Source organism: Oncorhynchus masou, chromosome 27, assembly GCF_036934945.1.
Source record: "Oncorhynchus masou masou isolate Uvic2021 chromosome 27, UVic_Omas_1.1, whole genome shotgun sequence".
In the NCBI taxonomy this organism is placed as follows: domain Eukaryota; kingdom Metazoa; phylum Chordata; class Actinopteri; order Salmoniformes; family Salmonidae; genus Oncorhynchus; species Oncorhynchus masou.
Window position 1 is genome coordinate 39,408,021 of NC_088238.1, and position 60,948 is coordinate 39,468,968.

Here is a 60,948-nt window from a genome sequence, read left to right on the forward strand (position 1 = left end):
ACTAGTATTCTGCCAGCAGCATAAATAATAACGTCACTCTGTATGGTAATCAGTAATCCTTAAAAATAAAAGCCCGCATTTCTAAACCTTGCAATGTGGATAACTCATTCAAAAGATATTACATTAGAATCCATGTCCATTTGTATTGTGCTTATAAGCAAATGCAATTCCATAATTTATGGAAACAATTACAAATGTGCTTCTAAAAACATTTTAAGATCACTATCAAAAAGTCTATGTTCAGACTGGTATGTTTACAATATTGGGTTGTAGAGCAAAAACGATTATATGCGCAGATGTAAAAGTGGGGCTGGGAATACTCAGTGAGGTCTGTAGAATCTATATGGGGTTATTTCTTGGATTGCGGTCTAAATACCCAGCAGCACTCCACTCCACCTATTCCATTGGTCCCAATGCAATACACTGTAGGCCTATAAAAGACACATTGGCTTGTGGAGAGAGAAAACTATTCTATGTGCCGGGTAAAAGTGGGGTTGGGATTACTCATTAGGGTCTGTAGAATCTATGTATGGTGTTATTTCATGGGGGACTGTGATCTAAATACCCTGCAGCACTGTCTACTTCGCCAATTCCATTGGCCACAATGCAATATACTGTATTTGAATCACCAAAGACATTTTGTGCTGTATATTAAGTATTGGTCTGAAAATAGTAAAGATTAACCCTGTCAACAACCCTAAGTATTTCAACTACTTAAAATAAACAGTGTAGGTTGAACCACATTAATTTACTACATTCACCAATTTCATAAAATGTCAGTTAATTCAAGGTCTAACACACTATGATACATTTATTTCAGTCGCCACTTTTCATGAAATGTATCGGCTTAGAAATTCATGGTTTGACATACTCTATGATGCATTCATTGATTTCAATCACCCATTCCATGAAATGTGTCAATTAAAAATGATTGACACTGATACACTCAGTCATTTGAATCACTCATTGAATAAATCCATAAAATGAGTGATGGGCACTGATATGGAACATGTTGAGTCAGGTCAAAAAGTATTGTCACGCTTGATAAAGATTAGCAAAAAAATAATAAAAGAAATAATCCAAATACTGAGCTATATTGTATACAAAATAAATGGGACAATTATATTATTTTATGCTAATACAATTGCTCAGATAAAGAGATAATTTTGTTTTTCTTCAAAAATAGATAGGGGTCAACATTTTTGACACTCTTGTTTTCAATACCTCACCTTGCGAGCATAATGGCACTGAGACTTTTTTTAGAAAATGTTTTATGAGATTGGAGAACACATTGGGAGGAATCTTAAATCATTCATCAATAAAAAATAATATAACTTTCAAAAACATTTGACCATACAATATATCTGTATTTGTATTAGTTATTTTTAAAAGTCTTTTTTGCTCATCTTTATAAAGGGTGCCAATAATTTTGATATCAGTTGCATTTTTCGATTCGATATTGATATCAAATCGGTTTGTAGAATATACATTGCAACTGTGTGACCGTTCACTTTTCTGTAAAGTCCAGACAACTACTTGCAGAATTCCCATTGGGCCAGGTGTGTTCTGGTGGCAATAACCTACATAATCAGTTTTAATACAATGGGAAGGCCACCCACATTTTTTTATTTTATGTTAAGTATGGTAAACAGCTTGTGAGAATTTCTGTGAGAGGTTTGCTTTGTGCATGCAGGAACAGACATGTATGCCTTTTTACAGAGTTTAAGAAGAATAAACCAATATCATGATATGCCTTATGATATTAATATTGTTTGATATCGATATCTAACTATCAATATCGGTTCCCACCACCACATTAAATTAATAACACATTTATATTTAAATATCATTGAATTATCAATCATATAGATTCATTTGATTAGTCTGCTGTGTCATTCAAGCTTAAAATCTTAAATTCTTTCAAATAAGTCATTTCCTCACCGATAACTCAGGGAAAACAGTCTCGCTTGCCTTTGTGAAAAAGCGTATTCAAATTGCCCTTTAATAAGCCTGCTTTAGAGAACAAGCACTCATAAACACCACAACTGCTACCCTCTGACTGTTTTCTTAAATGGGGGCACTGATGAGAAAATTCAAAGCTTCGTGTCATATCCACTACAACCCCATACATTGTCAGACACTGTAGTGCCAGGTATTTCTGAATTGGAAGCAGTGTATCCTTTAATTCTATTTCATACTAAAATCCATCATCTTAAGATTTAATATAATGCATTACTACAACAAACTGCATGTTTCATATCTATGGCTATAACTGTCCAATTTGACTTTAAATTCACAGGCACTATCACATGCACAAAACCTCACCACTTATGAGTCGTTCTAGGCGAATTTGGCATAACCTCTTTGCACTCAAAAAACAACTGTAATGGCTGACTCGTAAAAGATGCAGAGCAATGATTTGAAAGTGCTTCTGGGTATTTGAACCAAATCCCCATTAAATAACACCATATATAGATTCTACAGACCCTACTGAGTAATCCCAACCCCACTTTTACTTTAGAACATATAATCGTTTTTTCTCTTTAAGTCGATGTGTAATTTATAGGCCTAAGGTGTATTGCACGGGGAACAATGGATTAGGTGTAGCAGAAAGTGATGTTATGTAATTTAGATCTCAGTCCACAAAGAAATAACACCATATATATATATATATATATATATATATATATATATATATGTATATATTCTACAGACACAACTGAATAATCGCAACCCCACCTTTTATGGAGCGGGCAGAGTGAAAAGCCAGAAGCAGGCCGTTCGACACAGTCCCCCTCCAAAACAAAATCAAAATCAAATGTATTTGTCACATACACATGGTTAGCAGATGTTAATGCGAGTGTAGCGAAATGCTTGTGCTTCTAGTTCCGACAATGTAGTAATAACCAACGAGTATTCTAACCTAACAATTCCAAAACTACTACCTTATGCACACAAGGTAAAGGGATAAAGAATATGTATATAAAGATATATGAATGAGTGATGGTACAGAACGGCATAGGCAAGATGCAGTAGATGGTATCGAGTACAGTATATACATATGAGATGAGTAATGTAGGGTAAGTAAACAAATTGGCATAGTTTAAAGTGGCTAGTGATACATGTATTACATAAAGATGCAGTAGATGATATAGAGTACAGTATATACATATGAGATGAGTAATGTAGGGTATTAAACATTACATTAAGTAGCATTGTTTAAAGTGGCTAGTGATATATTTTACATCAATTTCCATTATTAAAGTGGCTGGAGTTGAGTCAGTGTGTTGGCAGCAGCCACTCAATGTTAGTGGTGGCTGTTTAACAGTCTGATGGCCTTGAGATAGAAGCTGTTTTTCAGTCTCTCGGTCCCTGCTTTGATGCACCTGTACTGACCTCGCCTTCTGGATGATAGCGGGGTGAACAGGCAGTGGCTCGGGTGGTTGTTGTCCTTGATGATATTTATGGCCTTCCTGTGACATCGGGTGGTGTTGGTGTCCTGGAGGGCAGGTAGTTTGCCCCCGGTGATGCGTTGTGCAGACCTCACTACCCTCTGGAGAGCCTTACGGTTGTGGGTGGAGCAGTTGCCGTACCAGGCGGTGATACAGCCCGACAGGATGCACTCGATTGTGCATCTGTAGAAGTTTGTGAGTGCTTTTGGTGACATGCCAAATTTCTTCAGCCTCCTGATGTTGAAGAGGCGGTGCTGTGCCTTCTTCACGACGCTGTCTGTGTGGGTGGACCAATTCAGTTTGTCCGTGATGTGTACACCGAGAAACTTAACTTACTACCCTCTCCACTATTGTCGCATCGATGTGGATAGGGGGTGCTCTCTACTAACCAAATATGGTTAGTAGAGAGCACCCCCTACTGAGTATTTGCCACCCCACGTTAGCTGAGACAGGTAGAAACGTTTTCTCTCTACAAGCCAATATGTATCTCATGTACAGCACAGGACGTTGGTGGCACCTTAATTGGGGAGAACGGGCTGGTAGTAATGACTGGAATGAGTAGGCGGGATGGTAACAAATATATCAAACACATGGTTTCCAGGTGTTTGATGCCATTCCATTTGCTCCATTCCGGCCATTATTATGGGCCGTTCTCCCCTCTGCAGCCTCCTGTGATGTACAGTCTATGACAGGGTATTGCATTGGGGGGCTATGGAGGGTGTGGGGAACGAAGGGGCCCTGTGAAAAGCCAGCAGCAGGCTGTATGACACAGTCCCTCTCAAAAACAAACCATATTTGGTTAGTAGAGACCATACCGAGTATTTTCCATCCCACTCAGCTGAGACAGGTAAAAAAGTTCTCTCTACAGCCCAATATTCTCAACATACCAGTGTCAACATAGTTTTGTCATTATTGGTCTTCCCAAAAAACTCTTAACCTTATTTTACATTTGTTTTCATAAATTACTTATTGCCTTTTCTTGTTGACACATTAAAAGTAACCACTTATTAAAACAATATTTATTTTGCAATGTTTTTATTTTGAAGGTTTCATCATTACCATACAAACATGATTTCATAATTTGTGCTGGTGGCAGAATACTAATCAAGAAGTCACCCAGAAAGTCCAACAAATTGATATGTATTTATTTAACTAGGCAAGTCAGTGAAGAACAAATTCTTATTTATAATGACAGCCTACTCCAGCCAAACCACACTGGGCCAATTGTGTGCCACCCAATCACAGCCAGATGTAATACAGCCTGGATTTGAACCAGGTACTGTAGTGATATCTCTTGCACTGAGATGCAGTGCCTTATACTGCTGTGCCACTCAATATACGACAGAGGTACTCAACGACACACTCAGAAAAAAATATTGAAAGCTACAGCTATGGCCTAGGCCTACTGTAGCCCCAAAATAGTTTGACATTTTAGGTAGGCTATTTACTGTACGCCTACTATTAACAATTACATATGCATTGTGAAAGTTTGCCTTCATCTAGTTTTTTAAATTAACCTCCGACTTGCTATGAGTTCTCCTTCGAGTCGCTATGCGTCGATACTATAAAAATGTAAATTCTTAAGCCCTTACCATGTGCAGTGTCTTGCAAAAGTATTATTTGGATTTCATGTAATGGACATACACAAAATAGTCCAAATTGGTGAAGTGAAATGAAAAAAATTACTTGTTTCCAAATATTCAAAGCTGTGGAGATAGGAGTATAGGAGTATCTGTCCATAGGACCACTTTAAGCCGTACACTCCACAAATCAAATCAAATGTATTTATATAGCCCTTCGTACATCAGCTGATATCTCAAAGTGCTGTACAGAAACCCAGCCTAAAACCCCAAACAGCAAGCAATGCAGGTGTAGGCAGGGTAGCCTAGTGGTTAGAGCGTTGGACTAGTAACCGGAAGGTAGTGAGTTCAAACCCCCGAGCTGACAAGGTACAAATCTGTCGTTCTGCCCCTGAACAGCCAGTTAACCCACTGTTCCCAGGCCGTCATTGAAAATAAGAATAATGTTCTTAACTGACTTAAATAAAGGTAAAATAAAAATAAAGTAGAAGCACGGTGGCTAGGAAGAAAGGCCAAAACCTAGGAAGAAACCTAGAGAAGAACCAGGCTATGTGGGGTGGCCAGTCCTCTTCTGGCTGTGCCGGGTGGAGATTATAATAGAACATGGCCAAGATGTTCAAATGTTCATAAATGACCAGCATGGTCAAATAATAATAAGGCAGAACAGTTGAAACTGGAGCAGCAGCACGGCCAGGTGGACTGGGCAAGGAGTCATCATGTCAGGTAGTCCTGGGGCATGGTCCAAGGGCTCAGGTCCTCAGAGAAAAAGAGAGAATTAGAGAAAGCACACTTAAATTCACACAGGACACCGGATAGGACAGGAGAAGTACTCCAGATATAACAAACTGACCCTAGCCCCCCCCCGACACAAACTACTGCAGAATACTGGAGACTGAGACAGAGCTGGGCTTTACGGAAGAGTGGCCAGAAAAAAGCCATTGCTTAAAGAAAATATATATTTTTATAATTGTTTTATTTCACCAGGTAGGCTAGTTGAGAACAAGTTCTCATTTGCAACGGTGACCTGGCCAAGATAAAGCGTAGCAATTCGACACATACAACAACACAGAGTTACACATGGAATAAAGAAAACATACCGTCAATAATACAGTAGAACAAAAGAAAACAAAAAGTCTATACACAGTGAGTGCAAATGAGGTAAGTTAAGGAAATAGGCCATGGTGGCGAAGTAATTACAATATAGCAATTAAACACTGGAATTGTAGACCGGCAGAAGGTGAATGTGCAGGTAGAGATACTGGGGTGCAAAGGAGCAAAATAAATAAATACCAGTATGGGGATGAGGTAGGTAGATAGATGTGCTGTTTACAGGTGCAGTGATCTGTAAGCTGCTCTGACAGCTTGTGCTTAAAGCTAGTGAAGGAGATGTGAGTCTCCAGCTTCAGAGATTTTTGCAATTCGTTCCAGTCATGGGCAGCAGAGAACTGGAAGGAAAGACGACCAAAGGAGGAATTGGCTTTGGGGGTGACCAGTAAGATATACCTGCTGGAGTGCGTGCCACGAGTGGGTGCTGCTATGGTGACCAGTGAGCTGAGATAATGCGGGGCTTTACCTAGCAGAGACTTGTAGATAACCTGTAGCAAGTGAGTTTGGCGACGAGTATAAAGCGAGGGCCAACAAACGAGAGCGTACAGGTCGCAATGGTGGGTAGTGTATGGGGCTTTGGTGATAAAACGGATGGCACTGTGATAGACTGCATCCAGTTTGTTGAGTAGAGTGTTGGAGGCTATTTTATAGATGACATCACCAAAGTCGAGGATCGGCAGGATGGTCAGTTTTACGAGGGTATGTTTGGCAGCATGAGTGAAGGATGCTTTGTTGCGATATAGGAAGCCGATTCTAGATTTAATTTTGGATTGGAGATGCTTAATGTGAGTCTGGAAGGAGAGTTTACAGTCTAACCAGACACCCAGGTATTTGTAGTTGTCCACGTATTCTAAGTCGGAGCCGTCCAGAGTAGTGATGCTGGACGGACGAGCAGGTGCGGGCAGTGATCGATTGAATAGCATGCATTTAGTTTTACTTGCGTTTAAGGGCAGTTGGAGGCCACGGAAGGAGAGTTGCATGGCATTGAAGCTCGTCTGGAGGTTAGTTAACACAGTGTCCAAGGAGGGGCCAGAAGTATACAGAATTGTGTCGTCTGCGTAGAGGTGGATCAGAGAATCACCAGCAGCAAGAGCAACATCATTGATGTATACAGAAAAGAGAGTCGGCCCGAGAATTGAACCCGGTAGCACACCCATAGAGACTGTCAGAGGTCCGGACAACAGGCCCTCCGATTTGATACACTGAACTCTATCAGAGAGGTAGTTGGTAAACCAGGCGAGGCAATCATTTGAGAAACCAAGGCTGTCAAGTCTGCCAATAAGAATGTTGTGATTGACAGAGTCAAAAGCCTTGGCCAGGTCTATGAATACGGCTACACAGTAATGTCTCTTATCGCTGGCCGTTATGATGTCGTTTAGAACCTTGAGCGTGGCTGAGGTGCACGCATGACCAGCTCTGAAACCAGATTGCATAGCGGAGAAGGTATGGTGGGATTTGAAATGGTCAGTAATCTGTTTGTTAACTTGGCTTTCGAAGACCTTAGAAAGACAGGGTAGGATAGATATAGGTCTGTAGCAGTTTGGGTCTAGAGTGTCACCCCATTTGAAGAGGGGGATGACCGCGGCAGCTTTCCAATCTTTGGGAATCTCAGACGATACGAAAGAGAAGTTGAACAGGCTAGTAATAGGGGTTGCAACAATTTCGGCAGATCATTTTAGAGAGAGGGTCCAGATTGTCTAGCCCCGCTGATTTGTAGGGGTCCAGATTTTGCAGCTCTTTCAGAACATCAGCTATCTGGATTTGGGTAAAGGAGAAATGGTGGGGGCTTCTGCGGGTTGCTGTGGAGGGTGCCGGGCAGTTGACCGGGGTAGGGGTAGCCATGTGGAAAGCATGGCCAGCCGTAGAGAAATGCTTATTGAAATTCTCAGTTATAGTGGATTTATTGGTGGTGACAGTGTTTCCTAGCCTCAGAGTAGTGGGCAGCTGGGAGGAGGTGCTCTTATTCTCCATGGACTTTACAGTGTCCCAGAACTTTTTTGAGTTAGTACTACAGAATGAAAATTTCTGTTTGAAAAAGCTTGCTTTTCTAACTACCTGTGTATATTTGTTCCTGACTTCCCTGAAAAGTTGCATATCACGGGGGCTATTTGATGCTAATGCAGAATGCCACAGGATGTTTTTGTGCTGGTCAAGAGCAGACAGGTCTGGAGTGAACCAAGGACTATATCTATTCCTAGTTCTACATTTTTTGAGAGGGGCATGCTTATTTAAGATGGTGAGGAAGGCACTTTTAAAGAATAGCCAGGAATCATCTACTGACAGGATGAGGTCAATGTCATTCCAGGATACCCCGACTAGGTCGATTAGAAAGGCCTGCTCGCAGAAGTGTTTCAGGGAGCGTTTGACAGTGATGAAGGGTGGTCGTTTGGTCGCAGACCAATTACGGATGCAGGCAATGAGGCAGTGATCGCTGAGATCTTGATTGAAAACAGCAGAGGTATATTTGGAGGGCGAATTAGTTAGGATGACATCTATAAGGGTGCCCGTGTTTACTGATTTGGGGTTGTACCTGGTAGGTTCATTGATAATTTGTGTGAGATTGAGGGCATCAAGCTTAGTTAAAGGCATGTGGGAGACTCCCCAAACATATGGAAGAAGGTACTCTGGTCAGATTAGACTAAAATGTAGCTTTTTGGCCATCAAGGAAAGCGCTATCCCTGGCGCAAATCCAACAACTCTCATCACCCCGAGAACACCATCTCCACAGTGAAGCATGGTGGTGGCAGCATCATGCTGTGGGGATGTTTTACATCGGCAGGAACTGGGAAACTGGTCAGAGTTGAAGGAATGATGGACGGCGCTAAATACAGGGAAATCCTTGAGGGAAACCTGTTTCAGTCTTCCAGAGATTTGAGACTGGGCCGGAGGTTCACCTTCCATCAGGACAATGACCCTAAACATACTGCTAAAACAACACTCGAGTGGTTTAAGGGGAAACATTTAAATGTCTTGGAATGGCCTAGTCAAAGGCCAGACCTCAATCCAATTGAGAATCTGTGGTATGACTTAAAGATTGCTGTACACCAGCGGAACTCATCCAACTTGAAGGAGCTGGAGCAGTTTTGCCTTGAATAATGGGCAAAAATCCCAGTGGCTAGATATGCCAAGCTTATATCGAAATACCCCAAGAGACTTGCAGCTGTAATTGCTGCAAAAGGTGGCTCTTCAAAGTATTGACTTTGTGGGGGTGAATAGTTATGCACGCTCAAGTTTTCTGTTTTTTTGTCTTATTTCTTGTTTGTTTCACAAAAATATTTAGCATCTTCAAAGTGGTAGTCATTTTGTGTAAGTCAAATGATACAAACCCACCAAAAATCCATTCTAATTCCAGGTTGTCAGGCAACAAAATAGGAAAAATGCCAGGGGAGGTGTATACTTTTGCAAGCCACTGTACCTATGATTGTCCCCTGTTGTTGCGTACCTTTCTTTGTTTGCTGAAAAACCATACTTTTTGATAAAACGTTAATAAAATACAACCACCTACTGTTTCCTCATTGCTTTCGCTCTAAGATGGCAACTCAGCGCAAATGCCCCTGTGCCAATTGAATCTCAACAAGGAATCAGTCCATGGTTGTATTTGATTAACATTTTACTAATAAGTATCCCACTGGGCAAAAATGTCCATTCAACATCTAGTTTTGATTTATATTCGGTTGAGTTGTCAACTAACGTGAATTCTACATGAAATCAACAACAAATGTCACCATTTCATTTAATTTAGGTTAAAAGCTGAGTGAGCATTTTTTAAATGCCCTTACATTGATTACTTTTTCCAAATCCAATCAGTTCATTCACATCGTCGCTTAGATTTATTTGGTTGAAATGATGTGGATACAACATTGTTTCAACCAGTTTTTGCCGGGTTGGATGAATTTCAGAAAAAAATGGGTCAAACTTGAATTAGCATTAAAAAATATATATAATAAAAAAATAAAAATCTGTCTGTTTATATGCCACGTTGCTCGTAAAAATGTGGAATTTTCAGGGCCTCCTGAGTGGCGCAGCAGTCTAAGGCACTGCATGGTAGTGCTTGAGGCATCACTACAGCCCTGGGTTCAATTCCCGGCTGTGTCACAGCCGACTGTGACTGAGAGACCCATGAGGTGGGTTAGGGAAGGGTTTGGCTGGCTGGGATTTCCTTGTCCCATTGCACTCTAGTGACTCCTTGTGGCAGGCTGGGCACCTGCAATTTAACTCCGGTCTCCAGTTGGATGGTGTTTTCTCTGACATTGGATTAAGCAAGCAGTGTGTTAAGAAGCAGTGTGGCTTGGCAGGGTTGTGTTTCGGAGGACACACGGCTCTCGACCTTCGCCTCTCCCGAGTCTTTAGGGGAGTTGCAGCGATGGGACAAGACTGTAACTACCAATTGGGGAGAAAAAGGGGTAAAAGTATAAAAAATACATTCTGAAATTTCTGACATGCTAACTGGTACATAGCACGTGTATAACTACAAACAGTTAGCAAGTGTTTCCTAGTTCCGACTAGCACATGAACACGGCATAAGCTAGAGATATGTGTTTTTGCATGGGCTGCATCTCAATCCACTGCATCTGTCAGTGTTGGCATCTGCGGTGGAAGTTGGCAGAGCTACAGCGGTGTTTGTCAGACCAGGAGTCATCCCGAAAATCGGACTTCTCACAAAAACGTCTGAACGGTTTGGGCTACACACTAATATGACCCATATATGGAAAGATTAGACTCTCACAAACACGATGGTGTTCTGTGTTCCCCCCCCCAAAAAAAAATTATGGAAGTGAATAGGGAATTTCTACGTCAAAGGTATACGGGGAGTTTTCTTGTATCTCTCAGATATAGGACAGACACTTCAAAACATACTTCCTTTTGACACATTTTTTGACTATCTAGTTTTCCACATATGAATCTGTTAGTCAAAGTGTTTCTATCTGCTTATAGCAGTAAGGCCAAATTCAATGTTTCATCAAATCAATTTGTATATCTGTCCGCTAATTAAGTCTAGTAACGCCCCAGTGCACTACTTTTTTGTTGAAAAAAAAGCACTAAAAATAATGAATTGCCTGTGTTATAGACTGCTATATTGGTCACTAATACAGGACTAGTAAAGGCACAGTGCACTACCATTGTGAAAGAATTATACAAAACTTAAAAAAATATATTATTCAGAGGGTGCAGCACCTCTACTTTCCATGTCTATGGTAATGGAGATGATTTACAATGTTTTGTGTGTGTGAACCCACATATGACACGAGAGGAACACACACAGTTCAGGCCAATTATATGCCTAAAGATATGGGCAATTCCCGAAGTCATACTCAATTCTGTGTGCTTACACTCCACTCTTGTGGCCAAACCAATACACCACAACCTCCTTTGACATTTACTTGCTATTTTCTCCTAATAAATTATCCTCTGTAAATATATGAATTATTCAATATAATATACATATAATATGATATGATTCTGTATGACAGGTAAGACGGAAAGAGAGAGAGGAGAGAGATTGAAAGTAAGGAAAGGGAGAGAGAGAGAGAGAGAAACAGAGGGAGGAGTCTTATGAATTCCCTTTACCTCACAACCCTTTCAAGTTGCACACTCCACTCCCCATCCCCCAGAAACAGAGCTTGAGATTTTAGGCCAGGTGTACCAGTAACCGTCCTCTCAATCTCACTCTGACTTGTGTGAACTTGCCCAAATTAGTTGCCAGGGCAGTTGCTAGGTATGTTGTTCGGGGGGTGTACACCCTTCTGACCCCCCAGGTCACACACTTTTCTGTCTCCTTCAAGCAGTGGCAGAGAGAGCTATATGCTCCTAAACCTCGGCTCTGCCCATCACATCTGGATTCGTTTCTCTGGACTAGGATGGTGTGTATGGAAGCATTTTGCTGCCGAAACTCAATTGGAAATGCAAGTGGCCAAATCAAAAATCAATAGCAAGTTTGCAAATCCTTTCCCTAAATTGGTATGCATTTTGTGGCACAATTCTAATTGAAATGCAAAACAAATATCATTTTCATAATTGAGTATGCATAATGTCTGCCAATTTGAAAAATAAATAACAAAGTGTGTTTGAAATTTCATTTCCATGGTACTTTCCAGTACAATGCTGACATTTAAAAATCAAATGGAAATGCTTAAATTACAAATCATTACTGGTCCGTGTAAGTTTAGATTTCTGAGTCAAAAAGGAAAAAGGAAATTCCACATTTTTACGAGCAACGTGACATATAAACAGACAGATTTTTATTTTTTATTATATATTTTTTTTAATGCTAATTCAATTTTGACCCATTTTTATTTTTGTTTCTGAATTTGAAAAACAACTTTTTTTTCTCATTTATTCTGTCAAAATTGGACATGGAATAATGGAAAACAAATAACAACAAAAAGTATTTTAAAAAATGTGTTTTTGTTTTTGTTTTGTTCATACCCGGAAGTACACAACTCCTCATATAATATTCACAGGAGTATGTTAAATGCTAGGTTGGCAGCACAAAGAAAGGATTAGTCTGTGTGTGACAGGAAACTACAAATAGCTAAGATGCAGAACTTATTATTGAAGTTAGCATGCCAATAGAACAAACTCAACAACAACTGAATAAAGTTTGCTTGCACTAGCTGTCTAGCTAGCACTACTACTAGTGTTAGAGTTGCGTCAATCGAATCTGGTATCAGGATAAATATGACAATGAGTCACCGCATTGTATACTATGTATTTATTATTAGCTAAGCAATAAGTGGTAAATGCAATTTTCGTATACACGGGCTCTCTGTCACACCTCGCAGGGCAAACAGAGAACTGACTTGTTCCTGACAAAGATATTATAATATACTCTGATGACAGAGGTAGTTCCTGCTTCCGAGCCGCCCTGTCAGAGTAGAGACTGGGCGTGGTTTAAACTCACCCAGCCTATCGTTGATTGTTGGCGCACATGCTGGTCCCAGCCTCCTAGGCGCTTCAGCGGTCAGTTGTTGTAGTTGTGTAGAATATACAGTTATCAGGCACCTGGCTCCTGTTATCTAACAAAGACCGTTTGTTCTCGCAACTCTTATGTTCTGAATGTGCCCCCACAACTCCTGCACAGTTCCTGTCTTCATGTTATTCTGTATTTTTCCATCATGAGAAAGGCCCATGGCCCTGAAACTGTTAACAATGTCTCAAGTCAGCTATGTTGCATATCACATACATCCACACAAGCCAACAGCAGATAATATTCAATCACATATATGGTAACGGGCTATAGTGCATAACACAGAATCCTCACACTAGCTGGCTAGCTAGCACTAACACTAGCTGTTTTTAGGCTGTCCTGGCAACAACAGCCAGTGTGAAACCTCACAGAAGAAGAAGAACAGCCAGTGTGTGAGAATTTTTCGGGAAGGACATGGGGAGCTAATAGTAGCTAGCTAATATGGCTAATTGACTATTATATGTATCTAGCTACCAGTAGGTTAGATAGCTAGCCAGTAGCTAGCTGGCTAAGAAGAGGCACCACTGGCTAACATTAGCTATGCTAGTGAACTGGTACTGGCTAGCATAGCTAGCTAGCTACCTTCACAACAAGACACCATTGTGGAACACTTTTAGGTACAGCCTTTTCTTCTTGTAGTTTCACATTTGGAAAGTGGATAACTAACAATTAGCTGGATTACTAGCTTGCATGGTTATTTATGTTCTATCAGATAGTGCATCATTGTTTGCAAGCTAAAGTTACTCTAGACGGGATCACTAAGGGTATCTAGCTTTTAAAAACAAAGGACTTATCTGAAAGCATTTCATCAGACTATATAGTGTAACGTCACATGTACAATATAATATTTTGTTTCTTATTTTGGCCAGCTCTCACACTGTGTGTGTGAGTGTCTCTCTCGCATGTCTGTGTGTCCCTCTGTCTGTTTATGAGTTCCAGATGTGGCTGCAGAAGAGTAGTGGCAGAGAACACTGCAGGGCATTTTCCCTGAGCAATGAGCAAATGTAGGACATGTACAATCCCATATTAGATACTACTACTTGTATAAGTAAGAGGCAGAAGTTGCAAGCATAAAGGTAGATACTGTGTACAGTATGCTTGCAACTTTAACAGTATTCAGTCAAGGAAAGGCTTTACTGCTCAAGAAAATATGGTGTCACAGTACTGAAGGGGAAGAGCAGGCAGATGAGCTTCCTATCTCTTGTGGGGATACCCTGATGGTGCCATGACAAACATTTGACGTTGGAAGTTTACATACACTTAGGTTGGAGTCATTAAAACTCATTTTTCAACCACTCCACAAATTTCTTGTTAACAAACTATAGTTTTGGCAAGTCGGTTAGGACATCTACTTTGCGCATGACACAAACTTTTTTCCAACAATTGTTTACAGACAGATTATTTCACTTATAATTCACTGTCTCACAATTCCAGTGGGTCAGACGCACCTCGGGTGATAGAGTAGCCACTAATAAGCACGAAAAATGAGTGATGTAGGCAAAAACAGTGGCAGTGATAGCCATGGAGAAGGAGCAGCTTCCAACCAAGAAATTATTGATAAAAAGGGTCCAACTGTTTCAGTTATTTGGAAGTGGTTTGGCTTTTTGAAGTCAAACAAAGAGCAGAGCAAGGTTTTTGCAAATTGTGCCGTAGACAGGTGGCTACCAAGTCTAGTAATACGGCAAACCTTTTTCACCATTTGAAGCAAAATCACTCTTTGGAACGTGCAGAATTTTTGAGTTTGCGCCCACGTTATTGATAAACGCTCCTCAAGCAGCCAATCTAGGGATGTTTGCCAGAAGCAGTCAACGCTGACAGAGTTTATGCCCTACAAGCAAACATCGAAAAAACACAAAGACATAAGTGCTATTGTGCATTGCATTGCTAAGGCCATGCTACCAATTAGCACAGTCGAAAAGGAAAGTTTCAAGAGGCTTATCAATTTAATTGACCTCCGGTACGTACTCCCTGGCCACAAACATTTCTCCCACAACGCACTGCCTAAACTCTACACCGAGTGTAGGGAAAAAGTTGAGGAAAGGCTCAAGACAGATTTGACGTATTTTGCTACTACTACCGATCTGTGGTCTAGTCGCACATCAGGGCCTTATATTAGCGTCACTATCCACTATATTGACAAAGAGTGGAATCTTCTAAATAAATCCCTTCAAACATCATACTTTCCCGACAACCACACGAGTGAAGCTATAGCAGAGGGGCTCATTGACACTCTTGCCTCCTAGGGACTAAGTCAAAACAGACACGTCAGCATTACAACAGATAGTGGTACGAACCTGTTTTGGACATCGTCTGCACTTGGCCAATGGTAAGTAACCTTGTCAATTGTGTATATTGAAGTGATTGGTTAGATTAAACTAAATGTGCATTTTCTTTCGTCAACTGATTAAGTTAAATATTACATTTGTACATAACTGAAGGGATTATTGTTATTTTAACATTTTATTAAAATCTCTTGATTTCTCTAAGAGAGAGTAGGTAGAGACAAACGGGTAGATCGAGCAATTGGAGTGTGTAAGAAAGCGGTAGGTGCCTTTTCCTATTCGTGGAAAAAGAAGAGAGACCTGGCAGTTGTTCAAAAAGAACACAACCTACCCCTGCACAAGTTGGTGACAGAGTCACCTACCAGGTGGGGATCACATCAAAAGATGGTGCAAAGAGTAATGGAGCAGGAGAAAGCCATTTCACAGGTCTTGTCCAGTTACAAGAAAACCCCGCACTTTGCTCCCGCCTATACAGATATAGACAGATGTTCTTGAGTCCATCAACCAGGCATTGACCTCACTCCTCGAATTCACAGATGCTCTGTCTGGTGAGTCTTATGTCAGTGTGTCTTACCTGAAGCCAGTACGACACCTGTTCAATACAGAGGTCATGAAACCTGATGATGGTGAAACAGAGCTCACCCAAACCATCAAAACGGTAGTCATGGACTATCTGAATGAGAAATATGATGACCTAGCCACAGATGACCTCCTGGACGTAGCCTTGTTGGTCAAGCCTCGGTTTAAAACACAGGAGAAGGTGGGCCACATAAAAGCAAGAGCTGTCTCAGAGGGTCATGAACCCAAGCCCAGCACAGGGAGACGATGCTGCTGCTTCACCACAACTGCCAGCTAAAAAGAGAAAGTCACTGGGCATTTTTTTTTCAAAAAGCCATGCTCCACCACCACAGGTCTTACTGAAATCCAGCTGGTAGAAAAGGGACTCAGCTGCTACCTTCAGTCTCCTGATGCTGACAGTGAAACCAATCCACTGGACTGGTGGATGATCCACCAAAAAAACTATCCCGAAGTCAGCCACCTGGCAAAGCGCTACCTGTGCATTCCTGCAACCAGCTCCCCTTCAGAGTGTGTTTTTAGCACAGGTGGCAACATGGTGACCTGCCATAGGGCAGCTTTAAAGCCAGAGACCGTAGACAGACGTGGCTTTCTTGCTTGTACCGTAAGACAACTACCCCAACTTCAACTGTGATGCACCATTAGTCTAACATTTATAATGTATGTTGACTTGCACTATTTGTTTTTTAATTTCTTGTTTAACTTTTTTTTAAAGTGGAGTTAATGTTATTTGTGAGTTCTTCTACTTCTGACAATAAGAAACATTAAAGCCTTTGGTTTGTTCAGGCAGGCTTGAGTCTGAAGCAGAAATGAACCTTTTAAACATGATTTGATTAAAATAGTTTAAAGCTAGAGACAGTAGACAGACTTGTCTTTCTTGCTTGTAACTTGTAAGACAACAACTACCCCAACATAAACTGTGATGTGCCATTAGGCTAACAGTTATAATGCATATTGACTTGCACTATTTTATTTTAAATGTTTTTATTTCTTGCTCATGACTTGTAAGGGTTAACCTTTTAAACATGATTTGATTAATATTGTGATAATTATCGTTATCGAATGAAAACATATATATCGTGATTATTTATTTGCCATATCGCCCAGCCCTACACTGAGTGTATAAAACTTTAGGGAAACCTGCTCTTTCCATGGCATAGACTGACCAGATGAATCCAGGTGAAAGCTATGATCCTGTATCGATGTCACCTATTAAGTCCACTTCAAACAGTGTATTTGGAGGGAATTAGACAGGTACAAGAAGGACTTTTAAGCCTTGAGACAATCGAGACATGGATTATATACAGTATCAGTCAAAATTTTGGACACACCTACTCATTCCAGATTATTATTATTATTTTTACTATTTTCTACACTTTAGAATAATAGTGGAGACATCAAAACTATGAAATAAACACATGGAATCATGTAGTAACCAAAAAAGTGTGAAACAAATCAAAATATATTTTATATTTGAGATTCTTCAAAGTAACCACCGTTTGCCTTGACGACAGCTTTGCACACTCTTGGCATTCTCTCAACCAGCTTCATGAGGTAGTCACCTGGAATGCATTTCAATTAAAAGGTGTGCCTTGTTAGAAGTTCATTTGTGGAATTTCTTTAATTCTTAATGCCATCAAGTGCTATGATGAAACTTGCTCTCATGAGGACTGCCACAGGAAAGGAAGACCCAGAGTTACCTCTGCTGCAGAGGATAAGCTCATTAGAGTTACCAACCTTAAAAATTGCAGCCCAAATAAATCCACTGGTTCAGAGGAGACTGTGTGAATCAGGCTTTCATGGTCGAATTGCTGCAAATAAACCACTATTAAAGGACACCAATAATAAGAAGAGACTTGATTGGGACAAGAAACACAAGCAATGGAGATTAGACCAGTGGAAATCTGTCCTTTGGTCTGATGAGTCCAAATTTGAGATTTTTTGGTTCCAACTGGCATGTCTTTGTGAGATGCAGAGTAGTTGAACGGATGATCTCCACATGTATAGTTCCCACCGTGAAGCATGGAGGAGGAGATGTGCTGGTGTGGGGGTGCTTTGCTGGTGACACTGTTGGTGATTTATTTAGAATTCAAGGCACACGTAACCAGCATGTTTACCACAGCATTCTGCAGCAATACGCCATCCTATCTGGTTTGCGCTTAGTGGGACTATCATTTGTTTTTCAACAGGACGGACAATCACCCAACACATCTCCAGGCTGTGTACGGGTATTTGACCAGAAGAAGAGTGATGGTATTTTATTAGGATCCCCATTAGCTACACCATTCATTACCAGATTCAGCTGAGGTCTAGAACTTATGGAATGATTTGTACCAAATACAATGCTCTTAGTTTCAGAGATGTTCAGTACCAGTTTATTACTGGCCACCCATTCCAAAACAGATTGCAACTATTTGTTAAGGGTTTCAGTGACTTCATTTGCTGTGGTTGGTGATGCGTATATGGTTGAATTATCAGCATACATGGACACACATGCTTTTTTATGCCAGTGGCAGGTCATTGGTAAAAATAGAAAAGAGTAGAGAGCTGCCCTGCGGTACACCACACTTTACATGTTTGACATTAGAGAAGCTTCCATTAAAGAAAACCCTTTCAGTTCTATTTGATAGATTGCCATATCGTGGATTCAGAGCTGAGGTTGAAAAGCCATAACACACGTTTTGTCAACAACAGGTTATGGTCAATAATATCAATGGCTGCACTGAAATCTAACAGTACAGCTCCCACAATCTTCTCATGATCAATTTCTTTCAACCGATCATCAGTCATTTGTGTCAGTGCAGTTACATGTTGAGTGCCCTTCTCTATAAGCATGCTGAAAGTCTGTTGTTAATTTGTTTACAGAGAAATAGCATTGTATTTGGTCAAACACAATTTTTTCCAACAGTTTGCTAAGAGCTGGCAGCAAGCTGAATGATCTACTGTTAGAACCAGTAAAGGCCGCTTTTACCACTCTTGGGTAGGGGAATTACGTTGGCTTCTCTCCAGGCCGGAAGACAAAGACTTTTCTCTAGGCTCAGATTAAATATATGACATATAGGAGTGGCTATAGTGTCAGCCACCATCCTCAGTAGCTTTCCATCTAAGTTGTTAATGCCAGGAGGTTTGTCATTATTGATCGATAACAACAATTTTTTCCACCTCTCCCACACTAACTTTACAAAATTCAAACTTGCAATGCTTTTCTTTCATTATTTGTTTTTTTTTATGCATGAATACAGTTCCTCTTCTGCCTAAGTTTTCCCACTTTGCCAATGAAATAATCATTAAAAAAGTTGGCAGCATCAAATGGTTTCGCGATGAATAAGCCATCTGAATCGATGAAAGATGGAGTTGAATTTGTCTTTCTGCCCATAATTTCATTTAAATTACTCCAAAGTTTTTTTCCATCATTCTTTATATCATTGATATTGGCTTAATGCAGTTTCTTCTTTTTGTCACATCATTTCTCAATTTGCAGTAAGTAAGCCAGTCAGATGTGCAGCCAGACTTATTAGCCACTCCTTTTGACCCATGTATTTCAACCATACAGTTCTTCAATTCCTCATAAATCCATAGAGCCTTAACAGTTCTAACAGTTTCTTATATTATGTTTATCAATAATTGGAAGAAGTCATTTCATAAATTCATCAAGTGCCGCGTCTGGATCCTCCTCATTAATCACATCCGACCAACAAATATTTGTAATATTTTTTTCATCCACATAAGAGTCACAGCAAAATCTTTTGTATGATCTCTTATAAAGCTATTTCAGGCCCAGCTGTTTGAATGTTGGCTTTCCTTGATATAGCCACTATATTGTGATCACTGCATCCAATGGGTACGGATACAGTTTTAAAACAAAGTTCTACAGTATTAGTAAAAATGTGATTGATACATATGGATGATCTTGCTCCTGTAGTGTTTGTAAACACCGTGGTAGGTTGATTAATAACCTGAACCAGATTACAGGCACTGGTTACAGTAAGAAGATTCACCTTGAGGGGACAGCTTGATGCGAACCAGTCAATATTCAGGTCCCCAAGAAAGTAGAACTCTCTGTTTACATCACATACACTGTCAAGCATTTTTCACATATTATTTAGCTACTGACTGTTAGGACTTGGTGGCCTATAGCAGCACCCCAAAAGAAAAGGCTTTAGTTGTGCGAAGTGAACTTGCAACCACAACACTTCAATAACATGGAGTGATGCATCAGATGACCTGGCCTCCACATTCACCCGACCTTAAGATGGTTTGTGATGAGTTGGACTGCAGAGTGAATGAAAAGAAGAAAACAAGTGCTCAGCATATGTGAGAACTCCTTCAAGACTGTTGGAAAAGCATTCCAGGTGAAGCTGGTTGAGAGAGTCCCGAGAGTGTGCAATGCGGTCATCAAGGCAAACGGTGGCTACTTTGAAGAATCTCAAATGTATTTTGATTTGTTTCACCATTTTTTGGATACTACATGAGTCCATGTGTTCTTTCATAGTTTTGAGGTCTTCACTATTATTCTACAATGTAGAAAATATAAAAAAAATAAAGAAAAACCCTGGAATGAGTAGGTGTGTCTAAACTTTTGACTGGTACTGTGTGCCATTCAGAGGGTGAATAAGCAAGACTAAATATTTATGTGCTTTTGAACAGGGTATGGTAGTAGGCGTCAGGCGCACCGGCTTGAGTATGTCAAGAACTTTAAAGCCGCTGTATTTTTCACGCACAACAGTTTCCCGTTTATCAAGAATGGTCCACCACTCAGAGGACATCCAGCCAACTTGACACAACTGTGGGAAGCATTTGAGTAAACATGGGCCAGCATCCCTGTGTGTCACGCCCTGACCATAGAGAGCCCTCGGGGTTCTCTATGGTGTTTTAGGTCAGGGCGTGACTAGGGGGTGTTCTAGTCTTTAATTTCTATGTTGCTGTGAGTATGGTTCCCAATTGGAGGCAGCTGATGATCGTTGCATCTAATTGGGGATCATACTTAGTGTGATCCTTTTCCCACCCGCGTTGTGGGATATAGTTTGTGTTTAGTGCTATGTGCGCTACGAACTGCACGTTTGTTTATTTATTTTTTGTTTGAAGTTTCACCTCAATAAATATGTGGAACTCTACTCACGCTGCGCCTTGGTCCACTCATTCTTATAACGAACGTGACACTGTGGAAAGCTTTAGACACCTTGTAGAGTCCATGTACCGACAAAATGAGACTGTTCTGAGGGAAAAAGGGGGTGCAACTCAATATTAAGAAAGTGAGGCCAATGGTGACATTAACACAGTTACAGAGTTTAATGGCTATGATAGGAGAAAACTGAGGATGGATCAACAACATTGTAGTTATGTCACAATACTAACCTGACAGAGTGAAAAGAAGGAAGCCTGCACAAAAAAATAATAAAGTGCAAATATTGTACAAACCAAAAATAATAAATAGCAAATATTGTACAATTCAGGGGTGAAAAGCTCTTAGAGACTTACCCAGAAAGACTCACAGCTGTGATTGCTGGCAAAGATGATTCTAACCTTTGCACTAAGCCCTAAATAAACTTCAGTTAGTGCTAAATACGGCTGCTAGAATCCTGACTAGAACCAAAACATTTGATCATATTACTCCAGTGCTAGCCTCCCTACACTGGCTCCCTGTTAAGGCAAGGCCTGATTTCAAGGTTTTACTGCTAACCTACAAAGCATTACATGGGCTTGCTCCTACCTATCTTTCCGATTTGGTCCTGCCGTACATACCTACACGTACGCTACGGCCACAAGACGCAGGCCTCCTAATTGTCCCTCGAATTTCTAAGCAAACAGCTGGAGGCAGGGCTTTCTCCTATAGAGCTCCATTTTTATGGAATGGTCTGCCTACCCATGTGAGAGACGCTGACTCGGTCTCAACCTTTAAGTCTTTACTGAAGACTCATCTCTTCAGTAGGTCATATGATTGAATGTAGTCTGTCCCAGGAGTGTGAAGGTGAACAGAAAGGCTCTGGAGCAATGAACCGCCCTTGCTGTCACTGCCAGGCTGGTTCACCTCTCTCCACTGGGATTCTCTGCCTCTAACCCTATTACAGGGGCTGAGTCACTGGCTTACTGGTGCTCTTCCATGCCATCCCTAGGAGGGATGCGTCACTTGAGTGGGTTCAGTCGCTGACGTGGTCTTCCTGTCTGGGTTGGCACCCCCCCTTGGGTTGTGCCGTGGCGGAGATCTTTGTGGGCTATATCGGCCTTGTCTCAGAATGGTAAGTTGGTGGTTGAAGATATCCCTCTAGTGGTGTGGGGGCTGTGCTTTGGCAAAGTGGGTGGGGTTATATCCTGCCTGTTTGGCCCTGGCACGGGGCTAGGGTCAGTCTGTTATATCTGGAGTATTTCTCCTGTCTTATCCGGTGTCCTGTGTAAACTTAAGTATGCTCTCTCTAATTCTCTTTCTTTCTCTCTCTTGGAGGACCTGAGCCCTAGGACCACCTGGCATGATGACTCCTTGCTGGACTACCTGGCATGATGACTCCTTGCTGTCCCCAGTCCACCTGGCCGTGCTGCTGTTCTAGTTTCAACTGTTCTGCCTGCGGCTATGGAACCCTGACCTGTTCACCGGACGTGCTACCTGTTCCAGACCTGCTGTTTTCAGCAGGAGCGGTAGAGATACTCTCAATGATCGTCTATGAAAAGCCAACTGACATTTACTCCTGAGGTGCTGACTTGTTGCACCCTCGACAACTACTGTGATTATTATTATTTGACCATGCTGGTCATTTATGAACATCTTGGCCATGTTATGTTATAATATCCACCAGGCACAGCCAGAAGAGGACTGGCCACCCCTCATAGCCTGGTTTCTTCCTAGGTTTTGGCCTTTCTAGGGAGTTTTTCCTAGCCACCATGCTTCTACACCTGCATTGCGTGCTGTTTGGGATTTTAGGCTGGGTTTCCGTACAGCACTTTGATACATCGGCTGATGTAAGAAGGGCCTTATAAATAAATTTGATTTGATAACATAGATTGACACAGGGGTGTGAATACTTATGGAAAATATATATTTTTGTATTTCATTTTCAATACATTTGCAAAAATATGTCATTATGGGGTATTATGTGTAGATTGGTGAGAGAATAAAATCTATTTCATCCATTTTAAATTCAGGTTGTAACACAACAAAATGTGGAATAAGTCAAGGGGTATGAATACTTTCTGAAGGCACTGTAGTACAGCTTCGCCTCTTTCTCTCTGATCCAGAAATACGTAAAGAAATTAAGAGTACCGATATTTCTGTCTGAGCATAACTAGCAAGCCCAGGCAACCTCTTCCGCCTCATGTTACCAAAACCCGTTCCACCATGTTTGATTGACAGGTCTAACACATTGAAAATGCAAAGGAGCAATACATTTTTTTTAAATAGCAAAATTAAGCATTGCTATTGATTTATCTAATTTTATTGATAATTGGAATGTTGCCCGTCTTAAGTATGTAAAAGCATTGTCAGTTGCTAATTGAGAATTATCTTTATTTTTGTCACAATTCATGCCATCAGAACAAGAAAATGAAATGGCAAACATGAGAAATTATTATTCATTTAAGCATTTACTTTTAATTATACACTTTGCTATTTCTTTTTCAAAGTGCCAGACATTGTGCGTACTCAATCATGAAAATCATAATGCAATATCTTTTTTTGCATTTCAATTCCAATTTTGTCACAAAAATGCATACCCATTTAGGAAAAGGAATTGCAAACCATTTGCCCATTTGCTTTTCCAATTGAAATGTGTATATTGTTCTTCGTACTTTGCTACTATTGTTGCCTATTGTATGTTCCCTCCGTGTTTGCTGTGTTGTGTAATGTACAGGTAGCATGCACATTCATACAGTCCTTCCCTTGTTAATAGCCTTGTTGCTCTACTTGTGCTACCAATTATTGTATTGTGTACCATGTATTCATTACCCCTGGTTTCTGTTCATTTAAGAACCACTAGCATTCCACATACATCTCCATGCACAGTTCCTCTGTTCCTGTGTGCGTGAATATAGTTCCCTGTGCGTTGACTCTTGGGCTGCCTTATTCACCTCTAACCGTGGGCGGTGTCAGTGGGTCACAGACCAGCAAACACGTAACCCGTGTTGCGCTCTTTCAGTAAGGAAAGGACGAGAGAGAGAGAGCTATAGACTCGGTATTAGAGGTAAGCAAGCAAGGTGTCTTTATTTTGTTGCAATTTGACAAACAACAAGCTGGCATTCATGAATACATACTTCTACAAAAGCCATTCTAATGTATTATTTAAAGTACTAGCGACTGTAACAAATGATGCAGAAGTAGTAGTACTGTAATAGTACAGTAGTGTTACTAGTATAAACTGTATATACTATATATATATTATATACAGTAGATACTATGCTGTATATACCCATAATACTGTATATACTCGATTTACTGTTTAGACTAGTATACTGTAGTAGTACTGTAGTAATACTGTTGGATTGAAAAGGGAAAAAGGAAAAATAATATAACAATTCAAATAAAAATATGGCACTCTATATATATTATATTGCTTTGTCAATCTTCATCATCATCGTCATAATCATCATCATCATACAATAAATGTCATATATTTAGTTATCAATGTGTTATATTATTGCTAACATCAACTGTAATTTCAAAGCTATAATAATTGTAATAATAATCCAAATACATATCAGGACATCAGGGGTTTATATTGTTACAGAAAATAACTATCATAAATTTGGAGTAGGATACAGAGGGAGGGGGTTGTTGCTCTGGACATGCATGAAGGGATATCATTGGAGGAGCAAGGGTAAGCAGGCCCTCTTATTGGAAAAGAGGTGCTTGAGCAGCTGTCACTCAGTCATCATCGGAACACTCACGCAGCCAGTCCATACATACACACATGCATTCTGTTCAGTCAAACAAAGTGGATGCGTCCCAAATGGCAACCCATTCCCTATATAGTGCACAACTTTTGACCAGAGCCCTTTGGGCCCTGATCAAAAGTAACGCACTATGTAGGGAATAGGGTGCCATTTGGGACACAGCCAGTATCTAAATAATTACAGATAGTCTTTGACTTTTTTATTTTATATATATATTTTTTTTAAAGCTAGACTACTCTACTCCAGTCGTTAAATAGGAGTTGTACATGCCGGTGAATTCACCACTCATAATGATTCGATGAAAGACCCACTGACCAATCACAAGGCTGATCCTGATCCCTTCCACAATGTCAACAAACGCAAGTTCAAATAAATATGACATTACACATATGACATCACAAAAGTATGACATCATGCAAAAACTGTATAGAGACGGGCGGATGGACACACAGACAAGTAGACAAACGCAAGCAGAGAGACAGAGGTGGACACAGATGGACAAACAAACAAACAAAAGGTAGACTCACAGTGACAGACAATTAGACACACATACGGAGAACACACAAAGACAGACAGACGGACGGATTTATCATGTCAAAGTCCCGACGAGAGCAGCCAAACTCAGAACAATCTCAACAGATACGGAAGTGATCGTTAAACACTCCATACAGAGAGTCTCTTACACTCTGACATCTGTAGTTGGTTTAAACCTGAAGAATGCAACTGCAAAATAAAATACTGAAAAAGAGTAACAGAAACCCACACATATAGTACGTATATGTCACATTAATGATAAATAACCTTAGTATAGACAAGAGTGGAGTACGTAACCCTGTTTTCTTTTTCCCTCCATCTTCCCCTCTCTTTTTATCTTTACCCTCTCTCTCTCCTCACCCTCGCTCCATCTCTCATTCCCCTCCATCTCTCATCTCTCCTACCCATGCTCTCCATCTCTCGCCCCTCTCTCACCCTCCTCCCTCTCTCTCCATCAGCCCCAGCCACTGCAGCAGTGCAGTACAGCCCAGCCCAGGGCCTGTCTGTCTCATAGCCAGCGAATGGCTGACGCAGCATCCTGTCGTTTCACTGGAGCACTGAATTACACACACGCACGCGCACACACACACACACACACACACACACACACACACACACACACACACACACACACACACACACACACACACACACACACACACACACACACACACACACACACACACACACACACACACACCAACAGGCACACACTGAGTGAATTACTTCAGTCTCCATTAGACTAACGAGAACCGTTCGTCCTCTGGGGACATGGAGAGATGGAGGAGAGAGAGATGGAGAGGGAGGGGGGGTGAGATGGGAGAGAGATGGAGGAGAGAGAGATGGAGAGGGGGGGGGGGTGAGACGGGAGAGAGATGGATAGGACAAAAGAGAGAGATGGAGGGGAGTGAGACACATCGACCCGTTGGCACGGAGACAATATTAGTAGTATGCACACACACACACACCCTCACGCCCACAAAATATAATACTTTACTGCATTCTGAAGCTAGAACAAACAACAGTGGGTGTGACTGACATTCACAAGTGCTTGGCTACATATAGGTGATTGACAGAGGTATGTGGATATATACCGACAAGTGCATACAAACACTATCGCTCTCGCACACACCGAAACACACACACACCCCGAAACACACACACACACCCGAAACACACACACACACCGAAACACACACACACACCGAAACACACACACACACACCGAAACACACACACACACCGGAACACACGCACACACCGAAACACACGCACACACCGAAACACACACACACACCGAAACACACACACCGAAACACACACACACCGAAACACATGCACACACCGAAACACACACACACACACACACCGGGAACACACAGAGTGGATTGAGAAACGTACACAGAGTTCAGCGGTGAAGTTCAGCCGATGAACAAGATAGACGTGTGACATATAACATGACTACATGTCTATCTTGTTGAACGCTGAACATGTGAGTACTGGTCCTCCGTGCACGCTTTTCAATCCACTCTGTGTGTGTGTGTGTGTTTTGGTGTGTGAGAGAGTGATAGTGTGTGTGTATGAACTTTGTATGCACCTGTCTGTTTATATCCATGTAGTGTAACACACACACACACACACACACACACACACACACACACACACACACACACACACACACACACACACACACACACACACACACACACACACACACACACACACACAGTCTTAACTGTGTTTTTTTTCAGTGTAGTTATTTTCTAACCCAGCACACAGCGATTTACATGGCTCCAGATTCCTATAATAATTGATCAGAGGTTTTAGGTTTGTACCCATCCAGACTACATCCCAAATCACACCCTATTCCATGTACTACTTTCAACCAGAGTTTAGTCGTGCATTATGTAGGGAATAGGGTGTACATTTGAGATGCAAAAGAAGACGCTACACAGACACAGATTGTATTTCTGAATCCCACCTCTTTTCCACAAGGAGTGCACTACTTTCAACCAGAGCTTAGTAGTGCACCATATAGGGAATAGGGTGTCATTTGAGACACGGGAGAAGACACGACACAGATACAACAACAGATCACCTAACTAATACAGTCAGAGAGAAAGAATGAAGGATAGAAGAACGGGGGGGGACAGATATAAGAGATAGACGAGCGCCAAGTGAACGGATACATGGTTAGACAGTGGAACAGTGGTCATAATAGCTGTTTTAAATAAAGATCATTAAAAATAAGCAGATAGCGAGATTTGTATCAACTGGAAAATAATAAAGTGAAGTAAAAAATAAAAAAATAAGAGTGATGTGGAACACAGAGGTTCAGTCGTACCACACTTCCGCTCACACACACACACACACACACACATGCCCACGGATGCATGCATATACGCACACACACATACACATAGTCTTCAGAGGTACTGTAATGACACACCTTTGAAATGTTCACCGTTTCACAGCCTTCATCAATGACCACCTCCTTCCATAATACATTTGATGCTGATAAATTGTCAGCTTATGGACGTGTTTTAGGCAGCCAAACATCTGCAATGGAAAAACAAAAAAACACACAAAAAGTATGATTTGTGACACATTAAATGTGATTTTGTGGGGGAAAGGAATCCACTGTTTGGCCTTCGTCGAGTTAAACTGCAAAGCCTTAACAAATCATATCACATGAAGAAATGTAGGAAACTATGGAAGGACAAGGTCTTCATCATCTCTTTCTCTCTCTCCTCAGAGGTCAGTGCAGCGCTCCTGCTTGCTGTAATGGTCAAACTGGCTCTTCCAGTGCATCATGTAGGAGGACCAGCGATGGAACTCCACCTTCCACTGACGCTCCGCCTCATCTATGTTATCTGGGGAGGAGGAGCAAGAGAGAAAGACAGGGTCACCACTGTCACCTACAGATGGAATCACACAATATCAGACATAATCCGAAAGGACCCTGAGAGACAGTGGGGACGAGCCAGGAAGCGACAACATCCCTGTTTATCTGACTAGGGGTCATAGGTCATAGGTCAGGAAACTAACCAGACATGTTTCACACAGACCTCTAACAGTAAAACACAGTGGCTTTTGGGGTTTGGAACATTTCCAATGAAAAGTTGGCATTATACTCATGTTTAGGTTTTTGGTATACAAAGATGGATCACACACACACACAGTGAGTCAAGTGCTATTGACATATGTTCCTTTTCTCATAGCAAAGGCCTTCTGGGAATTCTGACAAAGGATGAGGGAAAGAACGAGGGATGAAATAGAAGTGTTGTACATAAAACCATTTTTTTATTTTTTATATGCTACATAAAAGGATAAGGAAGTAGAGAGAAAGGGAGTTTTAGAGGCTTCTCACTGCACCTGCCAAGATTGAGAATGATTTAAAATACCAAAGAGAGGATTGTTTTGTATAAAATCATATATATATATATAAATAAAACAAGTTGTGAGATAAAATTATATTAGCAAAAAGATAAGGGAATTCAGATTGAAAGGAGAGTGGATGGTGAAGTCAAAAATAGAAAAAAAGGTCTAAGTTTGGAGAGAACAGAGAAAAAGCACAAGGCCCTAGAATGAGCTAAATAAGGCCTAGGCAGTGGTGATGTCATAGAAGAGAAATAGAACTAGAGATGGCGTGGAGGGACCAGAGGAATTCCGTGATTCCCTTCACCCTGCTAACCTTTTTGGCTAAGTCTAACATTTTCTGATCTGATAGTCTATGTATTGATCATTAGCCTGTATTGTACACATTCACAGCTTAAAGCTGAATTGCAGTAAAATGGCAAAATCAGAAAAGGTGATAAAAGTTAATTCAAGAAGAAAAAAAAAGTACTTTTGACAGGTTCGGATGGTGCCTGCTCTTCTTGCTGAAGGCCTCTATTCTTGTAGTCGAGTTGAATGGTACTAGGGAGGGACGGGTTTGATAATGGTGATGGCTTTGCTTGGAGTTGACTAGACGTCCTGACGTTCTCAATCCTCAGCTCTCTGTGGAAACTGGACGACTCCTCCACTAGCAATGTGTAGCACCCACTTCTTCCCACTGTTTCTTCTGCTGCCGAAAGGGCTCACCACACATCAGTCCAGTGTATTAAGTCACCCTCACTAAGAGGGAGCCTTCTGCCATCTCCACACTTCAGTCCTCTCACTTTGGGTGGCTGAAACTAGAAGCCGGTGCTGAATGATTTTATGCAAGGTGAGGCTTACTGTATGGCTGCCGCCTTGAGCGCTCCGACCCAACTTCGCTATTTTGTGACAATTTTTGTGTTTATCGTTACTTTTCTTGCACTAAATGTATCTGCTATCATTTCATATGATCGACAAAAAAACGTTTGAATATCAAATCGGTAGTTACTACCCTCAATTTCGGCATCAACTTTGACTCATCCGCCCTGGGCTCCTTATGTACCTCCGATCCAATCTTCGGGCTACCCAAGAGGAAACACGAGCGAAAACGAGGCAAGAGATCGTGCGTCCTGTTGAGACTAAGGCAAAGGGAAAACCGGACACCACTTCCCTCCATTCTATTGGCCACTTAATAATAAGATGACATCCGATCGTGGATTTGCTATCAACGGGACTCTCGTAACTGCAATATTCTCTGTTTTTCTGAAACATGGCTTTTGGACAAGATACCCTGCATGGCTATCCAACTCGATGGATTCTCCATTCTTCGAGCAGACAGGTCATTGGATACAGGGAAATCCAGAGGGGGAGGGGTATGTCTCTTCATCAACAACAGATGGTGTGCAGACTCTAGTGCAGTGGAAGTCTCAACCTATTGTTCACCCATCTTGCTATACCTGATTGTCAAATACCGACCCTTCTACCTCATAAGAGAGTTATCTGTTATCGTGACTGATGTACATATTCCACCTCAGGACAACAACAACAACAAGTTGGCACTTAATAAACTGTACAAGGCTATAAACATGCAGGAAACAATGCACCTGGAGGCTGCTTTTCTTGTTGCCAGCGATTTTTATTCCAATTCAATGCATTTTATGCACGTGAACTCAATGCATTTTATGCACGTTTCGACAAAAACAACACCGATCCGTGCACGACGGTTCCCGCCGTCCCAGAGGACTGGGCGATTTCGCTCTACGAGGCTGACGTGAGTAAGGTTTCTGATTCTGATCAACACTTGCAAGGGCCGAAAGGGATTCCAGGACGAATTCTCAGAGCATTCGCAGACCACCTGGTAGGCACCTTCATGTTTATTTTCGACCTCTCCTTGTCCCAGACTGTAATCCCCACGTCTCAAGCTGACCACCATCATTCCTCTTTCCAAGAACTCTAAGGCTACCTGCCAATTTGCATACCACCCCAACAGATCTACAGATGATGCAATCTCAATTGAACTTCACACTGCCCTCTACCACCGGGACAAGAGGAATACCTACAGTATGTGAGAATGCTGTTCATCGACTACAGATCAGAGTTCAACAACATAGTGCCCTCCAAGCTCGAGACCCTGGGACTAAACACCTCCCTCTGCAACTGGACCCTGGACTTCCTGACGGGCTGACCACTGGTCACTATTACTCCTTTTTACAAGTATATATTACCAATAGTATATTACCATAGGTATTTATATATTCCAGCCACCAGACTCTTTTCAACTCTGATACATGTATATCCTACATGGTGTGCAGACTCTAGTGCAGTGGAAGTCTCAACCTATTGTTCAACCTATTGTTCACCCATCTTGGGTCACTTTTTATTACTTTTTATGTATAAACCCTCCTCAACTACTCACATTGAATAAGGTACTGACACTAACCTGTATATACAGTGCATTCAGAAAATATTCAGACCCCTTCCATTTTTCCACATTTTGTTACGTAACAGCCTTATTATAATATTAATTAAACAATTTTTCCCTCTCATCAATCTACACACAATACCCCATAATCACAAAGCGAAAACAGGTTTTTAGAAATAAATAAATAACTGAACTACCTTATGTACATAAGTATTCATACGCTTTGCTATGAGACTCGACATTGAGCTCAGGTGCATCCTGCTTCCATTGGTCGTCCTTGAGATGTTTCTACAACTTTATTGGAGTCCACCTGTGGTAAATTCAATTGATTGGACATGATTTGGAAAGGCGCGCACCTGTCTATATAAGTTCCCAAAGTTGACAGTGCATGTCAGAGCAAAAAAAACAAGCCACGAAGTCGAAGGATTTGTCCATAGAGCTCCAAGACAGGATTGTGTCGAGGCACAGATCTAGTGAAGGGTACCAAAAAATGTATGCAGCATCGGATGTCCCCAAGAACACAGTGTCCTCCACCATTCTTAAGTAGAAGAAGTTTGGAACCACCAAGGTTCTTTCTAGAGCTGGCCGCCAGGCCAAACTGAGCAATCAGGGGAGAAGGGCCTTGGTCAGGAAGGTGATCAAAAACCAGATGGTCACTCTGGCAGAGCTCTAGAGTTCCACTGTGGAGATGGGAGAACCTTCCAGAAGGACAACCATCTCTGCAGCACTCCGCCAATCAGGCCTTTATGGTAGAGTGGCCAGACAGAAGCCACTCCTCAGTAAAAGACACATGACAACCTGCTTGGAGCTTGCCAAAAGGCACCTAAAGGACTCTCAGACCATGGGAAACAAGATTCCCTAGTCTGATGAAACCAACTCTTTGGCCTGAATGTCAAGCGTCACGTCTGGAGGAAACTGGCACCATCCCTACGGTGAAGCATTGTGGTGCCAGCATTATGCTGTGAGGACGTTTTTCAGAGGCAGGGACCGGGTGTCAGGATCAATGGTAAGATGAATGGAGCAAATTAGAGAGAGATCCTTGATGAAAACCTGCTCCAGAGCACTCAGGACCTTAGACTGGGGCGAAGGTTCACCTTCCAACAGTACAACGACTCTAAGCACACAGCCAAGACAACGCAGGAGTGGCTTCAGAACAAGTCTCTGAATGTCCTCGAGTGGATCAGCCAGAGCCTGGACTTGAACCCGATCAAACATCTCTGGAGAGACCTGAAAATAGCTGTGCAGCGACGCTCCCCATCCAACCTGACAGAGCTTGAGAGGATCTGCAGAGAAGAATGGGAAAAAACTCCCCAAATACAGGTGTGCCAAGCTTGTAGTGTCATACCCAAGAAAATATATACACTGACAAAGGTGCTTCAACAAAGTACTGAGTAAAGGGTCTGAATACTTATGTAAATGTGACATAAAATTGCTACATTTACTAAAAACCTGTTTTTGCTTTGTCATTATGGAGTATTGTTTGTAGATTGATGAGGAAAAAAACAATTTAACACAATTTAGAATAAGGCTAATGTAGCAAAATGTGGAAAAAGTCAAGGGTCTGAATACATTCCGAATGCACTGTACTTACATTCTCTTGTTTCTTTAACTCACATCGTAGTTCTTGTGTGGTTTTATTTTCATTTTTTATTCCATCTTCTATCATTATCTATATTATGATTATCACTACATTGTTGGGAAAGTGCTCTCAAGGTAAGAATATCACTGTACTGTTTTACACCTGTCGTATCATTTGGTGGTAAATAAACGTTGAAACTTGAAAGCATCTTTTGAATGCAGTAGACAGTTAGCTATAGCTAGCTAGCGAGTTTAGCAAACTAAACAAATCGATCTGCCATCAATTCTGCTAGCGCTCTCAAGGTAAGGCAACTAGATACTGTATATTAGATAAAAATGTAATACGTTATCAAACACACCCCAAACAACAACAACACGAAAATCAACTAAATATGCACAATATTTTTTGCAGAAGCTCTCAGATAACTTCGCCATCACGGCGCCATGGCTACGGGCCCATGGGCTACGGTCAAAAGTAAAGCACTATATAAGGAATAGGGTGCCATTTTGGAAGCAACAGTCCTATCCTTCTTCATCCAATCTGACCCTGGGTCAGTTTAGCAGGGAAGTGTTGTAGCTACTGTAGTGTGTGCTATGCGCTTTACTGACCATGCACAACTTTCCATTGCAAAACCAAGCAAATCACACCATCTCTTTCTCTCAGTTATTTTTTTAAAGTTCTGTTGGTTGATTGAGCCTTTTTCCCTGTAAAAGACTGTAAGCTGCAGCTAGCTCTCTTCGAATATTTCCAGCCATTAACCCTCTGTATAAATCATTTAATGACCAAATATTGAGTTTAATAATGAATCTCCCTTCCAAATAATTGTGATTACAACCATATTTGGTTGTAAAATCTAAGCGGAGGGAAGAATATGAGGAAATGACGTCGACAGTATGGTTGTACTGTCATGAGCATTGCTTTGATGTCCTTAATGTGCTGTTAGAGGTCCAGATTGTGTCATTGTAGTGTGTGTGTGTGGGTGTGTAACTCTATTACCGGTGATGTTGAGGAGGCGTGGCAGGAAGCGGTTCCAGAATGCACACAGCTGATTCCGCAGGCCCTTGTGGATCTTCATGGATTCCGTGTTCAGACCCACGTGTTTTTGTTCACTGTTGGTGAACTGGGGCCACTTCCGCCTGCTATCCACACTGCCATCAAAGTTGATATTGGGGTTACTGGAGAGAGAGAAAGGTGGAGAGGGTGGGAGACAGAAAGAGAGAGAATAGATTCAATTTCAGTGTGCTTCGAAAGACACACACACCAACCCATACCCATTTCTCTATCCACCCCCCCCCCCCACCCCCCGTCTTACCCGGTGCGTGCGAAGTTGGCCCAGTATCTCATCATGCGTCGGCTCAGTTTCTCCTCCTCGGCTGTGTAGTTCAGTCTCTTCTCAAGCGGCATGCCAAACACAAACTCTATCTCGTAACCATGGATAACGCCCATCCACTCAGGCCACGCCAGGTTAGACGCACGGTGGTCAAACAGGTACAGGTACACTCCACCTAGAGAGTTTGGAATAGAGCATAGAATAAAATAGAACATGTATCCCCACTCTAGAGTTGTATATGTCTCCAACAGGTACACTCCACCTAGAGAGTTTGGAATAGAGCATAGAATAAAATAGAACATGTATCCCCACTCTAGCGTTGTATATGTCTCAAACAGGTACACTCCACCTGGGAACAACAACAGGATAGGAGAGACATTGGCATGGAATATTGACGCAGGACTTTGAGTTCGACTTTTGGTTTGAACAAACTTCAAACTTGTGTTATTCCTTTTGAGCACCATTGTATGACATGATATAACGTCTTTGAAAAACACTCGTGAACCATTCTTACCTTGTGAGTTCCCATCCTTCGCCGTGGACCCTGCATTGCCCGCTGGTTGCCCATTGTTGGCACCCTGGTTAGAGTGAAACTGGGCATAGCTCCTGGCGAAGTGCTGCAGGGGGCAGATGACATTATGATCTCCGACCACATCGTCCAGGGCATCACGGTTCTTCACCCCGTTATTCTCATCAAACCAGTCAGTATACTGCAACACAATACAACTGTATTAATCAATCATATTTATTATATACAATCACTTGTACATCCACGGTTGTCACAAAGTACTGTAACACAATACATGGTCAGACATTAGTGGTTACCCGATTGCCCTCAAGAGGGCATGTAAAACTGAACTGCCATGCAAGTGGAGTGTGCTCTGTGCTGTGGTAGCCCTGATTGATACAACTTTATTAGTCCATATGTCACAGCGAACAACTAAAATCTGTCTTCTAGCTTGCCATATCAATTCCCCTTTTCTTTCCAGCACATGGCCCAACCAGGATTCGAACTGGCCACCTTTCAGCTACAGGTCCACCTCCTTAACCGGCTGGGCTACTTACCTGCAGAACCACAGCCTCCTGGCCGATCTCATTTGCATGCGGAACGCTCAGTTTCACGCTTTCCAGGAAGTCCTCGCGCGAGATCAGTGACTCGTTGTCCTATGGGGAGTCAATGGAAGGTTTGTGTGAAATTGTATCAGTGACAGTGGAACACACACACACACAAACACAAAACAGGCATGAATGTACAAACACACACACCCACGCTACAAATGCACACACAGAGAAACACACACCAGGCACACACACACACAAATGCACATATGTAGCCCCCCCCCCAAATACACCATCCCCTCTCTCTCCTCACGTACCTTGCTGAAGCCAGGGGCTCCATAGAGGAGGAAGAAGGACCCCTCATCCTGGTTGACCCCCAGCAGGATTTGGGTGTCCTTGAAGTTGCCTGAGCTGAGCATGGCCTCGGGGTTGTCTGGAAGGACCACGCCGTCGATGACGGGCACAAAGGAGAAACGGAAGATGGCAGACCACGGCATGACCTGAGAAGACAAAACAAAATGTATTTATTTCACCTTAATTTAACCAGATAAATAATTGAAAACACATTCCTTACATTTAACATATGTTAAATGTGAACGTAAAACATAAATGTACACGGAAATGCTATGGAAATGCACATTTAAATGTCAAACGTAACTCTAAAAGTAAACATAAATGTAAGACTTAAACCTAAACATAAATGTAATAAATGAATGTACCTGCCACTCCTGGTCAATGAGCTCCTGCGGGGGCTTGTTGCGAAGACAGTCCACCAGCTCCGTATCGTTACCCCCCGAGGGGCACCCGACGAGCTTCCCCAACATGACGGCCCTCCGGTGGGCTTCAGCTGGCGTAACAGTGGCCCAGGGGCAGTTGGGGGCTCCACTCTGGAGGATAGCTCGGGTGAAGGTGGGTCGACTGTCGGGTGACAGGAGGTGCATCCCAACAGAGACTGCTCCGGCACTCTCCCCAAAGATGGTCACCTACGAGTAGTAGTAGTTAATAACAATAATATTGAATTTATAGAGCGCACAAGCTTGCTGACACACACATTTCCTCTTTATTATCATTACCTGTTTGGGGTTGCCCCCGAAGAAGTGTATGTTATCCTGGACCCACTGGAGGGCCATGCGTTGGTCTAAGAGCCCCACGTTCCCAGGGGCCTCTGAGGAGCCGTGGAGAGCCAGGAACCCAAAGGCCCCGATGCGGTAGTTCATGGAAACCACCACCACCTTCTCCGAGTGAGCCAGGTAGCGCCCGTCGTACACATCCAGGGACGATGATCCGCTGTAGAACAATACAATACAACTTTATTGTCCATGTTACAGCGAACAATGAAAATGCGTTTCCTGCTCAATACCCCCAGATAGCACCTTCATGCATACACACAAACTTGAAAAGAGCACAGGGTCCTAGCCGCAGTGCAGCATCCCTGGATGGAGAGCATGTTGTATGGTTAAGTGCTTGTGAAATGCTGCTGGGATGTGAAAGCCTTTCACTTTCCAGATACAGATTAATTCCCTCCTTTCTTCCAGTGCCCTGCCTGCATTTCGAACTGGTTACCTTCCGGCTTCAGGTCAAGCTCCTTAGCCCACTGGACTACCTACCTGTAGAACCCTCCTCCGTAGATCCATACCATCACGGTGAGGTTGTGAGGTCTGGTGGAGGTGGGGACCCAGATATTGAGGTAGAGGCAGTCCTCGCTCATCTCCCTGTTGGAATGAAATCAAACTTTAGTTTGTAAACATCTAGCTACCACCTGGTATAACAAAACTTTTTTCAAATGAAATCAAACTTTATTTAACCCTTCTGTGGTGTTCGGGTCAGTGGGACCCATTTTCAATGTTTACTAAACCTGAGACTCATTTGCCTTGGCTCATTAACACATTTTCATTGAGTGCACACTATGCACCCCCCTACACATTTATATTACATATGTGGTGTTCGGGTCCACTGGACCCGGGGGTAATAAAAGTGTGTGTGTAGGTGAAAACAAGTAAAAATGAAACAAAAATGTTTGCTGTGTGCCTTCACTCTGTCTTCCTCCTCCCTGGGCCTGCTGTTTCAACATAGCACCAAGAACCTGTCTGTCTCTCTGCCTGTCTCCCTGTCTCCTGCTTTTCTTGGACTCTTTACCCTTTTTAGTGTGAAACTACACAATGTCTTGCGGGAACCTGCACAATGTTATTACAATACATTATTTCAATACATTGTAAAAAAAAAATCTGTATTTTTCACACTGTACCCCAGCCAGGTGCAAATTGGGGGAGGGACATAGCAAATAAAAAGCTTTGCATGTGTGGCTCATTACCACAATCAATCAGTATGGCAAAAAGGATCTCGGCTCAACTAGTGTGGAAGGAACATCTTCCACTTTGGAAGATGAAGAATTTTCAGAATATGAGGATCATGTCTCTGCCAATTCGGAGTCTGACAGTGAGTTGGAAGAAGAGGATGAGATTGACCCTCAGCCAGCCCCAGGACCAGCCCGTCAGCAGCCAGCCCTAGGACCAGCCCGTCAGCAACCAGCTCATCAGCAGCCTGCAGGAGGAGATATATGGATGTTAAAAAATTGGGAAATTGAATGGTCTTCTTGCCCAAGGAATGAGCCACCCCACATGGCTGCCAATGTGATAAGGATGCAACCAGGGTTGACGCGGATGGCGGTTACTCATGTGCAGGACATAAAGTCTTCTTTTGGACGGTTCATCTCAGACACCATCCAGAAAATCATTCTGGACTGCACTAATTTGGAGGGAAGGTGTGTGTTTTTGGAGAGAGATGGAAAGAGATGGACCAAAGTCATTTACATGTATAGTTTGGGGTTCTTATCCTTGCTGGTGTTTTCAGATCCAATGGGGAATCCACAGAATCCCTGTGGGATGCAGAAACTGGCAGAGAACCTTTCCTGGCAACAATGTCTCTGGAAAACGTCCAAATTATTTCAGGGATTATCCGCTTCGATAACCGTGACACCAAACCAGCTCGGCGGCAGAGAGACACGCTAGGTGCAATCAAGTCAGTGTGGGACAAGTGGGTCTACTGCCTTCCTGTTTTACAATCCTGGGCCCAACATTTCTGTTGATGAGCAGCTTATGCCATTTTGGTGCCGTTGCCCCTTCAGGCAGTACATACCATCTAAACCCGCAAAATATGGAATCAAGATCTGGGCTGCCTGTGATGCTGCTTCATCATATGCGTGGAACTAGCAAGTGTTTACGGGGAAGCCAGATGGAGGAGCCCCTGAGAAGAACCAAGGGATGCGGGATGTCCTGGACGTGACACAGGACAACATCAAATGCAATAACTTTTTTACTTTGCACAAGCTGGGACAGAAGCTCCTCAAGAGGAAGCTGACGATGGTAGGAACAGTACAAAAAAACAAGCCAGAGCTGCAACCTCAGCTGTTGAATACACTGAACAAGCCTATCAATTCCTCTAAGTTTGTGTTTTGGACCGACACATCCCTAGTGTCCTATGTGCCAAAGAAAGGCAAACATGTGGTACTCATGAGTACGCTGCATAGGGATGGGAGAATCTGTGGCCAGGAACATCAAAAACCAAAAATCATAATGGATTACAATGCCACAAAAGGAAGGGTGGAGAATTATTTTTTTAATGTATTTATTTTTCCCTTTTTCTCCTCAATTGTTAGTGTCTACTGTCTTGTCTCTTTGCTGCAACTCCCTTACGTACTCAGGAGAGGTGAAGGTCGAGAGCCATGCGTCCTCCGAAACACAACCTAGCCGCACTGCTTCTTGACGCAACGCACATCCAACCCGGAAGCTAGCCACATCAATGAGTCGGAGGAAACACCGTACACCTAGCAACCTGGTCAGCGTGCACTGCGCCCGGCCCGCCACAGGAGTCGCTAGTGTGCGATGAGACGAGGATATCCCTGCCGGCCAAACCCTCCCTAACCCGGATGACACTGGGCCAATTGTGCGCCGCCCCATGGGCCTCCCAGTCGCGGCTGGCTGTGGCAGAGCCTGGGCTCAAACCCAGAATCTCTAGCGGCACAGCTAGCACTGCGATGCAGTGCCGTAGACCACTGCCCCACCCGGGAGGCCCTCAGGGGTGGATAATTTAGACAAGCTGGTGACTGGCTTCAGCTGCAAAAGAAGAACCCTACACTGGCCACTTATGATATTATTCAACATGATGTACATCTTGGCGTACAACTCTTTTGTCATCTGGATGGCATTCAACCCAGATTGGAACAGAGGGAAGCTCCAGAGGAGACGGCTCTTTCTCGAGGAAGGAATTGGTAAGACCTCCAATCCAGAGGGGGCAACATATCCCAAGGACCCCAGCTTCTGCAGCCATGCTGGTGCCCCATCCGTTCGACCCACAGTATCAACAACTCCAATACTGGAAGTAAGTGTGAGTGATGTTGTTGCATGTGTGTGTGTCTGACTCTCCTACCTTGGCCTGCTGTAACTATACATGTGAGTGAGTGAGATGTTAGCAAAATTCTTGAACTAAGTGTTTTCATCATTCTAGATTGCAGCCGGTAGCAACAAGAAGAAGCGCTGCGATGTGTGTGGACCCAAGAAGGACAGGAAGACGCAGTACACATGCATCAAGTGCAAGAAATACATTTGCAACACACACACACAGCAAAACTCTGTCCCTCATGTGGTGTGTAGACCGGCCTTAACTTGTTCAATGGGGCTCATTTATCATTTCCATACAATAATGTATGTAAAATGTATCTTTCCAATTTGTTCAGTTCAAAGCAATTAAACATCGATATTGATGAAAATCTTGTTTCGTTTATATTTGTTCAAGATAAACATGATATATTCCGCCCATGTCTTTATTCCGCAAATAGCGTTTTTTATTGATAAATGTGATCTAGCAGAGGTAAATGGCAAATAATAACCATGTATGCTCTCTATATGGCTTGTAATTGATATCAGTCAACATCTCAGTATTTTTACATCGGTCGTTCTGGCTCTATTGTTTTAAAACCCAATAATGTTGTGGGTCCATCAGACCGCAAACATTGGGTGAATAACAACAACATGAACACCACACAAGGGTTGAAGTGCATTTAAAATCGCAAACATACTTTAAAGTAAAATAAGGAAATGAAGTAAAAGCAAACAAGTAGCAATAAAATAGATTAATAACACAAAAGTTAAATAAAATGCATCCCAAATGGCACCCTATTCCCTACATAGTGCATTACTTTCAACCAGAGTTCAACCAGAGTCCAACCAGAGTTCAACCAGAGTCCAACCAGAGTCAACCAGAGTCCAATCTAGCAAGCTAGATCTAGTCAGGTTTTTATGAAGTTAGCCAGCTTCAGTTATTGTCACATTAAAGATCAGGCTATATCCGTACTACGAAGGTGGATATTGATGGCGCAACTCTTACTTGAGCCTGCTCGAGCTAGGTTTGTAACTGTGCGTTCATGTCGCAGTTGGCTAATCGAAAGCTCAACTCTTCAACTGAGACAATGCTGAAACATCAATCCACGGGCCGAGTGAGGGACACATTTTCATTTGTGCCAAAATCAAAATGAAGGAAAAGTTATCTTGCAAATTCTGCAGGCTACGGTGTGAAATAGACTTTTAGAAGTGCTGTCTTTTTGTTATTACCTATTGTTAAGGCCGTATTTGGTGTGCTTATCAATACACAATAATATTTTTTTCCCCACCTATTATACATCTACTGTATTATGTTATGCATGACGTTTCAAATGCATTCTGTCATTACTAAACGTGCAAAAAAATGTTTTAACCTTTATTTAACTTGGCAAGTCAGTTAAGAATGACAGCCTAGGAACAGTGGGTTAACTGCCTGTTCAGGGGCAGAACAACAGATTTGTACCTTGTCAGCTCGGGGATTTGAACTTGCAACCTTTCCTAGTCTAATGCTCTAACCACTAGGCTACCCTGCCACCCCAATGAGATGCATGGCAATTTTTTATACACAAAAAAACATTTGATGAATACAATATTGAATCAGTCATCTTTCTCAAATGAAGGGGATGATGATGCAATCTTTGCGAGAGGGAGGGAACCTGATTTCATTGGTCCTCAATTCGTGGCTCAGTTACTTAATTCGGGATAAATTAAGTTAGCCCTGAGTTAGCCTGTCCCGGAGCAAGGTTATCAGAAGGATTTGTTGCCATTGAGAAATGCCTTGCTAAAAGGTGAGTCACTTTCGTGGTACGGGTTATCCTAAATTAAAGTTACCTTGCTAACTCCTCAAACCTGATTTGTAGTATACTCCTCTGGTCAAAAGTAGTGCACTAAATAGGGAATAGAGCGCAATTTGGAACCCAAACAAAGGATGTCTAAAACCATAGACCTCTTAAGAGTTTCTGATCTTGGAAACCTGGAAAATGTCAACGTAAAAGAAATGTAAACCTGTTGGGGTTCCACATCTCGCTTCCCTGGAACCCGGGGAAAGAGGTGTCAACGAACTGGTAGCAGGCGTTGGGGTAGGAGCTAGCTTCGAACAAGTCCGACCATGGCTTCTTGGGCTCCGCCTTTCGGAAGCGCTTCTTGCCCAGTGGGGGCTCCGCGAATGGGATTCCGAGGAAAGCGGTCACGTGACTCCGGTCCGGCGTCGGTAGGCGGACGCCGCGGACACGTCCTGCCCGCGTGGCGACGACGAGTTCCGGAGAGTCACTCTGGGAAGAAGAAGAGGAGGCGAGGAGAGAGAGGAGAAAGAAGGGGAGGAGGAAGACGATGGAGGTATGCATGGCGCTGTTGCTGTTGTTTGCTGATTGTGGACCTCTTGGTTCTGATGTTAGGTAGTCGGAGGTGTGTGGTCTCTGTTCTGTCTGGAGTCCCTCAAATCTGTAGGAGAGAGGAGCAGAGGGAGGGGGAGAGCGAGAGAGAGAGAGAGGGAACGTGATTAGGAGAAAGAGAGTGACAGAGAACAGATGACACAAAGGAGAGAGGAAGATAGAGAGAGAGAAAAGGGGATATAAATACAAGCAGATATATATGGAGAAAGAAAGGGAGATGCGTGTTGGAAAGAGGGAGAGCTTGAGGAAAAAAACAGTGGGGCTTGATAGTATTTACTAAGCAGATATTTACTAAGCATGTATTTACTAAGCAGGTATTTACCCTAAGAGGTATTTACTAAGCTGGAATTTACCCTAGCAGGTATTTACTAAGCAGGTATTTACCCTAGCAGGTATTTACTAAGCAGGTATTTACCCTAGCAGGTATTTACTAAGCAGGAATTTACCCTAGCAGGTATTTACTAAGCAGGTATTTACCCTAACAGGCATTTACTAAGCAGGAATTTACCCTAGCAGGTATTTACTAAGCAGGTATTTACCCTAGCAGGTATTTACTAAGCTGGAATTTACCCTAGCAGGTATTTACTAAGCAGGTATTTACCCTAGCAGGTATTTACTAAGCAGGAATTTACCCTAGCAGGTATTTACTAAGCTGGAATTTACCCTAGCAGGTATTTACTAAGCAGGTATTTACCCTAGCAGGTATTTACTAAGCAGGAATTTACCCTAGCAGGTATTTACTAAGCAGGTATTTACCCTAGCAGGTATTTACTAAGCAGGTATTTACCCTAGCAGGTATTTACTAAGCAGGTATTTACCCTAGCAGGTATTTACTAAGCAACGGCGTGAGGTCGGGTTTAGAGGACAAGCGGCGAAGGAAAGGAAAGAACTTAAGCAATATTAAATATTGAAGGACACTCTACACCACAAAGCACCCTATAGTCAAAGGAATCTAATTAACCAAACCAACTGTGCTGATATGACTGTAAGGATCTCTGAAAAACACACACACACACAGCCATGCAAGCGCTAACATGCACTCACACACACACAAACCTGTGAGGTTGTAAGTTGTTGTTCTTGTTTTTGCGATGCGTGGTTGCCATAGTGACAGGATTAGTTTGGGAGTCACAGATAGGGGTACATGACTTTCACTGCAGCTGTGTGTGTGTGTGTGTGTGTGTGTGTGTGTGTGTGTGTGTGTGTGTGTGTGTGTGTGTGTGTGTGTGTGTGTGTGTGTGTACTATTTCGGTTCTCTTTCTCTTCGCTGTATGTTGTTCTATTTTTGGAGGTGTCACCTCTCTCCCGATCCTCTCTCACACACACGCACACACGAATGCACGCATGCACACACACACACACACGAATGCACACACACACACACGAATGCACACACACACACACACACACACACACACACACACACACACACACACACACACACACACACACACACACACACACACACACACACACACACACACACACACACACACACACACACACACATCCACACAAACAGTCACAGACACACACACACATCCACACAAACAGTCACAGACACACACAAACAATGCATCCTCTTCTCATGCAGGCCAACTGTACGCTTATATGGCATAATCACATCCAGTCAGGTCCAAAATGATTGGCACCCTTGATAAAGACAAGCAAAAAAAGCCTGCATAAAGTAAATAATACTAATACTGAGCTATATTGTGTGCTCAAAACATTGGGAAATTATATACTTTTTTACAATTAATCAGAGAAATAGATTTTGTTTAACAAAGTAAAAATGATACAGTGCCTTGCGAAAGTATTCGGCCCCCTTGAACTTTGCGACCTTTTGCCACATTTCAGGCTTCAAACATAAAGATATAAAACTGTATTTTTTTGTGAAGAACAACAACAAGTGCGACACAATCATGAAGTGGAACGACATTTATTGGATATTTCAAACTTTTTTAACAAATCAAAAACTGAAAAATTGGGCGTGCAAAATTATTCAGCCCCCTTAAGTTACTACTTTGTTGCGCCACCTTTTGCTGCGATTACAGCTGTAAGTCGCTTGCGGTATGTCTCTATCAGTTTTGCACATCGAGAGACTGAAATTTTTTCCCATTCCTCCTTGCAAAACAGCTCGAGCTCAGTGAGGTTGGATGGAGAGCCTTTGTGAACAGCAGTTTTCAGTTCTTTCCACAGATTCTCGATTGGATTCAGGTCTGGACTTTGACTTGGCCATTCTAACACCTGGATATGTTTATTTTTGAACCATTCCATTGTAGATTTTGCTTTATGTTTTGGATCATTGTCTTGTTGAAAGACAAATCTCCGTCTCAGTCTCAGGTCTTTTGCAGACTCCATCAGGTTTTCTTCCAGAATGGTCCTGTATTTGGCTCCATCCATCTTCCCATCAATTTTAACCATCTTCCCTGTCCCTGCTGAAGAAAAGCAGGCCCAAACCATGATGCTGCCACCACCATGTTTGACAGTGGGTATGGTGTGTTCAGGCTGATGAGCTGTGTTGCTTTTACGCCAAACATAACGTTTTGCATTGTTGCCAAAAAGTTCAATTTTGGTTTCATCTGACCAGAGCACCTTCTTCCACATGTTTGGTGTGTCTCCCAGGTGGCTTGTGGCAAACTTTAAACAACACTTTTTATGGATATCTTTAAGAAATGGCTTTCTTCTTGCCACTCTTCCATAAAGGCCAGATTTGTGCAATATACGACTGATTGTTGTCCTATGGACAGAGTCTCCCACCTCAGCTGTAGATCTCTGCAGTTCATCCAGAGTGATCATGGGCCTCTTGGCTGCATCTCTGATCAGTCTTCTCCTTGTATGAGCTGAAAGTTTAGAGGGACGGCCAGGTCTTGGTAGATTTGCAGTGGTCTGATACTCCTTCCATTTCAATATTATCGCTTGCACAGTGCTCCTTGGGATGTTTAAAGCTTGGGAAATCTTTTGTATCCAAATCCGGCTTTAAACTTCTTCACAACAGTATCTCGGACCTGCCTGGTGTGTTCCTTGTTCTTCATGATGCTCTCTGCGCTTTTAACGGACCTCTGAGACTATCACAGTGCAGGTGCATTTATACGGAGACTTGATTACACACAGGTGGATTGTATTTATCATCATTAGTCATTTAGGTCAACATTGGATCATTCAGAGATCCTCACTGAACTTCTGGAGAGAGTTTGCTGCACTGAAAGTAAAGGGGCTGAATAATTTTGCACGCCCAATTTTTCCGTTTTTGATTTGTTAAAAAAGTTTGAAATATCCAATAAATGTCGTTCCACTTCATGATTGTGTCACACTTGTTTTTGATTCTTCACAAAAAAATACAGTTTTATATCTTTATGTTTGAAGCCTGAAATGTGGCAAAAGGTCGCAAAGTTCAAGGGGGCCGAATACTTTCGCAAGGCACTGTATACACTACCATTCAAATGTTTGGGGTCACTTGTTTTTTGAGAAGACAAGCACATTTTCTGTCCATTAAAATAACATCAAATTGATCAGAAATACAGTGTAGACATTGTTAATGTTGTAAATGACTGTTGTAGCTGGAAATTGCAGATTTTTTATGTAATATCTACATAGGTATCTACATATGCCCATTATCAGCAACAATCACTCCTGTGTTCCAATGGCACGTTGTGTTAGCTAACCCAAGTTAATTATTTTATAAGGCTAATTGATCATTAGAAAACACTTTTGCAATTATGTTAGCACAGCTGAAAACTGTTGTGCTGATTAAAGAAGCAATAAAACTGGCCTTCTTTAGACTAGTTGAGTATCTGGAGCATCAGCATTTGTGGGTTGGATTACAGGCTCAAAATGGCCAGAAACAAATCATTTTCTTCTGAAACTCATCAGTCTATTCTTGTTCTGAGAAATGAAGGCTATTCCATGTGAGAAATTGCCAAGAAACTGAAGATCTCGCACAATGCAGTGTACTACTCCCTTCACAGAACTGCGCAAACTGGCCCTAACCAGAATAGAAAGAGGAGTGGGAGGCTTTTGAACAGCAGTGTATATTTAAAAAAATAGCAGTCAAAATGATTGCAACCCCTGCGTTCAATAATCTTGCACCCTCTCATTGCGAGGATAATGACTTTTTCTAAGACTTTTATGAGGTTGGAGAACACGTTGGGGGGGGGGGGGGGGATCTTAGACCATTCCTCCATACAGAATCTTTCCAAACCACAGGTTTTCAATGGGGTTCAAGTCTGGAGACTGAGATGGCCATTGCAAAGTGTAGAATTTTGTGATCAATTAACCATTTCTTTGTGAATTTTGATTAGTACTTTTTTCTTTCTCTAAAATATCCAGGTACTTTAACAAGGACCCCAGGATCAGTGGAAGCAAATTAGCCCCATAACATCAAAGATCCACCACTGTATTTTACGGTAGGTATGAGGTACTTTTCAACTGATGCTTTTGTTTTCCAACGCCAAACCCACCACTAGTGTGCATGGTCCAATAAGCTCTATTTTCATGTCATATGACCAAATCACTAGTTTACAATCCAAAGGCCAATGCAGTTTATCAAACTACCTGTCTGCAACTGCCTGCCAATGGCAGAGACGAAAAGACAAGAAAGGACCCACTCCCCTTCCCCCACCACATTCAGGAATCTAAAAAACGACACTCCCTATCGCCACTAAACGGTGGGACATTGGAAATAATCCATTTCAAGGGACTCCCGCCAACCTGCAACGAACAGAGCTGGGACGTTGTGACTTACGAGAACACTTTTCGGAAGTATAATCATTACATGAGTATCTAATGTGGAAGGCGAGACCATGTACTGATGCTATGATTATTGCGTGTTGTAGAAAGGTTTAATAAGTGATGTGTGCATCCATTGATCTCAGTGGAGGAAAACTGATATTCCCTTGTGGATTATTGGATATTATTAGTGCACGAAATGACATATTAGGATCTCGACCCGTAGCCACTGCAGAATTTACGTAAGCTGCATTCACTGTTGTCTTTTTCATCCCTAGAATCAATGCTTGGTTCGAGTGTGTAGATCTGTGCGTACTTCAGTAGATAGATATCAGATAGGAAGGAGGAAATGCACATTTTGGGAGGAAGGAGAGATAATTGGGACATAGCCCATGTTCAGTCTTGAAGGAAACTCAACTACCTCAATGTATACAATACAGTATACACAGTACACTGAGTATACCAAACATTTGGAACACCTTCCCTTCCCCTGTTGACCTCAGAACAGCCTCAATTCGTCGGGGCCCATGTTAACTCCAATGCTTCCCACAGATGTGTCAAGTTGTCTGGATGTCCTTTGGTAAGTGGGCCATTCTTGATACATACGGGAAACTGTTGAGCATGAAAACCCAGCACCGTTGGTCCTGGCACCTACTACCATAACCCCGTTCAAAGACACTTAAATATTTTGTCTTGCATGGCACACATGCACAATCCATGTCTCAATTGACTCGGGCTTAAAAATCCTTCCAAACCTGTCTCCTCCCCTTCAACTACACTGTTTGAATTGGATTTAACAAGTGACATCAATAAGGGATTATAGCTTTCACCTGGTCAGTCTGTCATTGAAAGGGCTAGTGTTCTTAATGTTTTGTATACTCAGTGTATAATACTGTACGTATTAGGACATAGGAGAACCACGTTGAGAGAATCCATTGGTATCCACGTAACCATTTCAAGATATTGACATTAGAATGAGACCACACACAGCAAACAATACAGGCCTTATTGACTGTGTGTGTGTGTGCGTGTGTGCGTGTGTGTGTCAGGGATGGGCATTTGACATTAATATTGTGAAAAAAACATGATATCCAGTTAAAATATTAAAGAAATCTTGACTCTTGACCAATCTGTAGTTTTGGCTAAAAGCAACGGTGATATATTTGAAATGTCACGGTATTTTAAATGTCATGGTATTTTAAATGTCATGGAGTATCCTTGTAGGTGACAATGTCACAAGGATCATCTAATTTCATTTATAAACAATGCTTTTTCATTGTCAAAATAGACACTGACTCCAAGTAATCGAATGACAACGTCCGTTCGGATTTTAGATGAACCGTGTCCCTCCCTAGTGTGTGTGTGTGTGTGTGTGTGTGTGTGTGTGTGTGTGTGCGTGAGTGTGGTCACTGGTCAGGCTACAGTACACTCATGATGTCTAGTCAGTAGACTGGACACCCTATACTCTTCTCAAATGGAGGATGAGCTAAGTGAGGACTGACTTAAGGGGGGATGGGGGTGAAGGAGTGAGAGAGTGTGTGAGTGTGTGTGTGTTTGATTTATGTGTGTGTAAGACTGTGTGTGTGTGTGTGTGTGTGTGTGTGTGTGTGTGTGTGTGTGTGTGTGTGTGTGTGTGTGTGTGTGTGTGTGTGTGTGTGTGTGTGTGTGTGTGTGTGTGTGTGTGTGTGTGTGTGTGTGTGTGTGTGTGTGTGTGTGTGTGTGTGTGTGTGTGTGTGTGTGTGTGTGTGTGTGTGTGTGTGTGTGTGTATGTGTGTTTGAGAATGCATCTGTGTCTGGGTAGATACTAGGGAGCGCCAAAGAAAGACTACAGGATACAGGTTGGCTGGTCTGGGGACTGCTTCCCAAATTGCATCCTATTCCTTATTTTTGCGCTAGTTGTACCTGCACCAACATGTTTCCTTCATACAATACATATAGAATCGTGAGACTCGCAATAATTATCGTATCAACAACTAAGTATCATGATAATATCGTATCGTGAGGTCCCTGGCAATTCCCAGCCCTTCTATTTAGTACGCTGTTTCATCAAAACTCAATAGGGCTCTAGTGAAAAGTAGGGGAATAGGGTGCTATTTGGGATACAACCTGGGTGTCTCAATTGAGTTATTAATATCTGAAAGGACAGCTGAGGGGCGGAAGTGGGGGAGGGAGGGGTGAGGAGAAGGAGGACGGGGGGGGGGGGAGTGAAGAGGGAGAGGGGAATGAGAGGGGTGTCCGTTCTAGAATTAGCTCCTGGAATCTGTGTATGAAGTTCACAGGGGGATATGTTTCAGTGTGGGGGTTTACACCGCCGTCATATATACGTTATGCGTACGCGCTCTCCTCTCTCAGGCGTCGATCTATCTCTTTCTCTCCTTTCGTCTCTCCGTCACTCCCTTTCTCTCGCCATCTCTCTCCCTCTCGTTCTCTGCCTGAGCCTTAGTGTGAACTCTGGCTTGGTTGCTGTGGAAACACTGGGCCCACACCACCTACTGCATCCTCTCTGTCCATCTCTTTACCTCCTCCTCTCTCTCTTCCTCCCTTTTTTTCTCGCCCTCCTCTGCCGCGGCCTCTTTCTCTTTTCACTCCACCGTCTCTTCGCCTCCGCCCTCTCTCTCTTTCTCTCTTCCCTCACCATGTCCATCTCTCGCTCTCGCTCTCGTCTCTGATTCTCTCGTCATCTCCCACTAGCACTCTCTCTTCCTTACTCTCTTCTCATTTTTCTCGTCATCCATCGCTCTTTCTGCTAATGCAAACTCCCTGTTCGACCTATTAATCCTCTCTCCATTCTCTACCCACACTTCTGTCTCTCCATCTTTCTCTTTCCTTCCCCTGTCTCATCCTTTATCTCGATCCATCTCTTTCTGCTCCATTATGTGTTCTTAGAGCTTTTCCTGTATGTCTTCCTTCATGCGATCTTAATTCTCCCCCCCCCCACACACACACACACACACACTGCACGAGAGATCAAGTGCCACTAGCAGCAATGGCACTGGTGACATCACTGTACAGTCATCGGTCTAGTAGTTCCACTGTCTTGCTTTTGAGAGACTGTGGATGGGTTCATATTTGCCTACTAGTATACTATACTGTAAAGTACAAGTTAGGCAATAGAGCTACTGTATAAGCCTTATAGCGAGAGACAGTGGCCTAGTACTTCTGTACAGTAATGTAGATCTAGGATCATTTCAGCTTTGTTCATTTGTAATGAATGGCCATGCTGATGCTGATCTATATCAGGGATGGGGAACTTTGACGGGGGCCATAAAAATATAAACTCCACATGATGGGCCGCAATTGCTCGTGTGTCTGCACACTCACACACGCACACACACACACACACACACACACACACACACACACACACACACACACACACACACACACACACACACACACACACACACACACACACACACACAAACACACAAAACGCACGCACACACTCGCTCACGCACACACAAACACGCGCAGTCATCTTTGCCTTTAGTGAGGAACACGCCCCAATCTGTCACTCTGGGTGACATGGAAGATGAGCGGCACAGGAATCGCTGGAATTTTCCATTTCGTGATTGACACGGCTAATGTTTCACCCACCAGACTCTTTACACACGCACAAACACACGCCGGTATTGGAGGTAGGCAACCATGCATTATACTGTACAAATAGTCTATTGGCTATCCAATATAGGCCTATTTCGTTGAAGATAAAACTGGTTACGGGATCAGATGGATCAGAGTAGAGAGAGTAGAGTAGATTAGAATAAAATAGAATCTGAATATGAGCTTGCCTACTCATCACAACAAATACTAGACTACTAGACATGGGCAGGCAGGGTCCTGGGCGGCGCCCAATCAGGAAAATACCATTAGGCCAAACCAGTACAGCGGTTGCTGCAGCAAATGACAGAGTGGGCTTATCTAGATCGTATCAACATGTAGTAGAATGATTGAAGATATATTTGGGTCTGTGGGGGCCTGGGGAACAGAACCAGCGTGATGTTCTACAAATAAGCATGCTTCCCAAAACCAATTAACAACAACTGTTGACCCTGGGGGCTATAAAATAGTTCTGTTTTAGCCCAATGGATGATGTCATCTTTTGATGACATAATTTCCAATATGAAACTGGCGGCCAATAAGCGATTGAACAATGTAAAGATTATTCAAGTTTAGTTCAAATTTTACGGCCAGTAAAGTTGAATGGTCTATACCACAGCCAACCGCGCCAACTAACATTGTGATATTTTAAGTGTTCACGTGAGTCTGTGATGTTTTCTGGGGCGCGTCTTTTAGCGATTCTAGGGGCAATAAAAGTTGTTGCGCGCGGCCCCCTCACGCTTTTAATCAAAAGTATAGATACAGTGGGGCAAAAAAGTATTTAGTCAGCCACCAATTGTGCAAGTTCTCCCACTTAAAAAGATGAGAGAGGCCTGTAATTTTCATCATAGATACACTTCAACTATGACAAACAAAATGAGAAAAAAAAATCCAGAAGATCACATGGTAGGATTTTTTATTAATTAATTTGCAAATTATGGTGGAAAATAAGTATTTGGTCACCTACAAACAAGCAGGATTTCTGGCTCTCACAGACCTGTAACGTCTTCTTTAAGAGGCTCCTCTGTCCTCCACTTGTTACCTGTATTAATGGCACCTGTTTGAACTTGTTATCAGTATAAAAGACACCTGTCCACAACCTCAAACAGTCACACTCCAAACTCCACTATGGTCAAGACCAAAGAGTTGTCAAAGGACACCAGAAACAAAATTGTAGACCTGCACCAGGCTGGGAAGATTGAATCTGCAATAGGTAAGCAGCTTGGTTTGAAGAAATCAACTGTGGGAGCAATTATTAGGAAATGGAAGACATACAAGACCACTGATAATCTCCCTCGATCTGGGGCTCCACGCAAGATCTCACCCCGTGGGGTCAAAATGATCACAAGAACGGTGAGCAAAAATCCCAGAACCACACGGGAGGACCTAGTGAATGGCATGCTGAGAGCTGGGACAAAGCCTACCATCAGTAACACACTACGCCGCCAGGGACTCAAATCCTGCAGTGCCAGGCGTGTCCCCCTGCTTAAGCCAGTACATTTCCAGGCCCGTCTGAAGTTTGCTAGAGAGCAGTTGGATGATCCAGAAGAAGATTGGGAGAATGTCATATGGTCAGATGAAACAAAAATAGAACTCATCGTCATGTTTGGAGGACAAAGAATGCTGAGTTGCATCCAAAGAACACCATACCTGCTGTGAAGCATGGGGGTGGAAACATCATGCTTTGGGGCTGTTTTTCTGCAAAGGGACCAGGACAACTGATCCGTGTAAAGGAAAGAATGAATGGGGCCATGTATCATGAGATTTTGAGTGAAAACCTCCTTCCATCAGCAAGGGCATTGAAGATGAAACATGGCTGGGTCTTTCAGCATGACAATGATCCCAAACACACCGCCCGGGCAAGGAAGGAGTGGCTTCGTAAGAAACATTTCAAGGTCCTGGAGTGGCCTAGCCAGTCTCCAGATCTCAACCCCATAGAAAATCTTTGGAGGGAGTTGAAAGTCCGTGTTGCCCAGCAACAGCCCCAAAATATCACTGCTCTAGAGGAGATCTGCATGGAGGAATGGGCCAAAATACCAGCAACATTGTGTGGAAGCCTTGTGAAGACTTACAGAAAACGTTTGACCTCTGTCATTGCCAAGAAAGGGTATATAACAAAGTATTGAGATAAACTTTTGTTATTGACCAAATAATTTATTTTCCACCATAATTTGCAAATAAATTCATTAAAAATTCTACAATGTGATTTTCTGTATTTCTTTTTCTCATTTTGTCTGTCATAGTTGAAGTGTACCTTTTATGAAAATTACAGGCCTCTCTCATCTTTTTAAGTGGGAGAACTTGCACAATTGGTGGCTGACTAAATACTTTTTTGCGCCACTGTATATCTATCAATCAATCTAGGCCTATATATCAATCTGTCTGTCTTTCTCTATGGAGTAGCCTATGGGCATTTCCATCTAAAAGGACTTAGGAAACATCTACTAGAAAAAGTCTTCAAATGTATCAGAAATACATCAAAACAATCATGTTCAATGTAAAGACCCCTGCCAACTAATATCAACACACATTTCGTTTTGGAGAAATTGTTTACCTTCTGCAAGTCTAAGAAATATTGGCTTGTAATTCTGTTACCTAAAACCCACGTATCTTTATGTGGAGGGAGGATAATGAAAGTTTAAACACGTAATGGTACACCTAACAATTAATTATAATGATTTTACTTATATACATTTTGTTCATAAATTATTAAGTGATTGAAACTTGTAATTATGTTACAAAAATGGTAACGGATTTACGTAAAAATCAGTAACGGAATTACTGCAGCTGAATTTGGCTACAATGGGAAATCTTAATAGTCACAAACCCCAGTTGGGTCACCTGCTACTGTCCTCCGTCCCACTTGCATACTGTTATGTTCAGCACATAACTGTTTTCTTTCTGTTTCTGTCATCTGCTAGTTAAACCAAGAGTGTTAAAAAAGTCTGAGTCTGGACAACCCCTCCCTCTCTCTCTCTCTCTCTCTCTCTCTCTGCCTTTCTCTCTCATTCTCCAGTGAAGGTCACCTCTCCCAGCCCTTACTGCCACCTACCCATTTGCTCCCTCTCTTTCCATTTACTGTAACCAGCCCCCTCACCCACTGAGTACCGACCGACACCGGACGTTCATGGACGTTGAAAAGTAGTTGAAATTCGGTCAGTTCACCCTGGCCTTGATGTTAACGTCCACAGACTGGACCAAATCTGAATCTATCATAGACGTACAGAACCGGTCAAAAGTTTGGACACGCATACAGTGCTTTGAAAAAGTATTCATCTCCCTTGGTGTTTTTCCTATTTTGTTGCATTACAACCTGTAATTTAAATGGATTTTTATTTGGATTTCATGTAACGGACATACACAACATAGTCCAAATTGGTGAAGTGAAAAAAAAAAATTCCGTTTAAAAAAATTAGAAACATTTTTAAATGGAAAAGTGGTGCGTGCATATGTATTCAACACCTTTGCTATGAAGCCCCTAAATAAGATCTGGTGCATCCAATTACCTTCTGAAGACACATAATTAATTAAATTAAGACCACCTGCGTGCAATCTAAGTGTAACATGATCTCAATATATATACACCTGTTCTGAAAGGCAAAAGAGTCTGCAACACCACCAAGCAAGCGGCACTATGAAGACCAAGGAGCTCTCCAAACAGGTCAGGGACAAAGTTGTTGTTGAGAAGTACAGATCAGGGTTGGGTTACAGAAACTTTGAACATCCCACGGAGCACCATTAAATCCATTATTAAAAAATGTAAAGAATATTACACCACAACAAACCTGCCAAGAGAGGGCCACACACCAAAACACACAGACCAGGCAAGGAGGGCATTAATCAGAGAGGCAACAAAGAGGCTGCAAAACTCCACAGTGGAGATTGGAGTATCTGACCATTGGACCACTTTAAGCCGTCCACTCCACAGAACTGGGCTTTACGGAAGAGTGGCCAGAAAAAGCCATTGCTTAAAGAAAATAATAAGCAAACACATTTGGTGTTTTCTGAAAGGCCTGTGGGAGACTCCCCAAACATATGGAAGAAGGTACTCTGGTCAGATGAGACTAAAATTGAGCTTTTTGGCCATCAAGGAAAACGCTATGTCTGGCGCAAACACAACACCTCTCATCACCCTGAGAACACCATCCCCACAGTGAAGCATGGTGGTGGCAGGGATGTTTTTCATCGGCAGGGACTGGGAAACTGGGCAGAATTGAAGGGATGATGGATGGCGCTAAATACAGGGAAATTCTTGAGGGAAACTTGTTTCAGTCTTCCATAGATTTGAGACTGGGCCGGAGGTACACTTTTCAGCAGGACAATGTCCCTAAGTATACTGCTAAAGCAACTCTCGAGTGGTTTAAGGGGAAACATTTAAATGTCTTGGAATGGCCTAGTCAAAGCTCAGACCTCAATCCAATTAAGAATCTGTGGTATGACTTAAAGATTGCTGTACACCAAATCAAATCAAATTTTATTGGTCACATACACATGGTTAGCAGATGTTAATGCGAGTGTAGTGAAATGCTTGTGCTTCTAGTTCCGACTGTGCAGTAATATCTAACAAGTAATCTAACATTTTCACAATAGCTACCTTATACACACAAGTGTAAAGGAATGAATAAGAATATGTACATGTAAATATATGGATGAGCGATGGCCGTGCGGCATAGGCAAGATTCAGTAGATGGTATAGAGTACAGTATATACATATGAGAAGTCATTTAGGGTATGTAAACATTATATAAAGTGGCATTGTTTAAAGTGACTAGTGATACATTTATTGCATCCAATTTTTTATTATTAAAGTGGCTAGAGATTTGAGTCAGTATGTTGGTAGCAGCCACTCAATGTTAGTGATGGCTGTTTAACAATCTGATGGCCTTGAGATAGAAGCTGTTTTTCAGTCTCTCGGTCCCAGCTTTGATGCACCTGTACTGACCTCGCCTTCTGGATGAGAACGGGTTGAACAGGCAGTGGCTGTTAGATGTGCCAAGCTGTTAGATGTGCCAAGCTTGTAGAGACATACCCCAAGATACTTGCAGCTGTAATTGCTTCAAAAATAAAGCTCTACAAAGTATTAACTTTGGGGGGTGAATAGTTATGCATGCTCAAGTTTTAATTTTTTTTGTCTTACTTCTTGTTTGTTTCACAATAAAAAAATATTTTGCATCCTCAAAGTGGTAGGCATGTTGTGTAAATCAAATGATACAAACTCCAAAAAAAAGGTTGTAAGGCAACAAAATAGGAAAATGCCAAGGGGGGTGAATACTTTTGCAAGCCACTATACTAATTAATGGGTTTTTCTTTACTATTTTCTACATTGTAGAAAGGCATCAAAACTATGGAATAACACATATGGAATCATGTAGTAACCAGAAAGGTGTTAAGCAAATCAAAATATATTTTAGATTTTATATTCTTCAAAGTAGCCTTGATGACAGCTTTGCACACTCTTGGCATTCTCTCAACCAGCTTCATGAGGCATTTTCTCAACCAATTTCATGAGGTAGTCACTTGGAATGCATTTTAATTAACAGGTGTGCCTTGTTAAAAATTAATATGTGGAATTCCTTTCCGTCTTAATGCGTATGAGCCAATCAGTTGTGTTGTGACAAGGTAGGGGTGGTATACAGAAGATATCCCTATTTGGTAAAAGACCAAATCCATATTATGGCATCTCAAATAAGCAAAGAGAAACAACAGTCCATCATTACTTAAGACATGACGGTCAGTCAATCCGAAAAACTTGAAAGTTTCTTCAAGTGCAGTCACAAAAACCATCAAGCGCTGATGAAACTGGCTCTCATCAGGACCGCCACAGGAAAAGAAGACCCAGAGTTGCCTCTGCTGCAGAGGACAAGTTCATTAGAGTTAACTGCACCTCAGACGGCAGCCCAAATAAATGCTTCACAGAGTTCAAGTTACAGACACATCTCAACATCAACTGTTCAGAGGAGACTGCGTGAATCAGGCCTTCATGGTTGAATTTCTGCAAAGAAACCACTTCTAAAGGACACCAATAAGATGAAGAGACTTGCTTGGGCCAAGAAACACGAGCAATGGACATTAGACCTGTGGAAATCTGTCCTTTGGATGACCTCTGCATGTGTAGTTCCCACCGTGAAGCATGGAGGAGGAGGTGTGATGGTGCTTTGCTGGTCATACTGTCAGTGATTTATTTAGAATTCAAGGCACACTTAACCAGCATGGCTACCACAGCATTCTGCAGCGATACGCCAACCCATCTGGTTTGTGCTTAGTGGGACTATCATTTGTTCTTCAACAGGAGAATGACCCATAATACACCTCCAGGTTGTGTAAGGGCTATTTGACCAAGAAGGAGAGTGATGGTGCTGCATCAGATGACCTGACCTTCACAATCACCCGACCTCAACTCGATTGAGATCGTTTGGGTTGAGTTGGACCGCAGAGTGAAGGAAAAGCAGCCAACAAGTACTTAGCATATGTGCGAACTCCTTCAAGACGGTTGGAAAAGCTGGTTGAGAGAATGCCAAGAGTGTGCAAAGCTGTCATCAAGGCAAAGGGTGGCTACTTTGAATCTCAAATATAAAATAGATTTTGATTTGTTAAACACTTTTTTGGGTTACAACATTATTCCATGTGTTATTTCATTGTTTTGATGTCTTAACTATTATTATACAACGTAGAAAATATTAAAAAGAAAGAAAAGTCCTTGAATGAGTAGGTGTGTCCAAACTTTTGACTGGTACTGTATGTTTCACAAGTTTGGGCAGCACAGTACAGTACAGTGAGTAGAGCTCAGTCAAGAACAGTACAAGACAATACAGTGGTACAGTACAGTACAATAAAGTAGAGTAAAGAAAATGTGGCATAGTACAGTAGAGTACAGTATATTGTATTGTACTCTACTATACTGCTATCCTCTACTATACTCTACTCTTCTACTGCACTGTACTGAACTCTACCCTACCCTACTCTGCTGTGCTGTATTGTACTGCACTGCATTGTATTGCACCATGTCCAAACTTGTGAAACATGATTATGCATTACTGTATAGTACAGATCCGGGACCCATGATGTAATCCATTTCCATAATTCTGTCACCAGGTGTAAAGCCACTTCACTTACTGTAGTTCAGTAACCAAATTAGATTTTTTCAAACTCAAGGTGCCATGTCATAGCTGACACCCCATTCTTTCGGCAGACATCTTTGAATTGGGGCGGCAGGTAGCGTAGTGGTTAGAGCATTGGGCCAGTAACCGGAAGGTTGCTAGATCAAATCCCTGACCTGACAAGGTAACAATCTGTCAATCTGAACAAGGCAGTTGACCCACTGTTCCTAGACTATCATTCTATTTAAGAATTTGTTCCTAACTGACTTGCCTAGTTAAATAAAATAATAATAAAAAACATCTTTGAATCTTAATTCGGAGCAGATTTTTAACAAAGTTTTTGGAAAATGTAGTCGCATAGAATCCTGAGGGAGATTTTACCGTAATTCCGTTACCAAAGTTTGCACAGTTCTTCCACTAAATTTGTTTGTGCAAATGTTTCAGTGGAAATGTTTCAAAGTAGTACTGGTGCATAGAGTTGTATGGTTTGTTCTAATTTGAAATCATTGGTTTTTGTTTGGCATACATTTTAAAGTGAAAAATCTGAGTCAAAGCCTAATTCCATTATTGTGGAATTGCCCTATACATTATCTAGTAATAAGGCTACATGATTCCCGGCACATAGGTAGACTAGATGTATAGTCTAGTCTGAAGATGATATGGCATTATGGCAGTAAACCATGCCATCTTATTTTGACAGCAGTGCCACAGACAGTCGTTATGCAACATCAAGGAGAGAGCATCTCTCTCTCTCTCTCGCTCGCTCGCACACACGCACGCACGCGCGCGCGCACACACACACACACACGATGGCTCTGGTAACGGTTATCAAGCTATAACCCAAACAGCCAGCTGAAGTAAACAGACCTCAGACATTTGTGACATGGCCAGTTCAGGAAATCTCTCTCTCGCTATCTGTGTGTGTTGATCTGTCCAACATGGCACAGGATCACAGCAATCAGGATACTAGGTCTAGGCTATGAAATTGGCTGCCATAGTCGTGTAATAATGCAAGTGCAATAATAATAATAATAATAATAACAATAATAATACATTATTATTAACATTAATAATAGACCTATAATAAACACTGATTAGGCCTACAAATGCCATGTCTCTCAACAAACTGGTTTCATCCGATTTGCAACAATTTTATTTGGACCATAATAATAACGCTAGCTCATAATTTGTTGCGTTTCCAATGCAGCGTCTGTGTTCGTGTAAACACCACGTCGTCCACTGTACTGTCTATGAAATCTATTAAAAACACGATATACGAGACATCGGCTACCTTCTGCGGTCCCCAACCAAACAGATGTGCGCGAGGCGAGGAACACCAACAAACACACATGCGTCTCGCTCAGTGGTCTCGCCATGGAAGGCGCGTCACACACGCAACAGCATCAGCACAGTAGTCTGTACCCCACCACCACCACCACAGATATACGCACCGTCAACCACTATACCTCACCATGTCCAATTGCATGGTCATGATGCCTGGGTGAATTGAATTCATATCCCGATTCGAATGTTCCAAGTCCATTCCACTCACTGACGGGACTGACAGAGGCACGGGACTAGATCGAGACATTTCGAGCTAAATTTCTATAAAAGGACAGACACAGCAGTCTGCTGATGCACGCAAGGACGGAGCTCGAGAGGAGCGGAGCGCGTGGCTGGGTTCATGCTGTGCGTTTACCCTTACCCAGCTAGTTAGTGGTGGGTCCTGCAGTGGTCAAAACCAAATCAACCCTGCTTCAGCTGCTGCTTCGCTGAATCCCCCGGAAGGCAACGTTCCCTCCTCGCCCTGTCACCGTCTTTAGAGGACGTTAAACCCCGAGTCACCGGCACCGTTCATGGGGTGAGGAGGGTTTCTAGTTGGGGAGCGAAGACGCGCGGTTTAAATTACGGTCTTCGCTGCCTCGATGTCAGACACAGATGTCTTCTGTTTATTGTGCCCCTCTCTCTCGGTATTGAGTGGAGGTGGTGTCAGAGCCGTACTATGCTGTTATGACGACAGGGGGAGACTGCCACTGATAAAGCTCTTCCACGAATGGGGGAAAAAAGGAAAAGGGGTAGGCTACTCAAAGAAACTCTCGCGAGAAGAAACGCAGCTATCCCATACGCATCTATTCTTCATGGATCAACAAGGGTTCGCTTGCCAATACACTTGCCAGTACACTGACCACACTAGGTATGTAGGCTGATATGATGTTCTTATATTTGTGTTTCTCTTTCAAAGTCGAATTGCTTTATTGACATGACACACTATAAGTAATAACAAGACGGCAGTAGGCCTGATAACTGACGATGACGAAACAGCCTATAGGGAGGAGGTCAGAGACGACAACCTCTCCCTCAATGTCAGCAAGACAGAGAAGCTGATCATGGACTACAGGAAACGGAGGGCTTGAGCACGCCCCGATACACAACAGGGCTGTAGTGGAGCGGGTCGAGACCTTCAAAGTTCCTCGGTGTCCACTTCACTAAGGATCTATCATGGTCAACACACACCAACACAGTCGTGAAGAGGGCACAAGAACGCCTCTACCCCCTCAGAAGGCTGAAAAGATTTGGCATGTGCCCTCAGATGCTCAACAAGTTCTACAGCGGCACCATTGTGCGCATCTTGACTGGCTGCATCACCGCTTGGCGTGGCAACTGCTTGGCATCCGACCGGAAAGCCCTACAGAGGATAGTGCGTACAGCCCAGTACATCACTGGGGCCGAGCTGCTTGCCATTCAGGACCTCTACACCAGGCGGTGTCAGAGGAATGCAGGCGGTACCTTTGCACCAAGGCAGGCGGTACCTTTGCACCAACTTTGGAAACAACAGGGCCCTGAACAGCTTCTACCACCAAGCCATAAGACTGCTAAATAGTTAGCAAAATAACTACCTAGACGATCTGCATTGACCCTTTTTGCACTGTTCTGACTTCATCACAAACGCTGCTGCTACTGTTTATGATCTGTTACTTTATTCCTAGTTATATGTACATAGCTACCTCAATTACTATCGCACCCCTGCACATCAACTTGGTACTGGTACCGTTACACATTGTGTATTTAGTATTACGTGTTTTACTTTTCTATTATTTCTCTATTTTCTTTCTCTCAGTATTGTTGGGAAGGGCCCGAGTCAGCGTTTCACTGTTAGTCTACACCTGTTGTTTACGAAGCATGTGACGAATAAAATCAGATTTGATTGAAATGTTGTCAAAGTATCAATGGTGCTGTAGGCCTACAACTGCATCGAGTCATACTGTACAGCACCAGTCAAAAGTTTGGACACACCTACTCATTCAAGGGTTTTTCTTTATTTGGACTGTTTTCTACAATGTAGAATAGTATTGAAGACATCCAAACAATATGGAATCATGTAGTAACCCAAAAAAAAGTGTTAAACAAATCAAAGTGACAAGGAGTGGTGTGATGCTGATTTCGTGTGTGTCAACAGCGCAAAAGGAGAAAGCTCTTTGGCTCGACAAGATTTCGACATGTGAGGTGGGAAGCTATGACTTTCAGAGTAGGGCACCGGTTAAAGGTGGCAATCTCTGGTGTCTCGTTGGACATAAAGACTGTGTGGGTTTAGGGAGAACATTCCAGGAGTGGTAGACGCACGTCGATTGAATCGT

General features: G+C 42.4%; 1 protein-coding gene across 2 annotated transcripts; it reads right to left on the bottom strand.

Annotated features, from left to right (window-relative positions):
• Positions 1–24,117: 24,117 nt before the first annotated feature.
• ache (acetylcholinesterase (Yt blood group)) lies at positions 24,118–59,342 on the bottom strand. 2 transcript variants are annotated; one of them, XM_064940171.1, is made up of 11 exons: positions 59,019–59,342; positions 41,503–41,937; positions 36,730–36,834; positions 36,196–36,409; positions 35,842–36,105; positions 35,440–35,622; positions 35,129–35,227; positions 34,578–34,773; positions 34,046–34,238; positions 33,730–33,908; positions 24,118–28,248 (listed from the first exon to the last, which is right to left on the bottom strand). In XM_064940171.1, the coding sequence occupies exons 2-11, from the start codon at positions 41,838–41,840 to the stop codon at positions 28,127–28,129; spliced, it is 1,893 nt and encodes a 630-aa protein (XP_064796243.1). In that variant the 5' UTR covers positions 41,841–41,937; positions 59,019–59,342; the 3' UTR covers positions 24,118–28,126. The 2 variants fall into 2 exon arrangements, with proteins under 2 accessions (XP_064796243.1, XP_064796244.1); XM_064940172.1 differs by lacking the exon at positions 59,019–59,342 and adding an exon at positions 58,765–59,008.
• Positions 59,343–60,948: the final 1,606 nt, after the last annotated feature.

Bases quoted from the DNA above. Each gene is read 5' to 3' on its own strand.
- ache (XM_064940171.1), bottom strand. From the start codon at position 41,840: ATGCATACCTCCATCGTCTTCCTCCTCCCCTTCTTTCTCCTCTCTCTC. The intron at 35,623-35,841 runs GTACATTCATTT...TTGTCTTCTCAG, and splicing joins TCATTGACCAGGAGTGGCAG to GTCATGCCGTGGTCTGCCAT. The intron at 28,249-33,729 runs GTAATAGAGTTA...CCTCCTCCCCAG, and splicing joins ACGCCTCCTCAACATCACCG to ATAACATAGATGAGGCGGAG.